The 72,089-nt window shown below is 34.5% G+C and overlaps 3 protein-coding genes across 3 annotated transcripts; 1 reads left to right on the plus strand and 2 right to left on the minus strand.

The window, feature by feature from the left end:
- The first annotated feature begins 5,685 nt into the window (after positions 1-5,685).
- Positions 5,686-7,496, plus strand: LOC139859161 (serine/threonine-protein phosphatase 7 long form homolog). Its single transcript, XM_071847959.1, has 4 exons — positions 5,686-6,010; positions 6,363-6,942; positions 7,041-7,128; positions 7,212-7,496. The coding sequence occupies exons 1-4, from the start codon at positions 5,686-5,688 to the stop codon at positions 7,494-7,496; spliced, it is 1,278 nt and encodes a 425-aa protein (XP_071704060.1).
- A 12,798-nt stretch (positions 7,497-20,294) lies between these two features.
- LOC139859162 (WAT1-related protein At5g40240-like) lies at positions 20,295-27,012 on the minus strand. The gene is made up of 8 exons (XM_071847960.1): positions 26,963-27,012; positions 26,377-26,550; positions 26,193-26,258; positions 25,237-25,353; positions 21,938-22,172; positions 21,704-21,862; positions 20,738-20,889; positions 20,295-20,638 (listed from the first exon to the last, which is right to left on the minus strand). Exons 1-8 carry the CDS (start codon positions 27,010-27,012, stop codon positions 20,482-20,484), a joined length of 1,110 nt encoding a protein of 369 aa, XP_071704061.1. The 3' UTR covers positions 20,295-20,481.
- A 518-nt stretch (positions 27,013-27,530) lies between these two features.
- LOC139859163 (WAT1-related protein At5g40240-like) lies at positions 27,531-30,476 on the minus strand. The gene is made up of 7 exons (XM_071847961.1): positions 30,259-30,476; positions 30,103-30,168; positions 29,344-29,460; positions 28,618-28,852; positions 28,383-28,541; positions 28,150-28,301; positions 27,531-27,728 (listed from the first exon to the last, which is right to left on the minus strand). The coding sequence occupies exons 1-7, from the start codon at positions 30,474-30,476 to the stop codon at positions 27,575-27,577; spliced, it is 1,101 nt and encodes a 366-aa protein (XP_071704062.1). The 3' UTR covers positions 27,531-27,574.
- Between the last annotated feature and the right edge of the window lie 41,613 nt (positions 30,477-72,089).

Consider the following 72,089-nt stretch of genomic DNA (forward strand, 5'->3'; position numbering starts at 1 on the left):
AACAAATCGTTTTATGACCAAGTTAATATATATTTTCAACATTCATAAACACGTTTTAAATATACGTCGCAATTTATTCATACAATTAATATTCCAACTTATCATATGTATTCAAATAAATATTTAAACCAATAAGTTTAATGTACGGTATTAAACAATTAAAATGTTGTTACGTTTTCAAGTTATAGTATATATATTTATCTATTTACATATAATGGTTTGCGAATCATTGAAAACAATCGAAGGGTAATTGAATAGTTCAAAGTTTTGAGATTCAACTTCATAGACTTTGCTTATCGTGTCGGAAACGTTAAAGATTAAGTTTAAATTTGGTCAGAAATTTCCGGGTCATCACAATTCGTCTCTCGACAGCATCTATCTTTGCGGAAATGGAATCTAAGTCATGGCTAGAATAGGCTCTAGCTGCTTTAGATGATCTAACGATATCTTTTTCTTGGTGCCACTCATGTGAGTGGGAAGCAGTGTTATCAATAATTTTGTAAGCATCAGTTGCTGTTTTCTTCATAATAGAACCACCAGCTGCTATATCGATGTCTTTCCTTGTAGTGATGTCGCATCCTTGGTAGAATATTTGTACTATTTGACAAGTTTCTAAACCATGTTGCGGACATCCTCTTAATAACTTTCCAAATCTTGTCCAAGCCTCATATAAAGTTTCATTTGGGTTTTGTGTGAACGTAACAATTTCTCCTTGAAGTCTCACGGCTTTAGATGCCGGAAAGAATTATTTAAGAAATTTTTCAACTAAAACATCCCATGTATCAATCGCCCCTTCAGGTAACGATTCTAACCAATCTTTGGCTTCTCCCTTTAAAGTCCAGGGAAATAACATGAGATATATCTGTTCATCATCTACTTCTCTGATTTTAAATAGAGTACAAATCCTATTAAAGGTACGAAAATGTTCATTTGGATCTTCCGTCGGCGCACCACTAAATTGGCATTGATTAGTCACCATGTGTAGAATTTTTCCTTTGATTTCATAATCTGGCGCATTAATGTCAGGTTGAGTAATTACGTGACCTTGGCCAGTGCGTTTAGCTCTCATTCGGTCTTCCATACTTAGAGGTTCCAGATTCTCCATGATTGAATTTGTTGAATCTGAATCACTAGAGGATTCTGATTTAATGGTTGGTTCCTCTACAATCTCTGTTTGAATGATTGGTGGTTCCGGAGGAAAGATTAGTGGTTCAGGATCTATGAATTGTCCCTGAATATTCTCCGGATTCTCAATTGTGAGGTCGGGTTTAAAAAATGGATTATCGGAAATTTGAATTGGAGTACTTGGTCGACTAGATGACGATTCTAAAGAAAAATCAACGGCGACAATATTGGCTAAATGTCTTGATCGAGTTACAGGTGGTGAACGTACAAAAGGTGGTGAACGTTTTGCTCGGTGCATTCACTGAATATCCTATTAGTTATAAAAGATAAAAATTATATAAGTTATCAAATTAATAGACTTTTCCGCTTTTGCCCACGTTTCGAATAGCCAATAGATGCAGCAGGGAGCCAGAACCCTTTAAATCGGAAGCTCACAACTCAGCCACTAACAAATCCAACTATTACTACGAAGCAGAAAATTTGGATGTCTATCAATTCAACCACTTAAAATAATTTTTCGTCGAAATTTAAAGAAATTTTAGATAAGAAATAGAAAATAAACTAAGTCCTAAAAACTAGAGTGGCGAAAAATAAGAAAGAAAAAGAGCGCGTCGGAAAACGTCGAAAAATAAAAGGCGTCGAAAAATAATAGGCGTCGAAAAATAAAAATAAGAAAGTAGCGCGTCGAAACTTAAAAAGTCTAAAAACTAAGAATTAAAAGTTGCGTCTAAAAATATTAAAGCTTAAAAGGAATACTATATCCAAAATGACAAAAACTTAAAAAGGTACTAAATTTTATAAAACGGTGTCGCAAAATTCTAAAGCACCTAAATCTTAGTCTAAAGAAAAAGCACTTAAGGGATTTTACGGCAAAGCCTAAAAATCTAGAAATAAAAATAACTACGGCAAAAACTATGACTTAAAACTAAATACGAGCGAAAAATACAAATATTACGCTAGAACAAATAAAAAGATACAAAATATAAAATAATCTTAAAGTTGTAAAAAGTACAATTTTTATAAAAATATTATTTTTATATTATTTAATTTATAAAACTATTAATTTTATAATTTAATAAAAACTAATTAATACTTAAAATACAAAATAAATAAACTAAACTTAATTAATATAAAAATATAACCCTAATTAGGGTTTAATAATAATAATAATAATTAATAACCGTAATTATTGCAGTGGAAAGTCAAACTGTGGCGTGTCAGACAGCTTCATGGGATCGCATGAAGTTTTGCCTTCGGGCTCATGCGATCGCATGAGCTAGGGTTTCGGGCCAGTATATGGGCTGCTACAGTACCAGGCCTCGAGTTTTTATATTTTTTTTTTCAGTTTTCTGTTTTAAATATATATATAATATTTATATAACTTAAATAAAAATTTAATTTTAAAAACTAAAATAAAAATAAAGAAACTTTATAATTATATATATATATATATAACAAACTATTAAAAATATATAAATATTTTGTTTTTCTTTTCTTATTATATTTTCGTATATTTAAAACGTATTTTTACAAAAGCGTATTTTTATAAAAGTAAACTAAAAATTAATAAAAGTGTTTTTTTTATATAGCGTTGCGCTTCCGGCGTTTAAGCAAGAATTTTCCCGGCAGCAGCGCCAAAAATACTTGATGTTATGCGAGGGGTATATGAAATAGTGTTAATTTTACAAGGAAAATACTATTAAATACGATACAATTTTACACAAGTGATTAATTTATTTATAGAGTGGATATACCTAAACCTTGCTACAACACTTATAGGCAGTGTACCTAATCGTACAGTAGTGTAGTTTTTAGTAAGTCCGGTTCGTTCCACAGGGATCTTTTAAAACAAGCTTAACGCTATATTTTTAACTTATAATTATAAAAATACAAAAAAATATAAATAATATTATTATTATAAAAGGGGGTTTTTTACCGTTTAATGACCGATTTGTCGATTTTAAAACTTTAGTCGCAGTTAAAACCTAATGTAAAATTTTAAAAATAAATATAACTTAATTTAAAGCGTTAAGTAAATAACGATAATGAAATTGCGATAAATAAAAAGTACGATAATTAAAAGTGCAATTAAATACAATGACAATAAATAAAAGTGCGATAATTAAAAGTGCAATTAAATATGAAAATAAAGGTATTTTGCTTATTTAAACTTCCGTAATCATGATGTTTGACGTGTTGATTTTAGTTTATTCCCATGGGTTAATTGTCCTTTGTCCTGGATTATTCGATATGTCCATACGGATTTGTCCATAATAGTCCATCAGTCATAAATATAAAATGCGAAAGTCTTCGTCAAATTATTCTTATTCCCGAAGTCAAATATTCCAACTAATTGGGGATTCGAATTGTAACAAGGTCTTAATACTTTATTTAATGAATACACCAGGTTATCGACTGCGTGTAAACCAAGGTTTTACTACTTTGTTAACAATTACACCAATTACCCTTGAATGTAATCCACCCCTATTTCAACAAGTCTATTAACTATTAATCTAGTTCCGTGTCCGGTAAAATGAACAATTATTGGTATTTATAGATATCCCGCCCACCATACCCAGTCAAGCGTATGTGGTTATATATAAATACGTCAAATTATAAGTCTATATATTAAATTAACGAGGTATCGTTTAGTTAATATAAAGCCCATTAATAGCCCATAGTCTAATTTCCACAAGTGTCGTTCTTTTATCCAAACCCCAATTATGGTCCAAAGCCCAATTACTCAATTTTAATATTTAGCCCAACATCATGATTACTTCGGCATTAAATAAGCATAATAATAACTTAGCTACGAGACATTAATTTAAAAATAACATTAACCATAACTTACAGTGATTAAAAATAGCGTAGCGTTACACGGACAGAATTTCGACTTACACCCTTACAACATTCGCTAACATACCCTTATTATTAGAATTTAAAATTAAAATTAAAAAAATAATATATATATATATATATATATATATATATATATATATATATATATATATATATACATATATATATATACATATATACATATATATACTTATATACATATATATATATATATATATATATATATATATACATATATATATATATATATATATATACATATATATATATATATATATACGAGTGATAGATAGAGAGATGGATTGATATATCAGTCAACCAGAGCATGCTTTTATAGGAATGTGGCCTGGTACTATTCACCATGCGATCGTATGGCTTTATAACTGCCAGGCCATGCGATCGCATGGCCTGCTTTTCCAGCTCACATGAGCTTGTTTCTTCCGCCAACGGTTTTTAAATATAATATATAATATATAAATAATTTTAAGAATTGTTTAAATATTATATTATATTTATGTGTATAGTTAACTTGTAATTTTTAGTCTGTTACGTCGAGCGTTGAGAGTTGACTTTGGTCCCGGTTCCGGATTTTCGAGCGTCCTTTCGTACAATTTAATATCTTGCATTTTGCGTTTAGCGTCTTGTACTCTTGTAATTTTGAGACGTTTCTCATCAATAATTTGAACCACTTTGATTGTACTTTGTACTTTTGAGCTTTTTGGTCGTTTGCGTCTTCAATTCGTCGAATCTGTCTTTTGTCTTCACCTTTTATTATTTAAACAAATATCACTTGTAAATAGAACAATTGCAACTAAAAGCTTGTCTTTCTTGAGGGATAATGCTATGAAATAGATGTTCGTTTTTAGCATTATCAGTACTTTCCTACAATATTGAATCACAATATTGATACGTGAGCATTCATATCTTATCTTTTATATATTAATAGTGTATAAATGTCTAGTGCTCGAGTATATAGATTTATGCATGCTTGTATGATAAATTTTATCGTTAAACAGTTTATGATGAATCACGAATTATATACATATATTACTGATAAAAGGTATATGATATGCATGTTTTTGGAAAGCTGTCAAAAAATCAATAACTTTTCATTTAGAAATCGCGTAATTTCGATGAATGAATCAAAAGATATGGTCAACTGAATTATGATTGACGTTAATTGGAATTGCTTTTGAATCTGCAATTAATATTTAAACAACTTGTTTGTAAGATTGATAAATTGGATTTTTGAATATTACCAACCAAGTAAATGAATCCTTATATAAGGTACGTCTCGTTTTGTTGAACTATTGTCAAAATTAACTTTTTGATACGACTTTGGATAACTTTTGTATGTCGATCTCGAGCATTAGGATTGTGATACACTATGACCAGACCTAGCTTAATAGACATTTATTGACCAACATATGTTCTCTAGGTTGAGATCTACGGTTATTTGGTATTCCGAGTTTCGGTCACGTTTTGGTGAATTGTATTAAATTCACCTAACTTTGTCATTTATCGCGTCTATCTGCCTTTCTTGTATCACCCACACCAAAATTGTTCCATGTGTCCAACCCGGAGTTCCAAACTCCGGATTCATCTGAATAAAATCGAACTTCAATACTTCGGTACTGCAGACGCACCACCACTACAATTTAAAATTTTATGTACGCAATTCTCTCTAAATATTCACATATAATGGCTTTTATTCAAGCTAGATCAATCCCCGTTAATGATAGTCTTCTATATTTACAATCTCAACGCGTTCATAGGTCTTATGCGATTTTTTCAGGGGCGATTAAGCCGGATGAGGTTATCAAACCTAGAAGATGTGATCAGACATTTTGGGGTCATATTAGTCACCTAAATAGGGAAAGAATTGATAATCGGGTCTTACAATATTTGAATTTAAAGGGTTTAGGTCTCGTGTGCAAACTGGGACAACAAAGAGTGGATCACGCTCTCATCACAGCTTTGGTTGAACGATGGCGTCCGGAAACGCATACTTTCCACTTTCGTTTCTGTAAAAAAAATCCTCCCCGATTAACCCTCATATTGTATATGTATATTTCGTAATCTTATTTATTAAAAATTTGTATTATTGTATATGTATAGATTATATATATAGATAAATTAGTTAGTGAACATATGTATAGATTCATTAATACATAGTAATATAAATTTGTATATGTATAGATAATCTTATTATTTATATATATAGATAATCTTATTATTTATGTAAATTTGTATATATATAGATAATCTTTTGTTTATATAGATAATCTTAATATTTATAAACATATATATAGATAATCTTATTATTTATATACGTATATTGGCATTATTTTCATTATTAATATAAATTTGTCAATTAGGGGAAGCAACTATAACGTTACAGGATGTACAAATTATGCGGGGTTTACCTATTGACGGTGAGGTTGTATCCGGAACGTGGTACAAATTTACCGATGAGCAATGGGTCGGATTAGTTAGTCAACATTTAGGGATTACTCCTCAAAATATTGGTGAAAGAGGTATAGAGAAAGGAAAAATTAGGATTTCAACTTTAATAGAAGAGTTGGATATGGACCTTGTAGACAATATTGTGGGTCACCAACAACGAGCACGCGTATACATGTTAGCTATGATGGGTGGCTTGCTATTTTCGGACTCGAGTTCCCATGATGTACCTTTGAGCTACATATATCACTTGCTTGACTTTAGTCCGGCCGCACAGCGTCTTAGTTGGGGTAGTGCGGTTCTCGCACATGTTTATAGAAATTTGTGTCATACTGCTCAAGATCCTAACGCTAAGGGCATAAATGGTGCGATGCTTTTAGTACAACATTGGGCGTATGCAAGAATTTCAACACTCGCACCTCAACTAGTTTCAGATATACATATTAAACTCGTACACCCGGAAGGGGTGGGCATTCGTAAACCGTATGGTGCCAGGTATAATATTTTTACTTGATTGTAATTGTATACGTTATTATAAAATATATTATTTTTACATAATTGGTATATATTATTTTTACTTAATGGGTATGAAGGTGGCATGGTAAACGGACACACTCCAATTCGCCCGCACATGTTCTGGTAACGTGTCGCGCAGCACTTACCGCTTTAACCGAGGAACACGTAAACCCTTTTACATTAATGAGGACATATATAGATATTTTTATAACATTTTATTAATGTCTTATTATGTTATGTTATTGTAGTTTGAGTGGCTTCCATATGAAGCATTCTATCTTGATCGACTTCCCCCTCAGTGTACAGCTGACATAGGCTTGTGGGCATATCGTGGCCCTATTATTTTTTGGGCTACTATTGAGATGCATCTTCCGAATAGAGTATGTAAACAGTACAAGTGGATACAATATGTTCCCGATAATGACGAATTGTACAATGCCGCTGATCATGAAAGGATACATAGCACAAGCCTACATTCCAAAGCGGGAGTTAATTTGTTAACAAATGAACCACAAGCTACGTACATCCAGTAATGGAGGAACCTAACTAACATGGTTCATGTGGGTGTGGAAGGCTTGGGCACATCTTATGATTACTTTAGTTGGTACTATGCGCGCACAGTTGTGCACATTACAGACCCGGGAAATGTTTATCCCCCCAACACATATCCTAATTGGGCAGGAACTACTAGTATCCTTGTAAGTAACAGTGTTGTTATTTTTATTTTTATTTTTATAACATGTACCATATTTTAAATAATTACCTTTAAACTAATATTTATTTACTTTTAACAAATATGTAGCAGGAGGGACTTCATATGGTGCGTGAGGTAGCTTCAACTCAGATGCGGCCGGATAGTCAACCGAACCCGCAACCATTTTATGATTTACCGGGTCAAGTGATGGGCTACGCGCATCATATGCCACAGGGTCAATTAACTACTATCCTACACAGTCCTTCAATTTTCTGCCGAACAATTACTATGACCCGTCTCAATATAGCCGTCCACAAACTCAGTATACCCCGAGGACCCAGTATACATCAGATCATAACACTCAGTATGTCCCGCGTCCCGAGTATAGTACTCATCAAACAGACCGTGGCCAATCATCCATGTTTGGGGATTTGTCTACGGACGAGTACAATGTGAGTCTCCTAGATATTAGTACCCCTCATCACAGTCCACACCGTATGATGCGTCCTCCACAAAATTCATACGTAAACGGTCCTATACGTATGCAGGATCTAGGTAGTACATCACAAACGAGTCAGAATGAGGATATAACTAATGAGGATATACATGGAGTTCAACCACTCAGGAGGAGTGAGAGGGTTATATGAGATGTGGATTGTGGAACCGGTGGTCATAGAAATTACCGACAACCCCCGAGACGTAACCTTTGAATGGTTGTATTCCATTAGTTGTAACCGTATTGTGTTCTTTTTTATATAATAAAAGTGATGAAACCGTATGTGACGACCCGAAAATTTCCGACCAAATTTAAACTTAACCTTTATATGTTTCTGACACGATAAGCAGAATTTGTAATGTTGAATCTCAAAAAGTTTAGAACTACATTCATGTAATCAATTACCCTTTGACCGTGTTCGACGATTCACGAACAATTATGTGTATATAGATATGTATATATAATATATTATATTAACTGAAAACATTAACAAAGTATTAGATATATGATACTTTACATAAACATATTTGTTTCGATATATTTATCGACAGAATTAAGAGATAATATCAAATGATTGAATTATCAGATACATTATGATATGATTACGGGCCTATGTTATGAGGTCCACTGCGATTTAAGAAATCTATTTTTTTTACAACTCATTACTTAACCAGTATGATAAAGATAACGATATTTATATTTTATTTTATTAAATATATATATATATATATAACGATTTAAATTAATATTATATATATTTTTATACGCGTATTATACGTACATAGTTTTATATTTTTACTATACTTTAACTTTACCTTTACTTTACTTTTACTTTACTTTAACTTTAATAATTCATACTTTAATAATTCACTTTAATAATTCATACTTTAATAATTCACTTTAATAATTCATACTTTAATAATTCACTTTAATAATTCATACTTTAATAATTCATACTTTAATAATTCATATTTTAATAATTCACTTTAATAATTCATAATTTAATAATTCACTTTAATAATTCATACTTTAATAATTCACTTTAATAATTCATACTTTAATCATTCACTTTAATAATTCATACTTTAATAATTCACTTTAATAATTCAAAAATCTATTATAAATAGAATTCAATAGGTTTCATTATATCATAGAAACTTGAAAATATATTTCTCTAAACTCTCTCAATCGAATTACATATATATATATATATATATATATATATATATATATATATATATATATATATATATATATATATATATATATATATATATATATATATATATATATATATATATATATATATATATATATATATATATATATATATATATATATATATATATATATTTACTTAGTATTATTTTAAGATATTATTAGTGTACATAAAATACTACGACGGAGTTATATTCAGACGATTTCAAAATAAGTTTTCAAATGGGATAGAGCTAAGGAAATTATGGGTTATAGCTATGAAGGTTATGGGTATTGATCGAGGGTATTGCTCGTGAGGTCAACCTAACGTTTATCATTTTCGTTGCGTCTACGTACTTTCCTGCAATATTGAATCACAATATTGATACGTGAGCATTCATATCTTATCTTTTATATATTAATAGTGTATCCCTGACTAGTGCTCGAGTATATATGATTATGCATGTTTGTATGCTTAGTTTCGTCGTTAAATAGTTTATGATAAATCACAAATTTGATACATATGCTGCTGAGATAAGTTATATGATATGCATGTCGTTGAAAATCTGAAGAAAAAAATTAATAACTTTTCATTTAGAAATCGTGTGGTTTCGATGAACGGATTAAAAGATATGGTCAACTGAATTATCATTAATTTTAATATTATTATTAAAACGATTATTATAACTATTATCAGTTGATGTTATTACTAAAATTATCTTTATTACTAAAAATTAATATTTTTATTGAAACTATCATTTTATTATTTTTATCATTATTATTATTATCAATATTATTTTATCAAATAAATATGCGTACAAAGATATTTTTACCACACGTAATGTAATTACATTAATAATACATACCACTATATTTTTATGATATTAAGTGAATTTTATAAATTTTATTATTTGAGATATATAAAAGTATATTTTTATCATATATGAATTTTAATATAAATTTTTATTTATTAATAAATGACTTGTATTATTTAGTATAATAAGATCTGATAAATATATTTAAATATATAAAACTACTATATATAAGTTATATAATAAACATGTATAGATTTTGGAAGTCATTTTGGGTCAAGTTGACTTTTGTTGACTTTTGCATGTCGGTCTCGAGCATTAGGATTGTGATACACTACGACTTGACCTAAATTATTAGACAGATATTGACCAACATATAAATATATATACTTAATATAGGTTCGTGAATCCGAGACAAACACTGTACTTGTTCAGTGCCGTCATATACATAATTGCTACGAAATACAGTATTGTGAGTTTCATTTGCTCCCTTTTTAATTGCTTTGAAATTTACATTTTTGGGCTGAGAATACATGCGCTGTTTTATAACTGTTTTATGAAATGAATACAAACACTAAAACTGATTTTGCGTGAGTTTCATTTGCTCCCATTTTACTCTTTACATTTTTGGGGGTGAGAATACATGCAAATGTTTTATTAACTATTTTACAATAATTATATGCGTGAGTTTCATTTGCTCCCTTTTTATATATATTTTTGGGCTGAGAATACATGCGCTGATTTATAAATGTTTTACGAAATAGGCACAAGTACTAAAACTAATTCTATGTGGGTTTAAACCAGAAATATACCCTTAGCTTGGTAACATTAAACTACTTGTCTATGTACGGTAGGCACGAATCCTAAAGATAGATCTATTGGGTCTGACAAACCCCATCCTGACTATGGGATGCTTTAGTACTTTGAGGTTATTTTAAACACACCTGATTTGGTGTACTTCAGAGGGTAAAACATGAACGTTAAAGCTTGTTACCGGGTGCCTACAACTTATAGAATACTTTTATACACTTGCGAGTGTACGGATATTTATAGAAACTGAAATCTTGTGGTCTATTACTATTACGGAAATGATGGATTATGATAAACTAATGAACTCACCAACCTTTTGGTTGACACTTTAAAGCATGTTTATTCTCAGGTATTAAAGAATTCTTCCGCTGTGCATTAGCTCATTTTAAGGATATTACTTGGAGTCATTCAAGACATACTTTGAAAGACGTTGCATTCGAGTCGTTGAGTTCATCAAGATTAATATTAAGTCAATTATAGTTGGATGTAATATGAAATGGTATGCATGCCGTCAACTTTCGTTGTAAAGAAAGTTTGTCTTTTAAAAACGAATGCAATGTTTGTAAAATGTATCATATAGAGGTCAAATACCTCGCGATGTAATCAACTATTGTGAATCGTTTATAATGTATATGAACGGGTCCTTTCAGTTGGTATCAGAGCGGTGGTCTTAGCGAACCATGTCTGCATTAGTGTGTCTAACTGATAAGTCGTTAGGATGCATTAATGAGTCTGGACTTCGACCGTGTCTGCATGTCAAAAGTTTTGCTTATCATTTTTAGTCGGAAATCATCTGCTTATCATTCTTAGGAAATTACCTACTTATCATTCTTAAGTCTAGACGCGGTTTCCTACATTTATTGCATAATAGTGTATAGACGAATTCTTATCTTAGCATATCTGTTACTGTGAACTTTGACTGACATCTTTCAAAGATTCCTCCGTAATTTATGGGATTTTGGTATTATATATACATATGTAAATTATATATTGAAGAATACCAAATCTAAATTCTACAATCTATTTCTTACCAAAAAAATTCTTTCCCTGATCATACAAGATGGATCCCTCAACCAGTTCGAGTTCCTCGGATTCCGACAGCTATGCCGATATGGATTTCCACATGAGCTCCGAAAGCAGCGTGACCGGAATGGATCAACCAATTAGCCATCATCTATTCTGGATGAATTGGGGATGGGTTCGTAATCTACTTAACCATTGGAGACAAGAAGAAGGCGATCCCTTTCATCCACCACATTGCCCTCTTGGCAATGAACCTGAAGCACTTACCGGCGAACCTGTCCGAAACACCATTTTCTCTCTCATTTCCAGAGTATCTCGTCATGATTATATACTACACCAAATTCTAGATCTTATTTATCCGCTCGTCCGAACCGACAATCACCCCGGTGTAATAGAAGAAGTCAACAAGCTTCGCGCTCGGGTAGTGGCTTTGGAGAATATGGTACAAAGGTTACAAACACCAGCAGTAGCACCAGCAGCATAACCAGTACCACCATCAACAACATCAACAGTACCATTACCACCACCAACAACAACCGCATCGCAAACCTCAACTTCACAATCTGTCCCACGAGCATCGACGTCATACGCCATGTAGATACCAAGGAATACCACAACGATGAAGTATTGATTCATAACTTCATTGGGGAAACATTCTACGGCGATTATGTAATTTCTAAAGTTTAGAAATTATCTATCTTAGCCTTAACCATAAATCAAATGAGTTTAATTTAATATTAACTCATTAAATCAATATTACATCTGAAGAAATATACACATATATATTTCCATAAAGACTGTAATAAAATTCTTTTGTACAAAATATTAATTGTGAAATTTTTTTTTAACGGGTAGGTAATACCCGAGAGATATATAAATCACAATTAATATGTTACATTCTTCGAATCTGATTCAGCAAATCATCCATTATACTCCCTACTTTCACAACAATATACATTCTTTTATAGAAATCAAAACAACCATACTCATTCAAAATCTAATTACATATTCTGATTTTGAAATCTCAGAATTCGATTCAAGATATAACCGAAATCATCACTCTTAGATTCCTACATCTTTCAAAGATATACTTTGACTTCAAAACTGTCCTAGAACCTCATTTCTATTCATGGAACTCACAAAAATATTTGTATCATTCAAAATCTTAGAACATCATATGCATATTAACAATTACAATATGTGTTCAAACACTTCGAAATTCCTAAAGACATGCGAGATGATGATCCAACCACATATTACCCACTGTCATGCATCTGAAAAGCTCTCGAAACCAAAGTTATAGTTTAACACGTATCCGTGTCAGATCCTTTGATATTTATTACCAAATATAATTTTTCAATCTCTTTCCAAAATAGACAGTTTTGTCACAGCTCCAGCAAATCACCTTCATTTGTTTATACGAATAAACCTTATTATAACAATTACCCCTTCATCATTGTTACCGGAGAACCTTTCATATCTCGCCACATTAGCAGTAAACTTATCAACAACTTCATTAACCTTCGACTTAAGCCTCTCCGAAAAGCCACTATACTTATTCATTAAAACCCCATCATGTACTCACCTACATCCTGTAACAATAATTGTCACACTAACTACTGGGAATTAGCAATCAGTATTTTGAATTTCGCGACAATTTTACGTCAAAAGTTATACATATAACGTCTATCTCCTAGACTTACATACTTCGAATGTGAATTTTCTGAAAAACATCCCAAACTATGAACTAGTTCTCCAAAATTGGAAAAATGCTGATGAAGCAGCAAAAACTGTAAACGACTTTAACAGTCAAAAGTTTGATGATAAAGAATAGTATGGTGGTAAAGCTGAGAAAAAGAGAAGGTTTGAAACTGGAAAACGGATTGAGCAGACCATGAAGGAGGCTGTGGACAAATCACAAATACTAAACCTGCCTTCAAAGGATCCAAATGATTCAGTGTCTACTGAAATCGTTAGCAAACACCTTACTTCTTATTCTAAACCTTCACAGACAAATCTTCTTCATCATCCATATTATCGTATCTTTTATTATAATATCTTCGATATTCCTGAAGATATTTTCACAACTATTCTTATCCGATATCTTTTATCTCTTCGCAATATCTGCGTTACAATATAAAAAGAAACTGTGTTAGTTTCTAAATTTAAAAAAAAATTTGAATTTAAAATAGGAATGTTTTTGAAGTAATGTTGGGAACTGAAGCATGAGTTAGTATAATATAATGACACTTGACCAACGTGATTATATTACAGTAAGTCATGCTAAGTTTCTAATGGAACGTGATGATTCACAGAACATACCGTCATCATGTACTGTTTACACGACTCTTACATTCTACCCAATTTTCAAACATATTAAGAACATATCATCTTGATAGCTCTATATTTTCGGATATTCTGGTAATTTGCCAAATCAAGATCGTGCCATTACGATTTTCTTCTTAGAACATTAACTATGTTCATCCAAAAATTCATATCTACGAATTCTGGACTATTATCCGCTTGACTTAAGATCGGGAAGAGAAAACGAAAGCATGAAGCTCCGAAATATAATGGAGAATATAAAGCCCGATAACAACCCCGAAATTACAAACCGTGTATATAAATGCGTATAGCAATATAAAGACACGGGAGAATGAAAAACACAATAACCCCAAGGTAATGGTAGAAGAAAATAACTTCCTCCGGTGGTAGATGAAAAAGAAGAATGACAGATATGAAAGTTAAAAGTATATCAAGAATCAATACTGGATGAAGCATATTAACGACTACTTTAAAGTATGAATTGGGGAGAAAGACTAGAAGGTGTGAGCTGTGGAAATAAAGAAACGAAGGGGGTGGAATTATAGTAAAATATCAGACAGAGAAATCGAGACAGATTATCGCATTTAATCAAAGAAGATCCTGATTTCCTTAATCGCCGAAGAACCAAATCTTATTGCAAAGATTTTCTTTAAATCCCATGAATTCCGGAAATCAATCATAACTACGTCATCGGTTAAAACGAATATACGTTTACTCATTTCACTCTCATGCGATAGCTTCACTTATACTCTTCGCGTAATCAAATTGTTTTATCTATATTACTCAATGATGATAAAACTCTATTTATCAACTCATATTCGTCATGAAAACATTTTTATAGTTAGCCATGACGACCTCGATCAAATTTCGGGACGATATTTCTTTAACGGGTAGGTACTGTGACGACCCGGAAATTTCCGACCAAATTTAAACTTAACCTTTATATGTTTCTGACACGATAAGCAGAATTTGTAATGTTGAATCTCAAAAAGTTTAGAACTACATTCATGTAATCAATTACCCTTTGACCGTGTTCGACGATTCACGAACAATTATGTGTATATAGATATGTATATATAATATATTATATTAACTGAAAACATTAACAAAGTATTAGATATATGATACTTTACATAAACATATTTGTTTCGATATATTTATCGACAGAATTAAGAGATAATATCAAATGATTGAATTATCAGATACATTATGATATGATTACGGGCCTATGTTATGAGGTCCACTGCGATTTAAGAAATCTATTTTTTTTGACAACTCATTACTTAACCAGTATGATAAAGATAACGATATTTATATTTTATTTTATTAAATATATATATATATATATATATATATATATATATATATATATATAACGATTTAAATTAATATTATATATATTTTTATACGCGTATTATACGTATATAGTTTTATACTTTTACTATACTTTAACTTTACCTTTACTTTACTTTTACTTTACTTTAACTTTAATAATTCATACTTTAATAATTCACTTTAATAATTCATACTTTAATAATTCACTTTAATAATTCATACTTTAATAATTCACTTTAATAATTCATACTTTAATAATTCATACTTTAATAATTCATATTTTAATAATTCACTTTAATAATTCATAATTTAATAATTCACTTTAATAATTATACTTTAATAATTCACTTTAATAATTCATACTTTAATAATTCACTTTAATAATTCATACTTTAATAATTCACTTTAATAATTCATACTTTAATCATTCACTTTAATAATTCATACTTTAATAATTCACTTTAATAATTCAAAAATCTATTATAAATAGAATTCAATAGGTTTCATTATTTCATAGAAACTTGAAAATATATTTCTCTAAACTCTCTCAATTGAATTACATATATATATATATATATATATATATATATATATATATATATATATATATATATTTACTTAGTATTATTTCAAGATATTATTAGTGTACATAAAATACTACGACGGAGTTATATTCAGACGATTTCAAAATAAGTTTTCAAAAGGGATAGAGCTAAGGAAATTATGGGTTATAGCTATGAAGGTTATGGGTATTGATCGAGGGTATTGCTCGTGAGGTCAACCTAACGTTTATCATTTTCGTTGCGTCTACGTACTTTCCTGCAATATTGAATCACAATATTGATACGTGAGCATTCATATCTTATCTTTTATATATTAATAGTGTATCCCTGACTAGTGCTCGAGTATATATGATTATGCATGTTTGTATGCTTAGTTTCGTTGTTAAATAGATTATGATAAATCACGAATTTGATACATATGCTGCTGAGATAAGTTATATGATATGCATGTCGTTGAAAATCTGAAGAAAAAAATTAATAACTTTTCATTTAGAAATCGTGTGGTTTCGATGAACGGATTAAAAGATATGGTCAACTGAATTATCATTAATTTTAATATTATTATTAAAACGATTATTATAACTATTATCAGTTGATGTTATTACTAAAATTATCTTTATTACTAAAAATTAATATTTTTATTGAAACTATCATTTTATTATTTTTATCATTATTATTATTATCAATATTATTTTATCAAATAAATATGCGTACAAAGATATTTTTACCACACGTAATGTAATTACATTAATAATACATACCACTATATTTTTATGATATTAAGTGAATTTTATAAATTTTATTATTTGAGATATATAAAAGTATATTTTTATCATATATGAATTTTAATATAAATTTTTATTTATTAATAAATGACTTGTATTATTTAGTATAATAAGATCTGATAAATATATTTAAATATATAAAACTACTATATATAAGTTATATAATAAACATGTATAGATTTTGGAAGTCATTTTGGGTCAAGTTGACTTTTGTTGACTTTTGCATGTCAGTCTCGAGCATTAGGATTGTGATACACTACGACTTGACCTAAATTATTAGACAGATATTGACCAACATATAAATATATATACTTAATATAGGTTCGTGAATCCGAGACAAACACTGCACTTGTTCAGTGCCGTCATATACATAATTGCTATGAAATACAGTATTGTGAGTTTCATTTGCTCCCTTTTTAATTGCTTTGCAATTTACATTTTTGGGCTGAGAATACATGCGCTGTTTTATAACTGTTTTATGAAATGAATACAAACACTAAAACTGATTTTGCGTGAGTTTCATTTGCTCCCCTTTTACTTTTACATTTTTGGGGCTGAGAATACATGCAAATGTTTTATTAACTGTTTTACAATAATTATATGCGTGAGTTTCATTTGCTCCCTTTTTATATATATTTTTGGGCTGAGAATACATGCGCTGATTTATAAATGTTTTACGAAATATGCACAAGTCCTAAAACTAATTCTATGTGGGTTTAAACCAGAAATATACCCTTAGCTTGGTAACATTAAACTACTTGTCTATGTACGGTAGGCGCGAATCCTAAAGATAGATCTATTGGGTCTGACAAACCCCATCCTGACTATGGGATGCTTTAGTACTTTGAGGTTATTTTAAACACACCTGATTTGGTGTACTTCAGAGGGTAAAACATGAACGTTAAAGCTTGTTACCGGGTGCCTACAACTTATAGAATACTTTTATACACTTGCGAGTGTACGGATATTTATAGAAACTGAAATCTTGTGGTCTATTACTATTACGGAAATGATGGATTATGATAAACTAATGAACTCACCAACCTTTTGGTTGACACTTTAAAGCATGTTTATTCTCAGGTATTAAAGAATTCTTCCGCTGTGCATTAGCTCATTTTAAGGATATTACTTGGAGTCATTCAAGACATACTTTGAAAGACGTTGCATTCGAGTCGTTGAGTTCATCAAGATTAATATTAAGTCAATTATAGTTGGATGTAATATGAAATGGTATGCATGCCGTCAACTTTCGTTGTAAAGAAAGTTTGTCTTTTAAAAACGAATGCAATGTCTGTAAAATGTATCATATAGAGGTCAAATACCTCGCGATGTAATCAACTATTGTGAATCGTTTATAATGTATATGAACGGGTCCTTTCACCGTATTTATTTGTGTATTCCATTAAAAATTGTGGGCATCTTTTTTAATTAATACTGATAATGACATTGATAATAATAATAATAATAATAATAATAATAATAATAATAATAATAATAATAATAATAATAATAATAATAATAATAACAATAATAATAATAAAAACCACTACTAAATTCATGCATTACAACTTATTTTATGCATTATAATATTCACCATTAATATCATATACCCTACTAAATTCAAGGGCGTCTTCAAAAATGCCATATAAAACATACAACTCGATTTTTTCAGAAAGTATACAAGCTTTCCCTAGTAATGCATACCAATCATCATCAAACAAAATTGTTTCAGGTTCGGCAATTCCTTGTTTGTAATAGTATATGTCCATTGAACGGGGATTTTCCGGTAAGTTTTCTCGAAGGAACTCGTTCAACTTCTGCAGATCAAACCCACAAACATCAACATTATCAAATGTAGCTTTCTCGCCTCCTTCAAATTTTGTTTCATCAGCAAAATCGCAGCCATAATATACATCAATTGAAACGTACTTCGGATCCATGTTTTACTTGCGATTATGCAACATGCAACCTACCCTTTTATAACCATAAAGTATACCGGGGTTATAAACGCCGGTTTCAAAAATCGGATTTTCCAATGCCGGTTTTACTTTTCTTGCAGCTTTTACTGTTCTTGCAGATATTACTGTTAAACACCTTTAACTGAAACCGGAAATCCAAAGGCCGGTTTATGTTATGATACTTGTCAGCTTTTTATTGAAACCGGCTTTCCGAATGCCGTTTTATCATGTCTTTTTGTTATGTTAATTGTATCAATCTTTTTGTTATGTTGACGCAAGTTGTAATTTGAGTGATGATTACATTATTATGTTTTGTTTACATGTATTGGAATCTCGTCAATCGTTTATGTTAGTTATGCTATCTCTGATGACTTCGGTGTTATTTTATGTGTAATAATTGGTGTGTGTGATAATAAACTAGTTTCACTATTATTAAACTGAAGTTGAATGTGAACTACAATGCAAATACAAAACACACTTCAAACATACAAAACATAAAGTTAAAACATGAAAACACCTACTCTAAAGTACTCTCCTGCTCAAACGTAGTAAACCGCTTAACATATTCCCAAACATAAAAATATTCAAACATTTTGCCATTTTCACGTTCGTACTGTCTTTCAACTCGACCCCTAAATTCGTGAGAACCTTCTGCTCTCTTACTCATACGAGCGGATTTTCGCCATATTGCATCCCATTTACGACAAGGTTGCATCAATTCAGACCATTTGAACCTTAATTGTTCCTTTGTTTGAGTCACGCTTGGACCTAGTTGGTTAAAATTATTCGTAATTAAAGACCAAAACTCATCACGTGATAATTGAGCGGTGTTTGGATCTTGAGAAAACATAACCCAAGAAGTGCATAATTTTAGCTCATCCATTACAACGGAATGAGATAAATGAGACATAATAAATGGTGATAATATGAGATATTAAAATTTTAGGTGTGCAGAAATAAGATAACATAGTGTTTAATTTATAGTGAAAAAAGTGTATTGACAAGAATCACATACTTTTTTTGAAAAAAAAAAAAAAAAAATACTTAACTAAAACCGAAGTTCTAAACTCCGGATTCCGACAGGCGTCAGAAACCTGCAAAACCGGAGTTCAAAACTCCGGCTAGGTCATGGCGGGCCACTGGTCAGCTAACGGGGCAGCTTTTTGATGAGAGAGGGTGAAATCCGGAGTTCCAAACTCCGGTTTTAGGTGAAATGGTGAAATCCGGAGTTCTAAAGTCCGGAATTACCATGTTTGCAAAATGTTTTCCAGGATTTCTATTTTTCAAACATTTGAATGGTTTATTACCATTTCAAAAAAATGTTAGAGCCAGGGGTGAGAACCTGAAAGTGGCAAAAACTTAGTTCAGGACTTTCATCAAACAGTTGGTGTGCTTGATAACAGCCTATAAAATTCACATTGTAATTAAGCTAAACCAACTGAACAACTACCATACGACTTTGTATATACAACTTTAAAACTCTTGTATACAAAATTGATATGATCACCAATTCTATAGTCTTAACATTTTGATTCATTTGTAGATGAAAGAAGAGGAGCGGTTTGGTCAGATAAACCGGGTTCATCTTCCATAACCGTCGTTAAATTGCTCATCTCTTTGGCCTGCCCCCACATGACGGTATAAAATCCAGCAAAAATTACTGTGGCTGCAACGATGCTGCATATGTATATGAATTGAAAACTCAAGAGTTAGCCATGAATCAATTATACATTATGATATTTGTGATGAATGATGAATAATGAATAAATTATGTACCTTCCCAGATGAAGTGCATCACCAAGACACGTGACGCCCATAACGACTGCTATGACTATTGATAGGGGCGTGAACATGGACACAAAAACTGGACCTTTCTTCTCCAAGCACCAAGATATAGCATTCATACGAAATACGATGCCAAATACCGCCTTCAATAACAACAGTTAAATAATCCACCAATTAAATTTGGGTTCGATTTACAAATATTAATATGATACTACGTATGATTTTTAGTTATACTTTTTAAATTTCAAAACCAAAAGTTTTATTTTTCATGACTATTTTAGATAAATTATGGCTTTTTTAGTATTTCGGTTTTAACCGAAACCGAACTGAAATTCGTATTTCAGTTTTGAAATTGAATTCGATATTTAGTTCAGTTTTTCGAATTTGTTCTAAAAAATTTCGAAACATAACAAATAAAACAAAATAAAACCTCGAAAGCCGAAAACCAAACAGATAAACACCCCTAACTTAAGTACTTGAATCTAAATTAAATTACAGTAATTGATAAAGTTAAACAAGTCACATCTCATTCTTCAAAATGTTATGTTAGTTATAGAAAAAAATATACTATAAAGTTGTCAAGAAAGCTCTAAAATCTAACTTACGGATAAATAACATTAATTCGAACAAAACATGTAAACTAGCAATATCACTTTTATGTAAACTCAAAGTTTAAAAAATGAATTGTGACTTCATAAAATTTTTTAACAAAATAATAATTTTATTTGGATTATAACTTAGGTTTTTTAAAAGCAAATTCACACACTCAACACATTTTACACGACTATTTAAATAATAGTGTCCACCACCTAAACCTGAACTCAAGAACTCACGGTTACAGTGGTTTTTCAATACCGCTATGCTAGAGGCCTTTTGGTAAACATCCGCATATCTATCTTGCATTATAACTTAATAACCAACTTTAAAACATTAGTACTAGTAATTTACAAAACTTACCCCAAAAGCAATCGCAATCATCTCAATTCCTGGTTTCACCACCCAATATCTAAGATTTGGTACTAAGAAAGGAGATACAGCTATACATTGCAGCGTCCCAAAAAGACAGAAGAAAAAGACAACCGTAATTTGATCTGGGTACTCTCTCATTGTCGTTGCCTGAAGGCAAAGATCAAGCAATTAAGTTTTTAATATGCAAAAGTTGGTAAATTGATTAAAAAGCATCTTATTTACCTGTAAAACGCGCCATACAGAGCCAACAATTACACTAACTAGAAGAATCAGACCTCCAAATAACCAATTTGGTGGATGTGACGAAAACAGTCCATTGGTTGAATCGGAATGAGGGATCATCTGAAGAATTACTGGACCTTTGTACACTGTGAACAACGTTGCTCCAGATATCGTTACAAATGTACCTAATAGTTTTGCTACACCGCTTGACCTTCTTATATCTACTTTCTCCATCCTATTTTATGTATATATATGATATAGAATAGAGTATATAGATTAGATGCAGAAGCTATATAATACATACATACAAATACAATACGATATAATTCAAGAGTTACTACGTACAGATGGTTCTTATGTTTTCCTTTTCTAAGAATTTTCATGTGCTTATGTAATCTCCGAACAAAGTATCTAATTACTTCATATAAACTTATAGATTCTTAAAACAAATAGTTAATGTGTGTTAGGAATTAGGACCTAACCAAGACAAGTGATATACATCAATCACCAACCCATAAACGACAAACGAATCAATTACAAGCATAAAAGATAAAAATGATGCATAACGACACAAGAATATAACGTGGTTATATCCCAACTCCAAACACGTAGAAGGGTTTACTCTATGGGCGCAAACCAAAGATTTCTTCTTATTATTTCGTGCACACAATTACAGTTTATACAGGGTTGTATTTATAGGGCAAAAGATAATAAGGAAACATTCTAAACTGACTTGGCCTGCAAGCCAAACGTCGCGATCGGGATCCAAACATCAAGATCGCGATGTGCTTGTTTCCAGAACTTTCTTTCGCTACTTGAACTTTGCGACCACAATACAATGATCGTGGTCACCGCTTATCTGTTACGGTTGCAATGCACTGATTATGGTCACCACTCCCATTCCATCAACATCCTTCAATTTTCATTTCGTTTAACATCTTCAACCCCAACAAATCTCCCATTTTGAATATCTTGAACGAACCCATACCATATTACATGTCTCGAATTCATTGAACCAACCCATCTATACCGTCAAGAAAGCTTCTTGGGACACGAACAATCTTACCCATCAAACTGATCAAGCTGGCAACTTTTGATAAAGGGCACTTCAACTACACTCGCCAAAATGTAATCAAATTTACATGTCAATTTGTTAAACACCCACAACAACTCCCGTTTAGCTGACTATGACTCCTTTTGATACGGCCGGATAAACTATCCGGGTCACGTCGCACTTCTCCACTAGTTTCCCGTTTGTGGGAAGGAAGTCTTTCGACACCAAAAAAACACCGATGGGTAATAATCCAATCTTCAGTTACTAGTTTGGGTCATCTCAATTTTTGCACCACCATCTTGTTACATAAGAAGATCATCTTTCTACATCATAAAATCCATTGAAGTATGCGAGACTTTAAACATGTGATTTAAGCAGGAGATAAAACCGCCTCAACTCATCGCTCTAGACACACCCAACCCTGTCACCGACATGTCAACAATCACCCTCGTACAAAATTCACGTCTATAATTGATTTTTCTTCTCATCAATCAGAAAATCCAACAGACGCCCTTGTAGACTATGCATCAAGGATCCTATGAGAACGCAGTCACAACCTCGAAATCTAAACTTTCAAATTTCTGCTTTCACGCTGGTACACTGACCTATATCATGGCACTATCAATTCACAAACCCATCTTCTCATTCCCAAGCACGCTCACATTGTACGAGTAAGAATTAAATCGCGATTACTCAAGTAGATACTGGTTCGTACCACCAGTCCGTCGTAAATTTTTTTGCCATTGGAGAATATAAACAATTACTCAAGTTCCTTAGTATTCCCCGGAATCAAACACACAAACACTGTAAAAGTTAAAGACCCGCATCGTATAACCGTCTCCAAAAAAAAAAAAACTCTCACGAGTCGTTTAATTCCCAATACCCCGATGTAACAACCTCAAGTTGGACCTAGTGGTAATGACCCACTTACCCCTAGTTAATATTAATTTATTAATATTAGTGGTTTTATAATTATTGTGTATGGGAAAAGTGTGTTTTGTGATAAGGGTCACAGAACATATTTCGTCATGTGATTTAAATCTCGTTAGGAGCACTTAATAAGGTACATTATGTTTCAGATAACGGTAAATACCCGTGTGTAATGGGGAGTGGGGTTCCCTTATACTCTCTATGTTTAACACTTTACTTATTTTGGCAAACCTAAACCCTAAACACACATCTACTCTTCTAAATCCCTAAATTAAGAAGTGTAAACCAGAGATTGTGATTGTGTGCAACTCAATTCAGTGACTACACGAATCATAACAAGATAAACATCTTAGATTTTGATGAATTCAAATACATTTAAATGGGTTTTATCTAAACGGACTTTTGATCGTTGATTCTTGATTTGAATGTGTTTGTGATGTTGTTTTGAAATCGAAACATGTTCTTAGTATGTTATACGAAGTGTATGTGCCTTGAATAGACTTAGAAGCTGCCTAAAATCATGATTTAGATGTAAAAAGCTAGAAAGTGAAGGTATGTTATGCTGCTATTCTTGCTCAACCGTGCGTGTGAGACCTCACACGTACGAGTAAGGCAGTCACCCGTGCGTGTTAGACAGTCTTCCGTGCGAGTGAGATTCCACAATCACCAGTGCGGCCCCTGATAAAAGAACCGAATCATCAAATGTATCGTATACCAACTTTCAAATCACCATCGTGCCCGATCTCGTAGCATATAGCTCTGATACCACTTGTTAGTAATTCATGAGGACCCTAACCAAGAAACATGATCTTCCACGATCACAAACGCGCAATCACAAACTAATACTTAAAGCATAACGATAAAATAAAGATAGACGAGCGGGAATTTAACGTGGTTATACAAAGAAGGATTTACTCCACGGACGCAAAACAGAGATTTTCTACTATAAATTTCATGCACGTGGTTACAGGTTACAAGGGATATATTTATAATGCTAAACTAAGACGAATCGGAACAAAACGAGGACTCCAAATTGCATTCCGATCTAGCCGTCGGGACACTTTTTTGTGATCACGAAGGGTTTCTCCGTTTAAATTTCACGGTCGCGAGATTCCCATAGTCTAGAATCCTTGTTGTTAACTCCTTTGCACTCAACGTAGGACTAACACTATTCCACATTTTAGGGATGTATCGGTTAATAATCGTTTATTTACATTATTTTTCACCAACCAGTCATATATACAGGTTTACAATTTTTATCATACAAATACAAGATTTTTCGTGTCGTATAGTAAACTATAGTAAGTGAACTTACTTGAAAATGATTGCAATTATGAACGTGGTTGCAGGAATTAAGTTAGAGATAGCACTTGCCATGGTTGGAGAGCTATACCTAACTCCTTCGAACACAAGTACTTGGTACAGACAGATCCTAACATGTACAAAACAAACAACGTAAGTACATAACATTTTATAGTTTCCGTCGTCATAAATAGTCTAATTCAATTACGTATGCAATTAAAAAGGGGTCATATTGCGAGTAAGTTACTTATGGTTAGTGATCCCCATGGCCAGATTTTGGGGCGTGCAAGACGTGTGGTCACACAGGGCCCAATATCTGTAAGGGCCAAAAAATATATTCCGAAATTACATACCTAGACCCATTTTTCATACACAACTCCATTTGTTAATTAGTAACTTACTTTTTTTTTTTAAATGCATAATCAACGTCATATGTTCGTTATTTTGAGTGATCATAGTTCTTATGAATTTATTAATAAATTGAACTTATTATTATATGAGAAACAATTTCATATATAAGGACCCCTTTTGTTTATTGCACAGGGCCATGAATTTGATAGGACGGCCCTGTGATTCCTACACTATTTGTTTTCATGTATATTTGCATATGTTATTGTGTTAATGCATATTACTTTGATTCTTACTTTTATCTTTTCACCTATATATACTGTCCAAAATTGATGTAGTTAAACTAGATTCAATCGCAATGTTGAAACTATAAACCTTAACGACATGCACATTATCCTAAACTCTAAACCATGACAAGTTAGCTTAGTGGTTGGCCCTTGAGATCCTTGTAAGAGGTCTCAGGTTCGAATCTTGCTTAGGTCCGATTTTGTAGTGGCCAGGGAAGAAGGATTAGAAACAACCAAGGAGGGAGTGATGATATTAGGTGGTATATAACCCGAATAGGAAAAACCTTCCACCTTTGAATTGTTTATACATATTTGAACGATGTTAACTGCTCACCCTAGAAAACCAAGGATGAAGAATCTGAAGAGAATATGGTAACCGAGCTCAAGACGCCCAATATCACTGTAAGGTACAATGAATACATGTACGAATTGTAATTGGTATTTTCGTAACAATTTAAATCAGTTAGTAGAAACTGAATAAATTAACATAAATGGGATTCATCGAGTCGTAATCAAACCTGAAGGGATGAACAATATAGATGAAAAAAAGGATCATTGTTCCAAGAGAGTTTTGGTAAACAACATAAACCAAACTCTTCATACCACCATTCATGGCAGATTTGCTTATGGTATATGAACCCATTTCCGCACATGTTACCATCAACATAACAATATAGGGCAACACTTCATCCCTCCATTACGATATATCGCTATTGGCTATCACCATGACGTAAAGAAATCAAATGCGTGATTAATTAAGGTCGTAAATCGTCACCTGTAATTATGTATATATGCATCAAATGAACAAAATGAATAGGTATCATTTTCGAATAACACGAATTTTACTTGCCAAGTAAAAATAAATTAATCTAGTGGTGCTAAATATTCATGTATTCTAGTCATGCCAATTTTGTGTGGTAGTTTCAAATCAAGGAGAAATGTTACATTACACAATAGAATTACCTTAAATGAAAAGCCATGAGACAAAAAAAATTTTAAGCTAAACTCCCAATAATGCTCCTAATATATATATGTTAAAAATGATGTGCAGTAAAATATCTACTGTACTTTTTGATAAACTTATTGTAAATTTTACTTGCTTACCTATACGATACAGCCTTCAATTTTGATGGATTTGTCATAAATAATGCCATATCATCACACGAGGTCTCAGTTTCAACCTTATTGGTAGCAAATCTTTGAGGTGGCTAGAGAAATGGTCTGAAGCGGTCACCGGATAACATGTTTAATTTGCATACATCTAATTAAAAAAAAAACTGAGTAGGCGCAGATTCGATTCCAAGGGCCGAGATCTAATTGCAACTGCCATCAATTAGCTTTTCAATGGGGGTTTTTCAATCTTTAACCGTACTGTCAGGGTTATTGTGATTTGGGTTTCCTCATAACTCGTGGGTGGGTGACATATGATCGCATATGTGGTTAAGTTCCCTCTGGATGATGCCGATACTACCATTCAAAAAAAATATGAACTGGAATCATTGATGATAATTCAGCTACTAGTAACATCAAATACTATATAGGATTACATTCAAAAAACTGCATGCACATAACAATTTTACACTACTTTATACATTTGTGTTCTGTTGCAATAAGTGCAGTCTAGTATTTGAACTTATCAAAAGAAGAAGAAAAAATCTGGTACAAGTAATTAATTACTTTTCCTATGCAATTTAGCAAACTAGCATTTTGATTCATTTACGGAAGCAGAGGAGCGTTCTCATCTGATAATCCACATTCATCTATAACGGCCGAATCCTCCCCAATCATCTCTGGTGAATTTTTCTTCTCTTTCACCTGGCCCCACATGACGGAATAAAATCCAGCCGTAATTATAGTTGCTCCGATGATGCTACATATACAAACTCCATCAGCATTCAAACTCGGTATTGAAACAAAACTTTTGTGTTAGTTTTTTTTTTTTTTTTTTTTTTCTGAACAGTGATTGGGATGACCCGAGGGGGATTAAACCACCCGTTGCGATCATCTACCGTTTCGACTATGCCGATGCAGCGATAATAACCCCGCCCCCATCGGTGCCCGGGAGGAAACCTTGAAACCGATCCAAGGGCACGGCCAAGTAAAACACCCTCCCCTTTACCCCCTCAAAGGATATAGGAAATGTGTTATGGGTGGATACTTCATGACAGAGATGAAATTGTGTTTTTAATATGTAGCCAACGGGGGTCGAACCCCTGACCTCCCCTAAAGGAGGCAGGCCACCAACCGTTGAACCAGTAAAAGATTAATTAATATATATTAAACATAATTACCTTCCTAAATGAAGTGAATCACCAAGAAATGTGACACCCAAAATGAGTGCGGTAACTATTGAAAAGGGCGAAAACATGGTTACAAAAACAGGACCTTTCTTCCTTAAGCACCATGTCACAATACTACTGTGAAACGCAGTAGAATAAACCGCCTTCATATACAACATGCTATTCAGTACTCTAAAAATCAATGATTGAAAAAAAAAATGGTTTAAATAGTTCAACTGACTTACCCCTAAAACAACGGCAGTAAGCCTAATTCCGGGTTCAACCACCCACGCTTTTGGATCTGGTTCTAGGAAAGGAGATAAAGCTATACATTGTATTGTACCAAATAAGCAGTAGAAAAAAACAATGGTTTGTTGATCATGGTACTCTCTAGCTGTTGCTGTCTGAATTCATATAAAAAAATGTTATTTAATGACTGAAAACTAAGCGATTAAGGTTATTGTTTGATCATGATCTTACTTGTAAAACATAATACATGGAGCGAAAGATTCCAGCGATAAAAATAATTAGGCCCCCAAACACCCAATTTGATGGCTGTGATAAAAGAACTTGATTGGGCGAATCGGGAGAGGGGGTCGTCTGAAGAATTTGCGGTCCTTGATAAAATGTGCACACCATAGCCCCGCATATTGCAATTATGGTACCTAGTAATCTTGCTAGGCTGCTTAAACTCCGGGTGTCTATTCTATCCATCCTAAACATGTATTTGAGAAGTACGTAAAATCAAGGATCATGTGTTTCGACACAAAATTAGATCATTTAAACTACAAATATAAAAAAAATTAGAAGTAAACGGGTACGGTTTTCCTTGTTCAGGCTACCTGTGGAGCGGGGAGGGGGAGTATTTTCTACTTTAATGTACGCAACCTAACTAGCTAATGGGTTTCTGTTTCCGACCTTTTTCCGTGGTCAACTCGAGATATGATGTTAGTGAGGTTTGAACCTCCGACCTTTTGTGTGGAAAATGACCAAATATCTTAAAACAAATAGTACTTGTGTTACCATTTCCTTCTATCATTTTGGCAGAATTTGTTGATGGTGAACCCACTTACATAGTTAAGTTATTTCTTAAATAATTTATTAATAGTTCAAAAGCCTGATTGAGATTAATGGGTTTAGAATCATTATCCTTAATATTTAAGGGAAAATGAAATGAAGCGATCTGTGTTCCTCAATCAGTGCTACCTGAAAACAGCCGCAATCAAGAATGTGTTTCCTGGAATCAAGTTGGTGATAGCACTTGATAAGGTTGGAGAGCTGTAGTTTACACCTATATATACAAGTACCTGAAAAAGACAAAGCCTGCAAAACAAGACATATAGAAAATGTGTCATTAAAGCTATTCATTATACACGTTCATATCTTAATATTATCAAGTATATCTTATTTATTTAACTTAAGATCATATATAGGTCAACAGAACTACCCCATTTCAAAGCATGTTTCGGTTAGTGTTGAACTTTAGAAAGATTGGGTTAAAGTTAGGATCACCTAGAATAATGTCAACCCAAATACTTGACCCAAAACGGAACATTTTATTTTAATTTTAATTTTAATTTTAATTTTAATTTTAATTTTTTCTTTTTCTTTTTCCTTAATGGTTGAAATTGAAATATATATTTGTGAGCCCATTTTAATTGATGAACACTGACACAGTGACACCCACTCCATTTTTTTCAAATCAGTGTTCCCGAAAAACATTGATCTAAAATTCTAAACACTGAATTAAACTCGTTACCACTCCTCGTGAAACAAATCAACAATGAAAGTTTGAATAGTTCGATACACACTATAAATGTTATACCTTACTTCGATACATTTCAAAGTACTCGATCCATAACTAAAATCAAATTTTTAATGGTTTTTTCACCTGCTTTGCAATTAAATTACTCCGTATCATATAAGAAACAATTCAGAACATATCAAAATGATCCAATCTCTTACCCAAGAAGGCCAAGGATGAATAATCTGAACAGAATATGGAAAGTTAGCCGAGGTCGCCCTGCATTTCTGTACAACACAGATAAGTAGTACTTATAATCAGTATGTTTCCAAACAAGTACAGTAACGGAAACAGACATTGATATGATGATTAAATACCTGAACAAGTGAAGAATATAAAACGGAAGAAGAATCAATGTTCCAAAAGCGTTGTGGTATACAACGTACGAAATACTTCCTAAACCACTGTTCATTGCAGCTTTGGCTATAGTGAGTACACCCATATCGCAACATATTAACATCAGCATAGCAACAAAGGGCAGCACATCACCTGTCCATGACCACGCGTACGTCTCAAACTTTTTTATTATCTTCATATCTTTTCGTTGGTCACAAAATTAGGGAGACAAATTTATATATCTACACCATGGTATTGCTAAAACTGTATAAGTACCTATTATAAAGAGTTGGTAGCATTCCAGATGACTTATAGTATTCATTTTTTTTCTTCTTATAAATAATAAATATATGAATATGATATGATATGATATGATATGATGAATATATTGATATAAAATATTCAAGACTTGCAACTCGTGACAATATATGAGGGTTATCTTCATATCTACTTGAACAACCATATATACTAAACAAAACCAACTAAGCATCTTCACCTACTACCAGAAAGAAAATATATATTATTTTAAGGTAAATTGTAAATAAATTTAAAATATTAATTCAATTTTTTTTTAACTTATTCTAAATAGGAAATTTAAAGCTGAGATTTATATGTGTATTTGGGTAGACTGTAAGACAAACGACTTCTCTATAAGTGGGTTGAGAAACAATTTCTCTTATATTCTAGAATAGAGGAAGGATTGTCTACGTCTTACCTCCTCATACCTCCAAGCGCGAGATTGGGTGTTGTTGTTAGTGGGTAGATGGTAAGACAGACGAGGTTTAGGTTTAAATTTTTTCCATAACGCATTTTTACCAACTTTGAAGAGCATTATGTATATTGCAATCTATTCGTAAATTTAATCATGTTTCACATATAATTGAAAAATTGAAGATGAATTGATGTCCCTAGTCCCGGATTTTGTTTACGAGTGCTAGAAATATGTGTTTGCAGCAGTAAACTTTGAGGTGGCACTTGCCAAATCCGGTTGGAGTGTAAGCTAAGATTGTTAGTAAACAGGTATAAAATTGATAATCCTTAATCGTTTCTTGAATCGTGAATCACTTTCCTAATTAAGTATTTCGACCCTGTAAGCCTCGGATTACACGAAATCTTAATTGGGATAAGACAAGAAATCAATTCGATTGCAGCCAAGAACAATTCGAATTATAGTATTATTGAGAATGTTTTGTTTTCTGTATATGTTGTAATGAAAAGCAAATTGCCTAAATTCGAATTTGATATTCTATTGTAGACAGTTAAAATATAGGGATACAACCCTTCAATTTAGCGGGAATAAGTGTAAGTTAACAGTCATGCCTTTTGGCGGAAAAATCGGTCGGAAGCACCTTTGCGGCATAGAACAGTAGTGGCTTTTCGGTTGAGGTTTCGGGGCACGGCTATTAGGATTAAGGACCCAAACAAGAACATGTGATTGTGGTATCGTCCGTCACGAACAAACCACGAACGACAAACGAATAATCTAAAAGCATAAACGATAAATATAAAGCATAACGACACGAGGATTTAACGTGGTTATATCCCAACTCCAAAACACGGAGAAGGGTTTAGTCCACGGGCACAAACCATAGAATTTTTCTTATCATTTTCGTGCACATATGTTAGGGTTACAATAGGGTGTTTATATAGGCAAATCTAAACAAGGAAACAAATAAAAGATAAGAAAACGCGTTTTTCCTCTCCAGGCTCACGGATAAGGCTGGAGGAGCCGCGCCATGGCTTAAAGCATGATTTCAAAACTGACAGCATTGCAACCTTTGAACCTCAATCTAAGTGTTGAGCCATGACACGCCTTATTGAGCCACGGCGCGCCTTAACACTAAAACGCACTTTTTGTTGTTTTGATATCCTTCACACATTTAACAATCTCCCACTTGAAGGATGATCTAAACACAACCCATTTTATCAACCCATCACTATGTTTAAACAAACCCACAATAGCTTAAGACAAGCTGATTACCAACTCCTTTTGATACCGCCGGATGAGACACCCGAATCACGCCGCACTTCACTCGTTACCCTACGAGCAAGTGAAGTCTTTCGACTCCAAAAACACCGCTGAGCGATAATCCAATCGCTTAGTTATTAGCATGGGTCATCTCGGTTTCTATCGCCACCATCTTCTAACACGAAGATCATCTTCTTACATCGGAAGACCAACTGAAGTATGAAACTCTTCAATTATAGGATTCTTCATGACACTACACCGCCTTACCAATCACTCTAGACATGTCCAATCCCGAACACACATGTCAATGATCACCCTCGTACAGGATTTCACCGTCTATCTATGATTTTCCTCCCCATCAATAAGAAAATCCAACAGACGCCTTCGTAGACTCTTCATCAAGGCTCTAGTGAGAACGCAGTCACAACCTCGAAATATACTAACTTTTCAACTTTCCGCTTTCTCACTGGTACATTGACCTCCTCATAGCTATGAATATCAAAAACCCATCTTCTCATCCGAAGCACGCTCCCACTGTACAAGTAAGATATAAAACCGCGGCTACTCGAAAAGAAACTTGGTTAGTACCACCAGTCAGTCGCAAATTAGTTTGCCATCGGAGAGTAAAACAAGTACTCAAAGCCCTAGTGTTACCCGGAATCATCACACTAATCTTGAGAATATTGGAGACAACGTCGCATAATCATCTCCACAACTCCACTAGTCGACTAACTCCCACTAGCTCGATAACTTACGTCGGTACACCGAGTTCCCGACACCCTCAACGATCCTAGAAAGCTCAAGTTCTGGGACTTACAATATTATCTGCCCTTCTTCCATCACCTAAAGACTTCTAATTGATCACCCTCGAAGAAAACCACTCCTTTTGTTGAAACATCAACCAAACCCGAGCAACCGTCGAACGCGTTCTATCCGACTCCCTTCGAAAACCAATTTCCTTAGTGACAAGGAACTCTAATCCACCCGCATATTCCATAATCCCTGGAATATTGACCAAACACCATTGATCATCCCGTTTCCAAACCGCAAGTACCAAACTTCCCCGATACTCCCATTATCGACTTTCAACCCGATGCATCTTGTTCGTTATTCAACCGCTCTAACCCGAGAGAAAAACACCCTCCTGAGCTACCATAACAAAACTACATCATCAAAAACATAGCTCGTATCGCGCGAAGTTTCCGAGACAAAACCATCTCGTACTTGCGTCATCAAACCTGAAAAACTTCATCGTGAAAAACTGCCCAGATTTGAAAAAATCATATCAACGGTCAGATCGGCCTCAAATTTTTACCACGCGTAGAACAGTAAGTCTACTACCTATAACCATAAAATCAAGTCGCTCCAACGGTTAACGAACCCGCTACGAATTTTCTACTACAGCAGCTCCTGAAATTCCGAATTTGAAAGTTTAATCATTCTTTCGCACGGGATCGTGAAAATCTTCAACGAACCCATCGACCCGACCTCTAACTCCGTAACCCTTTGCGAAAAAATCACCGTCATGATGCAATCGGCGTCCCGATTACAAAATAACTTCCAAGAACCGATACCCGAGTCTTGTGTGATCAACTCTCCCGGATACATAGACATATCCATGAGTTCATCACGACCAACTAAGTCTCCTGGTCTCGATACATGTTGCAAACAAAATCCCTAGCTCGTCGTTTGATCTAACCTTGATGAAAAAACCGAATCATCAACCATATCGAAGAAACTTGCTTTCAAGTTCGCCATTGCTCCCAAAGTCGAAACTTTGAGCTCTAGATACCACTTATTAGGATTTAGGACCTAAACAAGAACATGTGATTTTGGTAGCGTCAATCACAAACAACCCACGAATGACAAACGAATAATCTAAGAGCATAAATGATAAATATAAAGCATAACGACACGAGAATGTAACGTGGTTATATCCCAACTCCAAAACACGGAGAAGGGTTTAGTCCACGGGCGCAAACCAGAGAATTTTTCTTATTATTTTCATGCACATATGTTAGGGTTACAATAGGGTGTTTATATAGCTAAATCTAAACAAGGAAACAACTTAAAGAGCAAGAAAACGTGTTTTTCCTCGTTAGGCTCCCGGATAGGCCTAAGCCGCACCGCGGCTGGAGGAGCCGCGACATGGCTTAAAGCATGATTTCGAAACTGACAGCATTGCAACCTTCGAACCTCAATCCAAGTGTTGAGCCATGACGCGCCTTAATGAGCCACGGCGCGCCTTAACACTAAAACGCACTTTTTTGTTGTTTTGATATCCTTCACACATCCAACAGTGGCCCCCTCACCTGGGAGCGCGGCCCTAACCAGGGGCTCTGCCCCTTGGACCCTGCCAGGGCGCTGCACCTTGGTCCCTGATAGTGCTCCAAATGAACATATATTTAGTAGCAATATCCTCCCAATATGTAAATTATTTAGTTATAATTGTCCTATTTTAAGTTGTAATCGTTTATATTAAATAAGTGCGAAGACAAAAGGCGAAAACGACGATTTGAAGACGCAAATGACCAAAAAGCTCAAATGTACAAGATACAATCCAAGTGGTTCAAATTATTGATGAAGAACGTCTAAAAAAGATAAGAGTGCAAGTTACAAAACGCAAAGTACAAGATATTAAATTGTACGCAAGGACGTTCGAAAATCCGGAACCAGGACATGAGTCAACTATTAACGCCCGACGCAACGGACTAAAAATTACAAGTCGACTATGCACAAGAATATAATATAATATATAAATAATTATATTAATTATTTATATTTTATATTTATATATATAAAACGTCGGCAAAGAAGATCCAAAGGGATGTGAGCTGTATTCCATATCCCCGCGACTCGCGGAGTTCTCAGGCACAAAGTGCCGCGATTCGCGGAGCACAGAAATTTCAGAATCCCTATAAAAGGTCGCGAATTCTGACGAGTTTTAAAACATAATAATAATAATACTCCATAAGATAATAAATAAATAAATATATATATATATATATAGTATAGATTAGTGTTATATTAGATTAGTTCGGGTTATGTAAAGGTTATTTTACGGGTTTTTGAAGTCGAAATTCTGTCCGTGTAACACTACGCGATAAATACTCAATGTAAGTTATGTTCTCCTTTTTAAATTAATGTCTCGTAACTAAGTTATTATTATGCTTATTCGAGCCGAAGTAATCATGATGTTGGGCTAATTACTAAAATTGGGTAATTGGACTTTGTACCATAATTGGGGTTTGGACAAAAGAACGACACTTGTGGAAATTAGACTATGAGCTATTAATGGGCTTTATATTTGTTTAACTAAATGATAGTTTGTTAATGTTAATATAAAGATTTACAATTGGGCGTCCCTATAAATTACCATATACACTCGATCGGACACGATGGGCGGGGTATTTATATGTACGAATAATCGTTCATTTAACCGGACACGGGAATGGATTAATAGCCACTAGAATAATTAAAACAGGGGTGAAATTATGTACAAAGGACACTTGGTATAATTGATAACAAAATATTAAAACCTTGGGTTACACTCAGTCGACATCCTGGTGTAATTATTAAACAAAGTATTAAAATCTTGTTACAGTTTAAATCCCCAATTAGTTGGAATATTTAACTTCGGGTATAAGGATAATTTGACGAGGGCACTCGCATTTTATATTTATGACCGATGGACTGTTATGGACAAAAACCAGACGGACATATTAAATAATCCAGGACAAAGGACAATTAACCCATGGGCATAAAACTAAAATCAACACGTCAACCATCATGGTTACGGAAGTTTAATTAAGCATAATATATTTTATTTCATTTTTTCTCGTACTTTTATTTATTGTCATTTCAATTATTGTTATTTATTTTATATTGTTATTTAAATATCGTCATTTACTATACGCTTCGCTTAAAATATAAATCGACAAACCGGTCATTAAACGGTAAAACCCCCACTTTTATATATTATTATATATATATTTATATATTTTTGTACAAATATAATTATATAAAAATAAGTGTTTCATAAGCCCGTCTCCCTGTGGAACGAACCGAACTTACTAAAAACTATACTACTCCGCGACTAGGTACACTGCCTATTGTGTTGTAGCAAGGTTTTGGTATATCCATTTTGTAAATATTTAATTAAAACTTGTTAAATTTTGTAGCATTCCGTATTAAAAATATAGTATATTTCGTAACCCCACGCTACGACATCAAGTTTTTTTTTTTTTTTTTTTTTCGACGTTTTTTTTTTTTTCCGACGCGCATTCTTTTTCTTTCTTATTTCTCAACGCTTTAGTTTTTAGGACTTAGAAATTTTCTCTATTTCTTATCTCAAACGGAAAGAAAAATTATTTAAGTGGTTAAATTAATGGACATTGACAATTTTCTGCTTCGTAGTAATAGTTGGATTTGTTAGTGGCTGAGTTGTGAGCTTCCGATTTAAAGGGTTCTGGCTCCCTGCTGCATCTTTTGGCTATTCGAAACGTGGGCAAAAGCAGAAAAGTCTATTAATTGGACAACTTATATAAGTTTTTCTATTTTTATAACTAATAGGATAATTAGTAAATGCACCACATTGTAGCTAAAATTTGGCCATCGCAATAAAATGGAAAATTTTGAAAACAAGGCTATGGAAACTCTTTTTGATATCCAAAATCAATTAAATCAATACTCTCAAACGAGTGTTGATGACAATTCGTTCGGTCAATCTTGGATCACGAATGACGAAACAATAACTGGTTGTGAAATCTGTGGAGATTATCACTCAACATGGGAATGTTATTATTACGTTCCTATGGAAAATTACGCACCCACGGAACCTGAATGGAATGATTATGAAGAATACAATTCAAATTGGGATTATTCCCAAGAATATTTCCAAACTCAACAACCAGTAGACGAGGAAAATTACGTGTCTGAAAATTTATTAGACAATATGAAAATCAAACTCAAAGAACTCAATGCTCAAAATGAACAAATGAGAGAGTTTGTAAACCGGCAAGCTGAAACTCTATCAGACTACACACCTGTTGATCTGAGGAGTATTGTGCAAGAAAATCTCATATCATCGAATTTTGATGAATTCGAGATCTCCGAAATTACCAACTATCCCGATGATACTTTTTATTCAGTCTTACCAATTTCACAACATATCGACACATTAGCCTCTACAGACGAAATCATCGATCCATCAATGGATAAAGAAGAAGTAAGGGTAATAAATTGGTACTCTTGGGAATACGATAACGTTGAAAATTTTACCCCCAAGGCCAAACCGAACTTCACCATTCCACAACCTTCCAACCCAATATTCTCAATAGACGAGTCATCAACCGGAAATGAACTACGAGCTGTAATAGATAATGACACCTCGAATTTCACCCAATTGGGTAATAGAGGTGAAAACTTTGATCACGAGAATAAAAGAAAGGAAATATTAGGAATTGTCCACCCTATAGAAATAAGTATGACGGTGTATATCGATCCATTTGACCAAGAACCAGAAAAGAGACATATCCATTTACTAAAAGCTACAATTAAAAAAGAATTAAGTAGTGGCGATTGGGTGGTTCTAAACTTTAAAACCGTTGATATATTATATACCACTCGAGATGTAAATAACTGGCTCACTATTTTAATTCTTGGAACTTATTCTACTGACTTCACATGTCGTCAGCTAAGTGTGGGGAAGTTTAACCCCACTTAACGTTAAATTAGGGGTTCAGGTTAGTGCATAACTCGTTAATAAACATGCATAATAAATTAGGGCAAAAGACGTATTTTTAAAGATTAGCAAACAGTTCAGAAAAGCAACCGTTTTTGAAGAAAAATATGTGTGATAAAACATGAAGGAATGAACGATGAGGCGCGCCATCTATCATTCGACGAGCTTTGTAATTACAAACTGGGTATTTTCAATTATTTTTCTACACTAATCACCCTCATGAATTTATAATTAGAGTCTGATTTCATGCAAATGAGGGCATTGCATGATCTCAAGTGTGGGGAAGGGTTATAAATTCTCTCGGATTTGCACTTAGTTTATTTGCCAAATTTTGTGAAAATTTTTAAAAAAAAAAAAATTTCAAATAAATGAATTCAAAATCATGTTTATACATATTTATGAACGATGAAAACTAGGTGTTAATACCGAAATTATCGTTACCTCGGAAATGACATAAATTGAGAAACACCCTAAAACGATTGAATTCATTTAAAATAGAATAAAGGAGAATAAAAAGGCAAAGAAAGAAACTAAGTGTGGGGAGAATGTACCAAGTTATTCAATTAAAAACTATCTATCACATGTTTCTGTAAAGTTTATTGCAAGTGCTTTTGTTTTGGACTAAATTAACTGTTTTACCCGATTTACTGTAATGAAAGATGGATCTACACGATGAATCAATTCCATCATTTAAAGGAAGTAAAGTCTTCCGAAAAAGAAACGCGCTTCTTGATTTAGGTCATGAAGTTGTCGTCCAGACCAGCTGTAGGTTGACGAAAAATCTAGAAAAGTCATCACTAAAATCAGCAGGAAATCCACGGACCTCAGCATAAAACAGGGTCGCCAGGTGGTCAGATTTATCCTAACCATGAGAAGGATTTATCTCGTACAATGGGGGGGCACCGTGTAAATTAGCTGGATAAGACTAATGAATCAGATCCCCAGAAAGGATAATCTCCTTAAAAGATCAAAAATCAGCTTTTAAGCCTGATATTACTCAATCCTTGAGATTGACTTTAAAGATTGAGAATTACAAACTCATGGAATTCAATGATATCTAAACTCGAGCTTGAACGAGAAAATATTTTGATCAAATTATAAACCGATTTGTTTTCTGAAAACCCATTTTCAATGCGTTCATTACCATTGAACGTAAAATCCTAGGAATTCACCTGGAATTCATTAGGTCACCTGAACCAAATCGGGTGTCAACCGTAAGAACGGTGGTTGCATAGCATGGTCGAAGACAGGACCTTGTGCCAGACCAAAAAAATTATAAGAGTGAGCTTTACTATTGCTCCTACAAAGGATAGTAATTGCGTCCGACACGTTATAGACCATAATCAAAAGCATGTCACGGGACATTGCCTTAACAGTTGCTTGTTAATCGCTTTCCTTTACAACCGGACGGTAGTTTACCGAAAGGTAATATACGGAACAAGTAAATTGGATGTGTGCTTTCCGATACCGGGATAGCAGTGGATTACACGAACCTAAATGTTTTTAGCCAAAATATTGATCCACAAATATATTTTGCAACACCGATGGTGGGTCAAATCAGAAAACTTGTCTAGGGTAAAATCTAGCTTGAATTTTTAAAAGATCAAATGTTTTCATAAAGATCCAATTTCCTTAAGGATCTACATTTTCATAGTCATGTGGGACTGTAAACCGCCTTTCAAATGTGCACTTTGCTTTGGAAACCGAAAGTAAATCGGCTATTTGATTGCAAGTGTCGTTGACCTAAACCCAAGGCAACTGTGGATGACGCACCCACCTTTAACCATGGTTCTATCGTTACTATCATTGTTTATACCACCATATCAAAATCACTAATGTACAAAGTGTGATGAATAAAAAAGTAATTCATGTATGTTTTTATTTCAAGTTCTGTATTGCTTGAGGACAAGCAACGTTCAAGTGTGGGGATATTTGATAGTGCTCCAAATGAACATATATTTAGTAGCAATATCCTCCCAATATGTAAATTATTTAGTTATAATTGTCCTATTTTAAGTTGTAATCGTTTATATTAAATAAGTGCGAAGACAAAAGGCGAAAACGACGATTTGAAGACGCAAATGACCAAAAAGCTCAAATGTACAAGATACAATCCAAGTGGTTCAAATTATTGATGAAGAACGTCTAAAAAAGATAAGAGTACAAGTTACAAAACGCAAAGTACAAGATATTAAATTGTACGCAAGGACGTTCGAAAATCCGGAACCAGGACATGAGTCAACTATTAACGCCCGACGCAACGGACTAAAAATTACAAGTCGACTATGCACAAGAATATAATATAATATATAAATAATTATATTAATTATTTATATTTTATATTTATATATATAAAACGTCGGCAAAGAAGATCCAAAGGGATGTGAGCTGTATTCCATATCTCCGCGACTCGCGGAGTTCTCAGGCACAAAGTGCCGCGACTCGCGGAGCACAGAAATTTCAGAATCCCTATAAAAGGTCGCGAATTCTGACGAGTTTTAAAACATAATAATAATAATACTCCATAAGATAATAAATAAATAAATATATATATATAGTATAGATTAGTGTTATATTAGATTAGTTCGGGTTATGTAAAGGTTATTTTACGGGTTTTTGAAGTCGAAATTCTGTCCGTGTAACACTACGCGATAAATACTCAATGTAAGTTATGTTCTCCTTTTTAAATTAATGTCTCGTAACTAAGTTATTATTATGCTTATTCGAGCCGAAGTAATCATGATGTTGGGCTAATTACTAAAATTGGGTAATTGGACTTTGTACCATAATTGGGGTTTGGACAAAAGAACGACACTTGTGGAAATTAGACTATGAGCTATTAATGGGCTTTATATTTGTTTAACTAAATGATAGTTTGTTAATGTTAATATAAAGATTTACAATTGGGCGTCCCTATAAATTACCATATACACTCGATCGGACACGATGGGCGGGGTATTTATATGTACGAATAATCGTTCATTTAACCGGACACGGGAATGGATTAATAGCCACTAGAATAATTAAAACAGGGGTGAAATTATGTACAAAGGACACTTGGTATAATTGATAACAAAATATTAAAACCTTGGGTTACACTCAGTCGACATCCTGGTGTAATTATTAAACAAAGTATTAAAATCTTGTTACAGTTTAAATCCCCAATTAGTTGGAATATTTAACTTCGGGTATAAGGATAATTTGACGAGGGCACTCGCATTTTATATTTATGACCGATGGACTGTTATGGACAAAAACCAGACGGACATATTAAATAATCCAGGACAAAGGACAATTAACCCATGGGCATAAAACTAAAATCAACACGTCAACCATCATGGTTACGGAAGTTTAATTAAGCATAATATATTTTATTTCATTTTTTCTCGTACTTTTATTTATTGTCATTTCAATTATTGTTATTTATTTTATATTGTTATTTAAATATCGTCATTTACTATACGCTTCGCTTAAAATATAAATCGACAAACCGGTCATTAAACGGTAAAACCCCCACTTTTATATATTATTATATATATATTTATATATTTTTGTACAAATATAATTATATAAAAATAAGTGTTTCATAAGCCCGTCTCCCTGTGGAACGAACCGAACTTACTAAAAACTATACTACTCCGCGACTAGGTACACTGCCTATTGTGTTGTAGCAAGGTTTTGGTATATCCATTTTGTAAATATTTAATTAAAACTTGTTAAATTTTGTAGCATTCCGTATTAAAAATATAGTATATTTCGTAACCCCACGCTACGACATCAGTCCCCGCAAGGGGCGCGGCCCCTTGCCCCTGCTATATTGTGACAGTGTCTATTTAACCCTTACGTGCGTGCACTCTGAACTCTCCCAACCCGTTACTAAGTATAACTAGATAACTCTTGCTTTTCAAGTAAATCTCAATTACCTAAATAATTGTTAGATGACACTAAAATCACCAACAAAGACCTCGTTAAGACATATATGCTCCATACTAGTTTGTAACCAAACGATGTCTGATATCCAATCTAAATTCAGTTCGATTTCAGTTTAATTTTAAAACCAAAAAAAATATAATTTGATCAAAATAACTACAAAAATCAATTTTGAATTTACTAATGACTTTGAAATTACTTTATAAACTGTATATCTTACAAAGTAATAATTTAATGAAGTGTGTTATATGTTATTAGTTGAATTTGATTTTGAATTCATTTTTGGTTTAACTTAATTCTAAAAAATTAAAATCCAGAACTTCATTCATTGTTTGTAAATCAAGTTATAAATGGAAAAAAAAAAAATTCAACTTAGGGTGTGTTTGGATGAAATTAGTAGGAGTTAGGGTTTGTAGTTGGAGCTGGAAGGTAGAACATACTTTTTAAGCTAATAGTTGGACCTTTTGTTTTATAATTGTTTGGCAAGGTAATTGGAGGTTTTGTATGTAAAATGACATATAAAGACAAAAAATAAATGATATATAATGATTTAAGGGGTAATAATGTAATTACACTTTTCATAAGTTTCAAACTTATTATCATAAGCTTGTTCAAGTACGGGTGTATTTGACCGACGAGCTTATGAGAGCTTATCAGAATTTGAGCTTATGACTTTAATAAGCTTTAAAATATAAATTTCGTTTGGCATACATCAAAATGTAGAGCTTATAAAAAAAATTAAGTTGTAGAAAAAAGAAGCACTTAAAAGTAGATTCTTTATAACGGTAGAGCTTATGATATCAAAATTACTATAATACCCTTTATTATATAATTTTTACTCCGTATTACTTTTCATACTTAAGTCAATTCACAACAATAAGCTTCAGCTACTTTAACAAACACTAAAAATAATAAACTCTAACTTCTAGTTTCAAAAATAAGGTTATAGCTCCAACTATAGACTTCAACTCGAGTTAATTTTGTCCAAACACTCGTAGCTTATTCTTTTAAAGTTTAAATATTTGCTAAAAATGAAGTTTATGTAAAAAAATAAGTTTAAACTCACATGGCAAGATTTTTCAATTTTTACAATCATAAAATGCATGTGATTTCTCCAACATCATTTCATCATCACCTTCATATCCGACCTACACTTATATATATATATATATATATATATATATATATATATATATATATGGGGGCAGGATCAATGGGGAAGTAACCAATCGGGGGGAAGCAAAAACTTTTTTTTTCATTTTTTTTGAAATTTTTTTTCCGGCATCAAGATCACACGAAAATATGAACATTTAGAAGAGACACTTCGTGATGAATGTTATTATTTAGGCGGGAAAACAATCGACAAAAATAACATTCAAGATAATATTGTTCGTGAAGAATATGAATGTTTTTTTTCTCCATGTTTTGTGAAGTAAAATTTAGCCCGATTTAGAGTTTAGGGTTTAGGGTTTAGGGTTTGGTGTTTTGGGTTTATTCCATAAATCCAAAACACCAAACCCTAAACCCTAAACCCTAAACTCTAAACCGTTCGTGTTAGAAACTCAATCTAAATCCTAAATCTAAACCCTAAACCCTAAATTTCTAAGCCCTAATATCTAAACCCTATAAACCCTAATATCAAAACCCTAATATCTAAACCCCAATAGCTAAAACCTCAAAATACGCTCGAAAAACACGATAATTGTTATATATTACTTCTTCGAGCATTTTCCAGCTAAAATAAAAACATTTATCACAAAGTGTCTCTACTAAATGTTCATATTTTCATCTCATCTATAATGTTCGTGAATAAAGTTTTTTCAAAAAACGAAAAAAAAAAATGTTTGCTTCCCCCCGCTTCCCCCCGAATGGTTACTTCACTCTTGATCCTACCACTATATATATATATATATATATATATATATATATATATATATATATATATATATATATATATATTAAATTTGCATTAATCTCGACCCTTTCATTATAGGTGGTGTTACTTACTGTAGTTTCTTGTAAAATTAGAACAAAAGCAGGTCTTGTGATTGCTACCACAGATAAGTAATGAATTATCTATTGTTGAGTATAAATGGGAATTTGGGAATTACAAGTGTTTTGTTATGAACTCTTAGATCATGTTTATTGTGCTTTTTCCAGAATTTTCTTTAAACACCTGTGTGTCGTTTCATGACTAGTGTCACTAGATAGGCCAAATGGTTGGGGCTTTGAGTTCCTTGCAAGAGGTGTCGGGTTCGAATTCTGTCTACGGAGGGAGGCTTTAGAACAAAAATGGTCTACGGATCAGTAGATAAAAGACTGCATATCTACGTTGTGTTTGACAGGGCCGGGGAAGAACAAAATGTTGGAACAAACATCTTATCGGGGACCAGATCTTGCATCTACAATATTCGTTTAGATATCTAGGCTCGGTCCTACACAAATCGAGGAGGATAGATGAGGACGTGGCCCACAGTATTAAGGTAGGTTGGTTGAAGTGGAGATCAGTGAAAGGGGTCTTGTGCGACAAGAAGATACTGCTCAAATTGAAAGGGAAATTCATCAAGGTGACAATTAGACCTGCTATGTTGTACGGCTCAGAATGTTGGCCAATGATGAAAGCCCAATAGAGAAGGATGGAGGTGGCAGAAATGAGGATGCTTAGGTGGGCGTGTGGTAAAACCATGTTAGATATGATTCCAAATGGTGTGTTTATGGATATCCTTGGGATCAAAAGCATCACCGATAAGATAAGAGCGACTTCGATGGTTTGGTCATGTGATGAGGTGACCACGTTTAGCCCCGGTTAGGAGAGTCGAGGCACTCAAGGTCGACGGCGTAAGGAGAAGCGGTAGACCTACTCGTAGGTGGGTTGATAGACTAAGACTCGACATGAGGAAGCTTTTGTTGACCAGGGACATGACTTCTTATAGGGATGTGTGGAGGGCTAGAATAACCCTGGTTAACGTTTACAAACCATAGTTAATAATTCATCTTAGTTAACATGATTACAACATTCCAAAACATCGGTGTTACATTAAAACATTACAAAACCAGAAAATATCGGAATCAACTCGTAGTTAAACATGTCTTATAATCCATTCGTAACACCCATCTTAATCATCAATACCTAAACCTGCGAGGGGTGAAAATGTGGGGGAATTAGCACAACTGCTAAGTGAATGGATACTATCTAACAGACCAAGCATTAACAACTGAACATGCAAGGGTCACATATATGCTAACGTTCTGAACTAGCATACAACAACAACTGACAATATGAGGATCGATGGCTTGTACGAGCACACGACTTAGCTGATCAGGCTACAGTCTACCGATAATCCGCTTTACTGAATCCACTGCATAACCGTTCAGACGCAACACATGCATCCTTCTATGCTATACTGAACAATCAGTAACATCATGACCCGACCAGGCTACCACGGTCGACCTCACACAAACCCTACCTTACCGCCTCGGTGGGTTCCCAACCTTGCCGCCACGGTTGGTGTCCAAATAACAGTGCGCACATAAGATCACAGATAATCGTTCATGCAATCGTCCTAACTAGCATGACAATATCTAACTACACATGGCAATCATACTGGATATAAACATAAGAGTAAAGAGTCTGAACAAGTAGCGTGTCAGCAACTAGCTTAGATAAGGCAAATCAAGTTAGTTTCTGTCTGACAGTACAGTTATCAGTATCAAAAAGCGCCGCTAAAAAGTCTACTTAACACTTATGCATTTTCAGAATTTACATCCTGATTATTATAAGTCACGCAGATGGCATAACGGCTAGAAAATAGCCAGATTAAACAACACTGCAGTTCTGATCTACACCCGTACAGTTGCACATGCATCCGTACAGTTGCAAGTCCATCCGTACGGTTGCATCGTGCATCCGTACGGTTGCAGACTCACTGCCCGGTTGCACCAACACCACTGCATCTGTACGGTTGCACAATGTACCCATGCGATTGCAAGCTGCAGCCGTACGGTTGTGTTCTTAGTGCAGCAGCAGCAAAAATGACGGGTTGTCGAACCAAAATCACCCAAACCTCGATTTCTGCATGTTTTGACACTAAAATCTGTTCAGGAAACGTTTATAACACATAAAGAGACTTAAACCCCAACAGATTATGCCAAAACAACATCAAAATCACAAGATTTGACCAAAAACCCAATTTGAACCAAAAACTAATTAAAAACACAAAACTCACTGATTTGAACACGAAATCAGTTGAGATTTACCTTGATTTAAACACTGAAATCACTAGCAACAAAATACCCACAAGGATTCAATACAAAAATGAGATTTAAGAGATTAGGGTTCTTGAATTAGTTTAAGAGTGTGTGTGTGTGTGTGTGTGTGAAAATGAAGAATCTGGAAGAAACATCACAAATGAGCTGGTACATGGCTTATATATGTGTTAAAACACAATACCCCATCACACACGTTTATTTACCAGTTATCTGATAACTTTCGTACTTAATTTGACAACCCTAACGGAGTCCAAATTAAGTAAACGAACATATTCTGTGACCCTTGTCACAAACTGGTCTTAACTAAATAATAAAATAACACTAAATATTTAATTAAAATAAAGCATAATTAGCCACATAATTATGCATAAGGGCAAAAAGGTCATCTTACATCTAAGCCCTGTCTGAGGATGTTACAAATCCACCCCCTTAAAGAGATTCCGTTCTCAGAATCTGATCTTGGTCAAACAGACGTGGTTAACGAGCCTTCATCAGCTCTTCGGTCTCCCACGTAAGGTTCGATCCTAAATTATGCTTCCACTCAACAAGCACCATATGGATCTCTTTCTTTCTCAGCTTTGTCACCTTTCTATCAACAATCCCAACCGGTTCTTCAACTAACTTTTGATTTAGGTCCACCCTCAAATCACTTAACGGACCCAGTTGCATTTCATCATCGACCTTATACTTCCTAAGGTAACACACATTGAATGTGTTATGTATCCCTGCCAACTCTGCCGAAAACTCTAACACAACTGTCTGGTCGTGAACTCTTTGAATAATCTTGAACGGCCTAATGTATCTCGGAGCTAACTTACCCCGCTTACCAAACCTGATAACACCCTTCCACGGCGAAACTTTCAAGTAAAGACGATCACCCACCAAAGTTTACCGGAAGTCTACGTGGATCGGCATACATTTTCTGTCTATCACGTGCCGCTTTCAACTTTTCACGTGCTATCGCTACCTTGTCGGCTGTTATCTGAACTAATTCTGGACCTGTAAACTATTTCTCTGCGACTTCTAACCAAAAAGTCGGCGTTCTACATTTACGACCATACAGCATCTCATAAGCCTGCATACCAATACTCAAATGGTAAGTATTGTTGTAGGCGAACTCGATCAAAGGTAAATGGACATCCCACGGACCACCGTACTCTAACACACAGGATCTAAGCATATCCTCTAGTGTCTGTATTGTGCGCTCACTCTGACCGTCGGTCTGTGGATGATACGATGTACTCAGATTTACCCTCGTTCCCAAACTTTTCTGTAAACTGTTCTAGAAGTTTGACACAAATCTAGAATCTCTATCGGATACGATAAACAACGGAACCCCATGTCGACTAACTATTTCTTTCAAATACAACTTTGCCAAAGTACTCAACGAAGCTGTCTCTTTTGTTGCTAAGAAGTGTGCACTCTTCGTCAGTCGATCAACAATTACCCATATCATATCGTTACCTCTCTGAGATCTAGGTAATTTGGTTACAAAATCCATCGTAATATGATCCCACTTCCACTCTGGAATTTTCAACTGCTGTAATGAATCATAGGGTTTCTGGTGTTCAGCTTTAACATGAGCGCAAACGTGACATCTTTCTACCAATTGAGCAACATCTTTCTTCATTGTTGGACACCAGTACATTGGTTTTAAGTCATTATACATCTTGGTACTTCCCGGATGTACAGTCAACCTTGATTTGTGCGCTTCATTTTAGATTAATTTCCTTAAATCTCCAAGCATAGGCACCCAAATTCGGTTCTTAAACATCTTAAGTCCACGAAAATTGTCAGTCAATTGATCTTTTATTTTGGTCATCAATTTAGTCTTTAAATTCTCCTCCAATAAAGTTTGGACTTGAACTTGTCTTATCTGTTCAATAAGGTCTGAAACTATTTCAATTCTCATAAATTTCATGGTATCCACGGTCTTTTTACGACTCAAAGCATCGGCAACAACGTTTGCTTTGCCCAGATGATACTTTATTTCACAATCGTAAACTTTTATATGCTCAATTCACCGTCTCTGTCGCATATTCAGTTCTTTCTGCGTGAAAATATACTAAAGACTCTTATGATCTGTACATATCATACACTTTGTACCATATAAGTAATGTCTCCAAAGCTTCAATGCAAATACCACTGCAGCCATTTGTAATCATGAACTGGATAATTACGTTCGTGTGTCTTTAACTGACGAGAAGCGTACGCGATAACTTTATCTCTCTGCATCAGTACATACCCTAACCCGGAAATTGACGCATCACAATAAACCAAAAAGTCATCTGAACCCTCTGGCAACGCTAACACTAGAGCCTGACACAACAACTGTTTCAGAGTCTGAAAGGCATGATCATGTTGATCACTCCATCGAAAACTTACATCTGTTCTTACATCTAAGCCCTATCTGAGGATGTTACAGTATTAGTATTAGTGTTAGTGTTAGTGTTAGTGTTAGTGTTAGTGTTAGTGTTAGCGTTAGCGTTAGCGTTAGCGTTAGCGTTAGCGTTAGTGTTAGTGTTAGTGTTAGTGTTAGTGTTAGTGTTAGTAGTATTAGTATTAATATTAGTGTTAGTATTAGTATTAGTGTTAGTATTAGTGTTAGTATTAGTGTTAGTGTTAGTGTTAGTGTTAGTGTTAGTGTTAGTGTTAGTGTTAGTGTTTGTGTTAGTGTTAGTGTTAGAATTAGCGTTAGAATTAGCTTTAGCGTTAGTATTAGTATTAGTGTCAGTGTCAGTGTCACTGAAACTGACACTAATTAAAATTAGTATTAGTATTAGTATCAGTATCATTATTAGTATTAGTATTATTATTAGTATTAGTATTAGTGCTGGTGCTGGTGCTGGTACTGGTGCTGGTGTGACGCCCCGTACTAAATCATCATGTACAGACCATCAACAACAGGATCATTACAAGGTGAAACACTATATGCGTTTTCAAAACAAGTTTGCATTCATGATAAAAGTTGACGTCATAACCAACGTCAATTGTTTTACAACCAAAGTATGCTTCTATGAACGGAAGCAAAGATAATAGTACGTGACCCTTAGGTCGTTACAAATCATAGTTTCAAAAGTAATAATGTTTGAATGCAAATAAACGTTCATGCAGTGACATCTCTAAATCAGCGGGTGTCTACAGCAAGACTAGTGCAACAGCGGAAGCAACCTTAAGCACCTGAGAAAAACATGCTTAAAAACGTCAACACAAAGGTTGGTGAGCTATAGTTTAAGTATAACAGTATGTAAGGTAGGCCACGAGATTTCAGTGCTACTAAGAGCGTTTCAAAACAGTATGATAAAGTATATGTTTAACCGTGGGCACTTGGTAACTAACTTAACGTTTATACCCCCTAAAAGTACACTTGGCAAGTGCGTATGTATACGAAGTATTAAACACTCGTTAAATGCTAGCACGACTAGCCCGAGTGGGGATGTCAAACCCTATGGATCCATATCTAAGATTCGCGTTCACCGGTTAAAAAAACCAATGACTAAACGATACCGAGCTAAAGGGAATGTTTATGCCGTTGTATAACCCACACATATAATAATTTTAAGTACTCATGCCTAGTATGTAAAATGTAAAATGCGCATGTATTCTCAGTTCCCAAAATAGTTAAAGTAAAAAGGGATGCTATAACTCACAGTGGTAAAGTAGTGGTGAAGTCGAGTCGGGAAATAAGCAAGTACGTAGGTCCGGAAAGTCCTCAACCTAAGTCAAATAGTACTAAGTCAGTAAATTGTCCCAATAGGTTTAAAAGTATGTAAATAAGGTCTTAAGGGTCATCATTATTCATCATCAAACAAAAGGTGTAAAGTAAGTTTCGTTTATGAAAGAAGTTTAAAACAAAGGCTGATTGGATCAGTCACCACGGCCTCTATACCTACTGAAATAAGGTGAGACCAGTGGACATGGCTCCGTATATGAGTCCTTTAATTGTGGTAAAAATTCCAGAAGCAAACTCATCTTCGTTTGACCGTGGCGACGGTCTAAGTGCGAGTAGGTCAGAATTTTCAGCACAACGTTAAAAGGACATAGTGACGATCGGAGGGCCATAAATCCTAAACCGTAACTCGGATTAATACGAGTCCTAAATGAAAAGTTATCTACTCGAACAGATCTATCTGAAAATCATCTTTACAATAGCCCAGGTCTTACTGATCAGACCCAGTAACAGTAAACAGTAGGTCCGGTGGGTTCTTGGTGCTCGATGCTTATCACGGTTCTCATCCTTGATGTATATAGCTTCAAGTGTACAACTCGTTGATGTGTTTGTATTATCTTAACCAAGTTTTGACCATCATAACACAAGTGCAATTCTAAGATATGTAGCACAACTCACTTAAGTGTTGCAAGTGTTTTGATGAACCAAAGTTACATCAAAGTCTTAGATTTAACACATACATGAAATATAAAAGCAATATTGAACTACAAACTTGAAAGTAAACCAACTAATCAAGATCTTAAGATGTAGAACATAGTTCTTAGTTAGATCTTGAATATCCAAGACCCAAAAGTCTAGATCTAAAGTTATTAAGTTAAATCTAACACAAGTGTATGAAGTTATAACTAAAAAGTTATACTTCCATGTTCTTGAACTTTTAAAGTTAACTTTAGTTCAAGAAAAATGAGATCAAAGTTAACTAGTAACACTTGACCAACAACAACATGATTCATGAATTTAAAAAGTGCAAGAATGAAGTAATAAACTAAATAAACAAGTAACTAGTTCATTGTTGTTCATACTTTAAAGATTCAAGCCAAAGTCTTGATCTTTAAGAAAAGTAAACTTTAAGTTTACTAACATGAATTACAAGTATGATTTTACAACACATGACTTTCAATCTTTTAACAATAAAGGTAGAATCATAAACTAGTAAGTTTTTGTTCTTGTATATCTTGTAAGAACAAGATGATATGAAGAATCAAACTAACAAGTTTGATTCTTAATAATTATTAAATAAACAACAACAACAAAGTAAGTAATCAAACAACAACATGAAACAAGTGATGATGATGATTATGGGTGTATTTGGCCACGGTTTTGTAACAAGAAAGAGAAGAGAAATATTGTTCAAGTTACTTACAAGATTAGAGAAAAAGAGAGAAAAGTTTGAGAGGTATTTTGTGTGTGTGAAGTGAATGAAACTAGTGAGTGAAGTAATAAGAAAAATGAAACCAAAACTCCTCTAATGGCCATAAAGGCCGACGGTTCTAGCAAGGGGAGGGGGAAGGAGATTACTCACTAGTCACTTGCATGTAATTGTCCTAAAAGTTGGTTATTAAATGTGTGTTCATGGGGATAAGGTGAAAGTATCATGTAACTAGATTCTTTCACATAACTAATCTAGTTAATCCTTAATCTTAATACTTACAAGAAGGTAGTGGGTTAATTAATCCATTAAGTGTGTAGTGTGGGCTTCTAAGTCCACTAATCATGAGCCCAAGTCCAATTAAGTAATAATCCAATCAAAAGCCCAAGTAATTAACTAGTAGTCTTAGTTAATTAAAATAAATTATAAAACTTAATCATGAATGTAAATAATATTCTAAAAATATTATTCGTGTAATGTACGTGTGTCACAAAGATGTTTCGGGTATTTAAAGTCAAGTATGGTAACATGTAAATGTATATAAACAATACATTCATTAAATCACAAGTATTAATAATAATAATTATTAATTAAACGTTGGAAAATCCAGGGTCGTTACATTACCCACCTGCTAAAGAAAATTTTGTTCCGAAATTTTAAGCTGAGGTAGATGGAGGAGTCGGGAAAAGGTGAGGATATTTCTGCATCATTTGATCCTCTCGTTCCCAAGTAAACTCAGGTCCTCGTTTGGCATTCCATCGTACTCGTACAATCGGAATCTTGTTGCGTTTCAAAGTTTTGATCTCACGATCCATAATTTCAACAGGTTCTTCCACAAAGTGGAGTTTGTCATCAATTGTAAGTTCCTCAAGTGGTATGATAAGTTCAGGTGCAGCAAGACACTTCTTCAAGTTTGACACATGGAAGGTAGGATGAACTGAGCTTAATTGTGCTGGTAGATCCAAACGGTAAGCAACGGGTCCAACACGCTCCAAGATTTCAAAAGGACCAATGTATCGTGGGTTTAACTTTCCACGTTTTCCAAAACGAATCACACCCTTCCAAGGTACAACCTTCAACATTACACGGTCACCAACGTTGAATTCAAAGTCTTTACGTTTACGGTCTGCATAGCTCTTCTGGCGATCACGGGCCGTCTTAAGTCTAGCTTGAATCTGAGCAATCTTCTCCGTTGTTTTGTGTACTACCTCGGGTCCGGTGATTTGCTTCTCGCCTACTTCGGCCCAAAAAATAGGAGATCGGCACTTGCGGCCATACAACGCCTCAAAAGGTACGGCATTAATACTCGAGTGATAACTGTTGTTGTACGAGAATTCGGCTAACGTCAAATTCCTTTCCCAGGCCTTTCCGAAATCGATGACACATGTACGCAACATGTCTTCCAATGTCTGAATCATTCGTTCACTTTGCCCGTCGGTCTGTGGGTGATAAGTAGTACTCATGTCGAGACGAGTTCCCATGGCTTCTTGCAAAGAATGCCAAAATCTGGAAGCAAAACGGGGATCGCGATCTGAGATGATTGATAAAGGTACACCATGACGAGATACAACTGCTTTAATGTATAATTGAGCAAGTCTCTCCATCGTATCCGTTTCCTTCATAGCCAATAAGTGTGCAGATTTGGTAAGACGGTCAACGATAACCCAGATGGTATCGTATCCGCCCACCGTCTTTGGTAGCTTGGTGATGAAATCCATTGTCATCCTTTCCCACTTCCATTGTAGGATTTCCGGCTGTTGAAGCAATCCAGAAGGCCTATGATGTTCGGCCTTAACCTTCGAACAAGTCAAACACTTCCCAACATAAGTTGCAACGTCCTTCTTAAGATTCGGCCACCAGTACTGTTCCTTAAGATCGTGGTACATTTTGCCCGCTCCGGGATGAATCGAATATCTCGATTTGTGTGCTTCATCAAGTATAAGGTTCTGTAGATCTCCATAACATGGTACCCAAATTCTTCCGGCATAGCATCGGAGTCCAGACTCCCTAACCTCGAATTTAGAGACGAGAATGTTCAAGTATTCATAACATAAGTTATTCTCTATGAGAGCCTCTTCTTGGGCTGCTCGGATCTGACTCTAAAGATTCGAATGGATGGTGATGTTCAAAGCCCTAACACGAAGAGGTGCCGTCCTCTCCTTTCGGCTCAAAGCGTTAGCTACAACATTGGCCTTGCCAGGATGATAGTGAAGTTCACAATCATAGTCGTTTAGCGTCTCGATCCATCGACGTTGTCTCATATTCAGTTGCTTCTGATCAAAGATGTGCTGGAGGCTCTTGTGGTCGGTGAAGATAGTACTCTTAGTTCCATACAAATAGTGTCTCCACAATTTGAGCGCAAAGACAACGGGTCCAAGTTCAAGATCGTGTGTAGTGTAGTTCCGCTCATGAATCTTCAGTTGACGAGAAGCGTAGGCAATAACCTTTGATCTTTGCATCAGTACACAACCAAAACCACTTTTCGAAGCATTGCAATAAACGACGAAATCGTCACTGTCTTAAGGAAGTGATAAGATAGGTGCGGTGGTCAACTTCTTCTTCAAGGTTTGAAATGCTGATTCGTGTGCGGGTTCCCAAATGAACTTCTTCCCTTTGTGAGTCAACGCGGTCAAAGGACGCGCAATCAGAGAGAAACCTTCAATAAACCTTCGGTAGTAACCGGCGAGACCTAGAAATTGGCGAATATGCGTCGGTGTAGTGGGGGTCTCCCACTTGCTGATAGCTTCAATCTTGGCGGGGTCAACTTTGATACCCTGGTCGCTCACAACATGACCCAGAAACTGGACTTCCTTCAACAAAAATTCACACTTGGAAAATTTCGCATACAGTTGCTCTTGCCTCAAGAGTTCAAGTACTAGCTAGAGGTGTTGCTCATGTTCTTCTTCGTTCTTAGAGTAGATGAGGATATCATCTATGAAGACGATAACGAACTTATCCAGGTATGGCTTGCAGACACGATTCATGAGGTCCATGAACACTGCAGGTGCGTTGGTCAAACCAAATGGCATCACGAGAAACTCATAATGACCATAACGGGTTCTGAATGCAGTTTTCATCACATCACTTTCCTTCACCCTCAACTGGTGATAACTGGATCGCAAATCGATCTTAGAGTAAACACTCGATCCTTGTAACTGATCGAAAAGTTCGTCAATTCGTGGAAGAGGATACCGATTCTTGATCGTTAATTTGTTGAGTTCATGGTAGTCGATACACATACAGAAGGATCCATCCTTCTTCTTCACAAACAAAACAGGTGCGCCCCAAGGCGAGAAACTTGGTTGGATGAATCCACGGTATAGCAGTTCTTGTAATTGGCTCTGTAATTCTTGCATTTTGGAAGGTGCGAGTCGATAAGGTGCACGAGCTACAGGTGCAGCTCCTGGTACTAAATCGATCTGAAACTCTACTGCTCTCGGCGGCGGTAATCCAGGCAATTCTTCAGGGAAGACATCGGAAAATTCGTTCACAATTCGAACATCGTTCACACTTTTCACCTCGGTTTCTACCGTTTTCACATGTGCTAGGACAGCAAGACGTCCCTTCTTCATGATCTTTTGCACTTTCACGCAACTAATGAGGTTCAGCTTACAGGTACATCTCTCTCCGTAAATGATCAGTGGCTCTCCATCTCCTTGTGGTATACGAAGAGCTTTATCTCCACAGATAATGTCGGCCCTTATCTTGGTCAACCAATCCATACCGATAATAACATCAAAGCTTCCCAACTTAATGGGTATCAAGTCAATCTCGAAATCTACACCAGCTATGTTGATAATAGCTCCTCAACTAATATGGTCAACTTTCTCAAGTTTTTTATTGGCGACCTCGACAAGCATACTTTCTTTTAAAGGGACTAACGACCAATTAATCTTATCGCAAAAGTGTCTACATACATAACTTCTATCGGCACCTGTAACGACCCGCATTTTTTTCGATCATACTATACTTATAAGATTAATATTTACATAAATTAAACCTTGCCAACATGATAAGCAATCCAAATTGTCAAGATTTATATTTCCGAAAAGAGTTTTACGCAACGTTTGACCGTCTAGTTTGACCAATGATATCACGAACTATACAATATATAATAATTATACGTTTGTGTATATATATGTATATATACATATTTAACATGATTAATAAATGTTTTAATATCTCATTTTGTATTAATAACAACAAGTTATAAGTATATTTTGAAACTACTAACTTAAGTTTTCAAAATGATAACAATACGTAACGTTAATTGACATAAATACTTAAGACTTATAATGTTTATACATATATTGTATAAGTAATGTATTTAATCACTTTTAAAGACTTAAATACATAAAATCATATAAGTGTATTCACAAAAGATAGCTATATTTGAATCCTCATTCCATTTTTCACAAAATTTCTATACGTATACCTAGAGTATTTGTACTCGTATCATACCAAGCTTCTATACGTATTTACTAATAGTAAATACACATCAAATCACCACCTAACCCACCCTTGTTACTGCCCTTAGAGCAAGGTAATTGGATTTTGGATGCATGCATGAATTATTACACAAAAATACAACATGTGAACTTGTCCATCATCATCATCATTCACGTTTTTATGGTGTATATATACATGATCATTTTGCTTCATTTACTACTTCAATTTCCTAGCTAAAACACACACTCTTTCTTACTCTCTAAACTCCATAACAACCCAGTAAAATTCCATAAAGATCTAGCTTCAAAAACCATACTAAAACACCATAAGAAAACCATACAAAAACACTTCAAGAAAACCCTCCAAGAACACCAACTTACTTCCAATCTTTCATCCACTTCTATCACCCTTTTGATTCTAGCTTCTTACTTCTCTTTTACAGCAACTTCATCCAAGGAACTTGAGGTAGAATATATGTTCATAACCTTATTCGATTCATATATATATAGCTATCATATTTTGTGGTATACAAGTTTAACAACAAGAACATAGTTTGAATGTTTTCAAACTTGTTTGCAAACTAAATAGATCCTTCTAACTTAACTTTTAAAATACTTCAAGACCTGTAATATAACTTATGTATATGCTAATTTAACAAGGTAAAACTTGGTTTTTCAAAGTATAAGTATTTTTAGAAAAATGGTCATTAAATGATTTTGTTGTAACGAAAATGATTAACTTCATAAGTTTCACTAAAGTTTGACCTATGCCGTGTGATTTTGAATACAAACTAAGGTATTTACAGTTCATAGTCTTAAAGAGGGACTCGATCCAAGGAGATGGCAAGTTGAATCAACGAAAACGGACTTGTAACGAAGAAACTATGACCGAAACAAAATTGGTTATCCAAGGCTTAAATGACTTCGGGATTCATTGGAAAAATTTACATAAAATCACATACTTCTAAGATAACATGATATTTTATATATATGTACTTATAATTCAATTTTATATGGTTCAGGATCACCCGTAAACAACACGAGAAGATTAATCATAAGATCCCATGATTGTACGCAACACGTCATTTGACAACACCGGTACCATGGGTCAAGATTAATCTCGACCAATACATATATGTTGGGGTTTTATTTATTTCGTTGGGGGTTTTATTTATTGCGGGTATATTAAACATCTAAAAATGAACCATTAAAAATTGAATTACTAACATCGGAATGCTAACTTCGGACTAAGGAAATATTCAAAGTATTAAAAGTATAACAAGTATATATATATATGTAACGTTTAAAAATGAAAACATATTGATATATTATATATGGATAGGTCCGTGATATCAACCGGAAGACCGAGTCAAATTATATATATCATCAAGACAAGTGTGAGTATATAGTCCCACTTTTAAACTCTAAATATTTCGGGATGAGAATACATGTATTTTATGTTTTACGATATGGACACAAGTAACTGAAAAATATATTCTACGTTGAGTTGTACCACTGGCATACTTCCCTGTAGCTTGGTAACTAATATTTACAGCGGTATTGTAAACGCGAATCCTGTTGATAGATCTATCGGGCCTGACAACCCCAACCGGACTGGACGACCAGTATTCAACGGTTGCACAGTACTTCGTTTTTGTGACTACACTTGGTACGGTGTAGTAAGATTTCATATTAAAGGGAATATGCGACGTGAAAATGTTAAGTATGGTTACCGAGTGCTCAACCACTTAGAATACTTTTATTAAACAGATTATATACGAAATCTTGTGGTCTATATATATATTGCAGCCGGCATTAAACCTATATCTCACCAACTTTATGTTGACCTTTTTAAACATGTCTATTCTCAGGTGATTTCTAAAGCTTCCGCTGCATCATGTTGGATCTAACCAGGATCTTGCGTACGCATGTTTGTGTCAAAAATAAAACTGCATATCCAAGATGTTGTACTGTAAAATATGCTAGAAACCGTGTTGTTGTCATCATTTGTAAAGTTTGTAAGTCGAAGATTATCGCTAAACGTTAATCTTCTTTTTATTGTCTTAAGTTTGTAACAAAAATAATGGTTATGGTTTGTAATGTATAATATATGCAGTTTTCTTTCAAAAATGTCTCATATAGAGGTCAATACCTCGCAATGAAATCATACGTTATCTAACGCGTTCTTATGGTTAAGGACGGGTTATGACATGTGGTATCAGAGCGGTGGTCTTAGCGAACCAGGTTTGCATTAGTGTGTCTAAACCGATAAGTCGTTAGGATACATTAGTAAGTCTGGACTTTGACCGGGTTTGATTTTAAAAAAAAAAAACATTGCTTATCACTGTTGGTTAAAAATTCATATGTAAATATTATGTAAGTACTAATGGGTTAGTTGTTGTGTGATAGATGTCGGGCTCGAAACTTATTATCACATTCAGCGACTCCGAATCAGAATCTTCAGATTGTGTTTCAGTCATTAACATATCCGATGACGAAAATGGTATTTTTGGGGAAGACTCACAATTTCCAGATGAACCAACTATAGAAATATCGGAAAGTGAACCCGAGGAGGAAAGTGAACCCGAAGAGGAAAGTGAACCCGAAGAAGAAAGTGAACCCGAGGAAGAAATACTAGAAATTACGAAAGAAAAATTCGATCAAGGAAAGAAACGAAAAGCGAATGAATTAGAAAATTCAAATCCCGAACTTAGTGAGAATGACGTAGCACCAATTCCACTCAACACTACCACCCCTATTCCCGCTATTCCTATTAGTGCTATCCCCGCATCTAGTTCTTCGGCTCCTCAGCCAAAACGTAGGCAGACAGCTAGGATAAGCGTTAGGCCATTCATTGGAACTAAACGCCCTAGAAAATAGACCGAACGATGCACTGCCGTATTAAGCCATGGAATCATATAATGTTTTGTATAATATTATTAGTGTGGTTTGCTTAAAGTTTGATGTAAGATAAGCATATGTAAAATAGCGAAGTATGAAATGCAATAATTTTCCATGGTTAAGTATTATTTAGATTGTAGTAATTGATTCTGTACTAAGCTATTAAGTATGAACATTAACGGGTAGGTACTACCCAAGATATAATTATAAAACGCTAATAAGAAGAAAAGGCTTTTATAATAATACCTGGTTCATATTATTAACAAGCTATAAATGTACTATAAATACATACTACATCTATAATAATCCATGTGAATAATTATTTTCTTTCATTAGGAAATGGCGCGATTGAACCGAATGACGGAACAAGAAGTCGAGAACTTCATCAACCAGCGAGTCAACGATAGAATGCTATGGGTCGAAGCTGCAAGAGCTACTGCAGTTAATCCAAATCCTCGTGTAGGATGCTCCTACAAGACGTTTCAAGCTTGCAAACCTTCATCATTCAGTGGAACGGAAGGACCTATCGGTTTAACCCGATGGATAGAAAAGATGGAGACGGTGTTCAAAATCAGCGGTTGTGATGAAAAAGACATGACCAAGTATGCATCGTGCACTTTACAAGATAGTGCACTCACATGGTGGAAGAATTATGTGAAGGCGGTAGGAGGAGATGTAGCTTATGATACTCCATGGGAAGAATTCAAAGCAATGATAATCACCGAGTATTGTCCAAGGAATGAGGTTATTAAGTTAGAAGATGAGTTACGAAGTTTGAAGGTGGTTGGTACTGAAATCACCAACTACAACCAGCGATTCATGGAATTAGTTTTACTATGTCCTGAATTGGTCCCAACCGAAGCACGGAAGATTGAAATGTACAAAGGTGGTTTGCCCAAAAAGGTCAAGGCAAACGTTACGGCGTCGAAACCTAAGACAATTCATGAAGCTATAACCATGGCGAACGAGCTAATGGATCAGGTCATTTTGGACAAGAAAGCATTTAATACTGAGGTGAAGGTATTGGGGAACAAGAAAAAGTGGAATGGAGGTTATGATCGAGGTAACCAACAACAACCTTATAAGAAACAAGAAACCACGAAAGGTGCGGGTAGCGGTTCAGGCTTTGGTTACAAAGGACAAAGTCCTTTATGCAACCGTTGTCACAAACATCATTTTGGTTACTGCAGTGTGTTGTGCACCAAATGCAATAGACAGGGACATCTTGCTGAAGATTGTAAGGCTCTCGTTACAAATGCAAATGGTAACAAGACTCCTGCCACCAACGCAAATAGAACTGCTTTGGCTAACATTACTTGTTTTGGGTGTGGAAAACAAGGTCACTATAAGAGTCAGTGCCCGAATCCAGAAAAGAATGGCGGACCTGCACGTGGAAGAGCGTTTGTTATTAATGCTAGAGAGGCACGAGAAGACCCGGAACTTGTTACGGGTACGTTTACCATTAATAACTTATCAGCATCTATTTTATTTGATACTGGCGCCGATAGAAGTTACGTGTGTATAAATTTTTACACTAAATTGAATTGTTCATCATTACCTCTAGATGCTAAGTACTTGATTGAGTTAGCTAATGGTAAGCTAATTAAAGCCGATAAAATTTGTCGTGATTGTGAAATAAATCTAGCCGGAGAAACGTTTAAAATCGACTTAATACCCGTAGAATTAGGAGGTTTTGATGTAATAGTCGGCATGGACTGGATGTCCAAAATAGGAGCGGAAGTTGTTTGTGCCAAGAAGGCAATTCGTATTCCTGGTAAGGATAAAATACCGGTGATGATTTATGGAGAGAAGGGTAATTCAAAGCTAAAACTCATTAGCTGTTTGAAAGCCAAGAAGTGTTTAGAAAAGGGATGTTACGCTATTTTAGCACATGTTAATAAAGTCGAAAAGAAAGAAAAGTGCATCAACGACGTGCCTGTGGCAAGAGATTTTCCTGAAGTTTTTCCGGAAGAATTGCCGGGATTACCTCCATTTAGATCGGTAGAATTTCAAATAGATTTAGTACCAGGAGCTGCACCAGTGGCTCGTGCGCCATATAGACTTGCACCGTCCGAATTAAAAGAACTTCAAAGTCAGTTAAAAGAATTATTGGACCGTGGATTCATACGACCAAGTACATCACCGTGGGGAGCTCCAATTTTGTTTGTTAAGAAGAAAGATGGATCTTTTAGGATGTGCATAGATTATCGTGAATTAAATAAGTTAACTATCAAAAATCGGTATCCACTACCGAGAATTGACGACTTATTTGATCAACTCCAGGGATCATGTGTTTATTCGAAAATCGACCTAAGATCGGGCTATCATCAACTACGTGTCAAAGAAGAGGACATTCCGAAAACTGCTTTTCGAACACGTTATGGTCATTACGAATTTTTGGTCATGCCGTTTGGGTTGACAAATGCGCCAGCTGTATTCATGGACCTCATGAATCGAGTTTGTAGTCCGTATTTAGATAAGTTTGTTATCGTTTTCATTGATGATATTCTTATCTATTCCAAGAGTGAGCAAGAGCATGAGCAGCATTTAAGGTTGATATTAGAGTTGTTGAGAAAAGAACAGCTATACGCTAAATTTTCTAAGTGTGCTTTCTGGTTGAAAGAAGTGCAATTTCTTGGTCACGTTGTTAATAGCAAAGGAATTCAGGTCGATCCAGCAAAAACTGAAGCTATTGAAAAATGGGAGACTCCTAAGACACCAACACAGATACGCCAATTTTTGGGTTTAGCCGGTTATTATAGAAGGTTTATTCAAGATTTTTCCCGAATAGCTAAGCCGTTGACAGCATTAACACAAAAAGGGAAGAAATACGAATGGACCTCGGAGCAGGAGAACGCATTTCAATTACTGAAGAAGAAGTTAACTACGGCGCCTATTTTATCGTTACCAGAAGGGAACAATGATTTTGAAATATATTGTGATGCTTCGCGACAAGGTTTTGGTTGTGTTCTTATGCAACGGAAGAAAGTTATTGCATTTGCATCCCGACAATTGAAGATTCACGAGCGAAATTATACGACGCATGATCTAGAATTGGGAGCAGTCGTGTTTGCATTGAAGATGTGGAGACACTACTTGTATGGGGTTAAATTCACTGTGTTTACTGATCATAAAAGCCTTCAACATATTTTTGATCAGAAACAATTGAACATGAGGCAACGTAGGTGGGTCGAGTTAATAAACGACTATGATTGTGAAATTCGTTATCATCCCGGGAAGGCAAACGTGGTGGCTGATGCTTTAAGCAGAAAAGAACGAGAACCAATTCGAGTTCGAGCAATGAACATAAAAATTCGTATGAATCTCAACTCACAAATCAAAGAAGTTCAACGAGAAGCACTTACTAAAGAAAATGTAGGAAATGAAATAATGAAGAAGTATGAGAAGCAACTCATTATGCGGGAAGATGGAATTCGATATTTTGCAAATCGTATTTGGGTACCGAAGTTGGGTGGATTAAGGAAGTTGATATTGAACGAGGCACATAAGACAAGATACTCGATACATCCTGGAGTTGGAAAAATGTATCAAGATCTTAAGACACGTTATTGGTGGCCTAATTTAAAAACAGACGTTGCAACATATGTTGGGGAGTGTTTAACTTGTTCCAAGGTTAAAGCAGAACACCAAAAGCCGTCAGGGTTACTTCAACAACCAGAAATCCCAGAATGGAAATGGGATGGTATTACCATGGATTTCATCACGAAGTTACCAAAGACTGCCTGGGGATACGACACCATTTGGGTGATTGTTGATCGTCTCACCAAGTCTGCACATTTCTTGCCTATAAGGAAACGGATAGAATGGAGAAACTATTACGATTGTATATAAAGGAAGTTGTTTCAAGGCATGGAATACCTATTTCCATTATATCCGATCGTGATAGTAGATTTACCTCAAAGTTTTGGCAATCACTACAGGAGGCACTAGGAACTCGTTTGGATATGAGTACCGCATATCATCCGCAGACCGACGGGCAGAGTGAAAGAACAATTCAGACTCTTGAAGATATGCTCAGGGCATGTGTGATCGATTTTGGAAACGGATGGGATAAGTATCTACCGTTAGCAGAATTCTCGTATAATAATAGTTATCATGCGAGCATTGGAGCTGCACCATTCGAAGCATTGTATGGAAGGAAGTGTAGATCTCCTATCTGTTGGACTGAAGTAGGAGATCGGCATTTAACTGGTCCCGAGATCATACACGAAACGACCGAGAAGATAGTACAAATCAAGGAGAGATTGAAAACAGCCCGTAGTCGCCAAAAGAGCTACGCCGATGTCCGAAGGAAACCATTAGAGTTTCAGGTCGGGGACATGGTTATGCTAAAGGTGTCACCTTGGAAAGGTGTAATACGTTTCGGCAAAAGGGGTAAACTGAACCCAAGGTACGTAGGCCCGTTTAAGATCATCGAACGCATTGGACCGGTAGCTTATCGACTCGAGTTACCGCAACAACTCGCTGGAGTACATAATACCTTTCACGTCTCAAACCTTAAGAAGTGTCTTGCAAAGGAAGACCTTACCATTCCTCTTGAAGAAATCCATGTCGACGAGAAACTACAATTCGTCGAAGAACCAATCGAAATCATGGACCGTGAAGTTAAACAGCTCAAACAGAGCAATATACCGATTGTTAAGGTTCGTTGGAATGCTAGAAGAGGTCCCGAGTTTACTTGGGAACGAGAGGATCAGATGAAGCAAAAGTATCCACACTTGTTTCTTGATGACGCAAAATAGGTACAATTTTAAAATTTCGGGACGAAATTTATTTAACGGGGAGGTAATGTAACGACCCGCATTTTTTTCGATCATACTATACTTATAAGATTAATATTTACATAAATTAAACCTTGCCAACATGATAAGCAATCCAAATTGTCGAGATTTATATTTCCGAAAAGAGTTTTACGCAACGTTTGACCGTCTAGTTTGACCAATGATATCACGAACTATACAATATATAATAATTATACGTTTGTGTATATATATGTATATATACATATTTAACATGATTAATAAATGTTTTAATATCTCATTTTGTATTAATAACAACAAGTTATAAGTATATTTTGAAACTACTAACTTAAGTTTTCAAAATGATAACAATACGTAACGTTAATTGACATAAATACTTAAGACTTATAATGTTTATACATATATTGTATAAGTAATGTATTTAATCACTTTTAAAGACTTAAATACATAAAATCATATAAGTGTATTCACAAAAGATAGCTATATTTGAATCCTCATTCCATTTTTCACAAAATTTCTATACGTATACCTAGAGTATTTGTACTCGTATCATACCAAGCTTCTATACGTATTTACTAATAGTAAATACACATCAAATCACCACCTAACCCACCCTTGTTACTGCCCTTAGAGCAAGGTAATTGGATTTTGGATGCATGCATGAATTATTACACAAAAATACAACATGTGAACTTGTCCATCATCATCATCATTCACGTTTTTATGGTGTATATATACATGATCATTTTGCTTCATTTACTACTTCAATTTCCTAGCTAAAACACACACTCTTTCTTACTCTCTAAACTCCATAACAACCCAGCAAAATTCCATAAAGATCTAGCTTCAAAAACCATACTAAAACACCATAAGAAAACCATACAAAAACACTTCAAGAAAACCCTCCAAGAACACCAACTTACTTCCAATCTTTCATCCACTTCTATCACCCTTTTGATTCTAGCTTCTTACTTCTCTTTTACAGCAACTTCATCCAAGGAACTTGAGGTAGAATATATGTTCATAACCTTATTCGATTCATATATATATAGCTATCATATTTTGTGGTATACAAGTTTAACAACAAGAACATAGTTTGAATGTTTTCAAACTTGTTTGCAAACTAAATAGATCCTTCTAACTTAACTTTTAAAATACTTCAAGACCTGTAATATAACTTATGTATATGCTAATTTAACAAGGTAAAACTTGGTTTTTCAAAGTATAAGTATTTTTAGAAAAATGGTCATTAAATGATTTTGTTGTAACGAAAATGATTAACTTCATAAGTTTCACTAAAGTTTGACCTATGCCGTGTGATTTTGAATACAAACTAAGGTATTTACAGTTCATAGTCTTAAAGAGGGACTCGATCCAAGGAGATGGCAAGTTGAATCAACGAAAACGGACTTGTAACGAAGAAACTATGACCGAAACAAAATTGGTTATCCAAGGCTTAAATGACTTCGGGATTCATTGGAAAAATTTACATAAAATCACATACTTCTAAGATAACATGATATTTTATATATATGTACTTATAATTCAATTTTATATGGTTCAGGATCACCCGTAAACAACACGAGAAGATTAATCATAAGATCCCATGATTGTACGCAACACGTCATTTGACAACACCGGTACCATGGGTCAAGATTAATCTCGACCAATACATATATGTTGGGGTTTTATTTATTTCGTTGGGGGTTTTATTTATTGCGGGTATATTAAACATCTAAAAATGAACCATTAAAAATTGAATTACTAACATCGGAATGCTAACTTCGGACTAAGGAAATATTCAAAGTATTAAAAGTATAACAAGTATATATATATATGTAACGTTTAAAAATGAAAACATATTGATATATTATATATGGATAGGTCCGTGATATCAACCGGAAGACCGAGTCAAATTATATATATCATCAAGACAAGTGTGAGTATATAGTCCCACTTTTAAACTCTAAATATTTCGGGATGAGAATACATGTATTTTATGTTTTACGATATGGACACAAGTAACTGAAAAATATATTCTACGTTGAGTTGTACCACTGGCATACTTCCCTGTAGCTTGGTAACTAATATTTACAGCGGTATTGTAAACGCGAATCCTGTTGATAGATCTATCGGGCCTGACAACCCCAACCGGACTGGACGACCAGTATTCAACGGTTGCACAGTACTTCGTTTTTGTGACTACACTTGGTACGGTGTAGTAAGATTTCATATTAAAGGGAATATGCGACGTGAAAATGTTAAGTATGGTTACCGAGTGCTCAACCACTTAGAATACTTTTATTAAACAGATTATATACGAAATCTTGTGGTCTATATATATATTGCAGCCGGCATTAAACCTATATCTCACCAACTTTATGTTGACCTTTTTAAACATGTCTATTCTCAGGTGATTTCTAAAGCTTCCGCTGCATCATGTTGGATCTAACCAGGATCTTGCGTACGCATGTTTGTGTCAAAAATAAAACTGCATATCCAAGATGTTGTACTGTAAAATATGCTAGAAACCGTGTTGTTGTCATCATTTGTAAAGTTTGTAAGTCGAAGATTATCGCTAAACGTTAATCTTCTTTTTATTGTCTTAAGTTTGTAACAAAAATAATGGTTATGGTTTGTAATGTATAATATATGCAGTTTTCTTTCAAAAATGTCTCATATAGAGGTCAATACCTCGCAATGAAATCATACGTTATCTAACGCGTTCTTATGGTTAAGGACGGGTTATGACAGCACCAGTATCAAATAGGACAGAAGCTAATACATTGTTGATAGTGAATATACATGTCACCAAGTCGGGGTTCTCTCGAGCGTCCCTTGCATTAACATTGAAAGCTCTACCACGGGGTGGTCCGCCGTCTTTTCTTTTGTTGGGGCACGCATTTCTGAAATGGCCCGTTTGTCCGCATTCGTAGCACTTTTTCGGTCCATTGGTGTTCGGCTTCCCATTCAAAGTGGTGACCTTGCAGTCCTTACCGATATGTCCAGCCCGTTGGCACTTTTCACAAACAACGTTACAATACCCAGTATGGTGCTTATAGCACCGCTTGCATTATGGTAAGGTTCCCTTGTAGTTGAGGTTTGAGTTGGTGTTCGGATTGGGGTTTCCACCGTTGTTGTTTTCTTTGAAACCCTCATGTCGTTTCGCCAGGTTTTGATCATAGGTCCTTCCCCTGTTGTTATCCCATTTGCATTTCTCACTACTACCTGCTTCAAACTTAGCCTTCTTCGGTTCATCGATGATAATTTGATTCATTAAAGTATGCGCCATGCGCATCGCTTCCGGGACATTGGGTGGTTTGGACGAGGTGACGTTTCCCTTAATGGACTTAGGAAGTCCTCACAAATATCTCTCCATACGCTTGAATTCCGGGGTGACCATGGTAGGACACATCAGGGCTAGTTCCAAATATCTACGATTGTACCCATCGAGATCGTTTCCCACGACCTTCAACTGCATAAACTCAATCTCTATCTTCTGGATCTCGGTCCTAGGGCAATATTCTTCAATCAGGACCCCTTTGAATTCCTACCATGGGGTAGCAAATGCCTCATCAATACCTTTTGCTTGAGCCAACGTGTTCCACCACGTTAGTGTGCTGTCAGACAGAGTGCATGAAGCAAACTTGGTTTTATTCGCCTCTGAACAGTTACTAACTCGAAACACAGATTCTAATTTCTCGAACCATCTAGTGAGACCAATCGGCCCCTCCGTTCCACTGAAGTTGTGGGGTTTGCAGCTTTGGAACTCTTTGTACGTGCACCCATTACGAATGGGCTGAATAACCGGTGGCGGTGGCGGTGGAGCTAGGGGTTGCATTTCTGCAATGGCTGCGGTTACCCTTTCGGTAATTATCTCCTCGATTTGGGCAGTGGTAGGTGTTGATCGTCCATTGGCCATGGTGTTCTAAACAAAAATTTTGACTCAAGTCAAAATCCAGTATTCAAATAGTAAAAATACGTAATATGGTAACCAACATGAAATCAACACATCACATGTTTATTAAGTAACACATCTAGGTACAAATACCACAGAATCATACAGTAACGTAAATAGAACACCGTGCAAGAATTAAATAATGCAAAGTTCCATTCATTAATAATAATAAGTTGCATACATTCGCATAGTTTCGTACAATACATAAGTGAAACATAAAACTACAACTAGATTACATAATGAAATCTACTACAAAAGCCCTACGGTGAAGGTGGGTGTAGGATGTCCAATACGTGGGACATCTGGTCCTCGACCTCAGTTACCCGAGCACGGAGGATCTCTGAAATGTCCCGTTCTTATTGATTAAAAACGTTCCATATTAATTGATTTCGTTGCGAGGTTTTGACCTCTATATGAGACGTTTTTCAAAGACTGCATTTATTTTTAAAACAAACCATAACCTTTATTTCATAAATAAAGGTTTAAAAAGATTTACGTAGATTATCAAATAATGATAATCTAAAATATCCTGTTTACACACGACCATTACATAATGGTTTACAATACAAATATGTTACATCGAAATCAGTTTCTTGAATGCAGTTTTTACACAATATCATACAAACATGGACTCCAAATCTTGTCCTTATTTTAGTATGCAACAGCGGAAGCTCTTAGTATTCACCTGAGAATAAACATGCTTTAAACGTCAACAAAAATGTTGGTGAGTTATACGTTTAACCTATATATATCAAATCGTAACAATAGACCACAAGATTTCATATTTCAATACACATCCCATACATAGAGATAAAAATCATTCATATGGTGAACACCTGGTAACCGACATTAACAAGATGCATATATAAGAATATCCCCATCATTCAGGGACACCCTTCGGATATGATATAAATTTCGAAGTACTAAAGCATCCGGTACTTTGGATGGGGTTTGTTAGGCCCAATAGATCTATCTTTAGGATTCGCGTCAATTAGGGTGTCTGTTCCCTAATTTTTAGATTACCAGACTTAATAAAAAGGGGCATATTCGATTTCGATAATTCAACCATAGAATGTAGTTTCACGTACTTGTGTCTATTTTGTAAATCATTTATAAAACCTGCATGTATTCTCATCTCAAAAATATTAGATTTTAAAAGTGGGACTATAACTCACTTTCACAGATTTTTACTTCGTCGGGAAGTAAGACTTGGCCACTGGTTAATTCACGAACCTATAACAATATATACATATATATCAAAGTATGTTCAAAATATATTTATAACACTTTTAATATATTTTGATGTTTTAAGTTTATTAAGTCAGCTGTCCTCGTTAGTAACCTACAACTAGTTGTCCACAGTTAGATGTACAGAAATAAATCGATAAATATTATCTTGAATCAATCCACGACCCAGAGTATACGTATCTCAGTATTGATCACAACTCAAACTATATATATTTTGGAATCAACCTCAACCCTGTATAGCTAACTCCAACATTCACATATAGAGTGTCTATGGTTGTTCCGATATATATATAGATGTGTCGACATGATAGGTCGAAACATTGTATACGTGTCTATGGTATCTCAAGATTACATAATATACAATACAAGTTGATTAAGTTATGGTTGGAATAGATTTGTTACCAATTTTCACGTAGCTAAAATGAGAAAAATTATCCAATCTTGTTTTACCCATAAATTCTTCATTTTAAATCCGTTTTGAGTGAATCAAATTGCTATGGTTTCATATTGAACTCTATTTTATGAATCTAAACAGAAATAGTATAGGTTTATAGTCGGAAAAATAAGTTACAAGTCGTTTTTGTAAAGGTAGTCATTTCAGTTGAAAGAACGACGTCTAGATGACCATTTTAGAAAACATACTTCCACTTTGAGTTTAACCATAATTTTTGGATATAGTTTCATGTTCATAATAAAAATCATTTTCCTAGAATAACAACTTTTAAATCAAAGTTTATCATAGTTTTTAATTAACTAACCCAAAACAGCCCGCAGTGTTACTACGACGGCGTAAATCCGGTTTTACGGTGTTTTTTGTGTTTCCAGGTTTTAAATCATTAAGTTAGCATATCTTATAGATATAAAAAAACGTGTTTAGTTGATTTTAAAAGTCAAGTTAGAAGGATTAACTTTTATTTGCGAACAAGTTTAGAATTAACTAAACTATGTTCTAGTGATTACAAGTTTAAACCTTCGAATAAGATAGCTTTATATGTATGAATCGAATGATGTTATGAACATCATTACTACCTCAAGTTCCTTGGATAAACCTACTGGAAATGAGAAAAATGGATCTAGCTTCAAAGGATCCTTGGATGGCTTGAAAGTTCTTGAAGCAGAATCATGACACGAAAACAATTTCAAGTAAGATTTCCACTCGAAATAAGATTGTTATAGTTATAGAAATTGAATTAAAGTTTGAATATGATTATTACCTTGTATTATAAATATAACCTACTGTAAGTAACAAAGGTTTCTTGATCTTGGATGATTACTTGGAATGGATTTAGAAAACTTGGAAGTAAACTTGCAATCTTGGAAGTATTCTTGATTTTATGAAACTAGAACTTTTGGAATTTATGAAGAACACTTAGAACTTGAAGATAGAACTTGAGAGAGATCAATTAGATGAAGAAAATTGAAGAATGAAAGTGTTTGTAGGTGTTTTTGGTCGTTGGTGTATGGATTAGATATAAAGGATATGTAATTTTGTTTTCATGTAAATAAGTCATGAATGATTACTCATATTTTTGTAATTTTATGAGATATTTCATGCTAGTTGCCAAATGATGGTTCCCACATGTGTTAGGTGACTCACATGGGCTGCTAAGAGCTGATCATTGGATTGTATATACCAATAGTACATACATCTAAAAGCTGTGTATTGTACGAGTACGAATACGGGTGCATACGCGTAGAATTGTTGATGAAACTGAACGAGGATGTAATTGTAAGCATTTTTGTTAAGTAGAAGTATTTTTATAAGTGTCTTGAAGTCTTTCAAAAGTGTATGAATACATATTAAAACACTACATGTATATACATTTTAACTGAGTCGTTAAGTCATCGTTAGTCGTTACATGTAAATGTTGTTTTGAAACCTTTAGGTTAACGATCTTGTTGAATGTTGTTAACCCATTGTTTATTATAACAAATGAGATGTTAAATTGTTATATTATCATGATATTATGATATATAATATATCTTAGTATGATATATATACAGTTAAATGTCGTTACAACGATAATCGTTACATATATGTCTCGTTTCGAAATCATTAAGTTAGTAGTCTTATTTTTACATATGTATTTCATTGTTAATACACTTAATAATATATTTACTTATCATTTAACATAATTAACCAAGTGTATCAATATCTTAATATGATTCATATATACCTAGTAAGACGTTGTTATAACGATTATCGTTATATATATCGTTTTCGAGTTTCTTAAATTAATAGTCTCATTTTTATGTATATAACTCATTGTTAAAATACCTAATGAGATACATACTTATAATAAAATCATGTTAACTATATATATAACCATATATATGTCATCGTATAGTTTTTACAAGTTTTAACGTTCGTGAATCACCGGTCAACTTGGGTGGTCAATTGTCTATATGAAACCTATTTCAATTAATCAAGTCTTAACAAGTTTGATTGCTTAACATGTTGGAAACACTTAATCATGTAAATAATAATTTCATTTAATATATATATATATATAAACATGGAAAAGTTCGGGTCACTACAGTACCTACCCGTTAAATAAATTTCGTCCCGGAATTTTAAGCAGTTGGAGGTGTTGACGTATCTTCTGGAAATAAATGCGGGTATTTCTTCTTCATCTGATCTTCACGCTCCCAGGTGAACTCGGGTCCTCTACGAGCATTCCATCGAACCTTAACAATCGGTATCTTGTTTTGTTTAAGTCTCTTAACCTCACGATCCATTATTTCGACGGGTTCTTCAATGAATTGAAGTTTTTCATTGATTTGGATTTCGTCCAACGGAATAGTGAGATCTTCTTTAGCAAAACATTTCTTCAAATTTGAGACGTGGAAAGTATTATGTACAGCCGCGAGTTGTTGAGGTAGCTCCAGTTGGTAAGCTACTGGTCCGACACGATCTATAATCTTGAATGGTCCAATGTACCTTGGATTTAGTTTCCCCCGTTTACCAAATCGAACAACGCCTTTCCAAGGTGAAACCTTAAGCATGACCATTTCTCCAATTTCAAACTCTATATCTTTTCTTTTACTGTCCGCGTAGCTCTTTTGTCGACTCTGGGCGGTTTTCAATCTTTGTTGAATTTGGATGATTTTCTCGGTAGTTTCTTGTATTATCTTTGGACCCGTAATCTGTCTATCCCCCACTTCACTCCAACAAATCGGAGACCTGCACTTTCTACCATAAAGTGCTTCAAACGGCGCCATCTCAATGCTTGAATGGTAGCTGTTGTTGTAGGAAAATTCTGCTAACGGTAGATGTCGATCCCAACTGTTTCCGAAATCAATAACACAAGCTCGTAGCATGTCTTCAAGCGTTTGTATCGTCCTTTCGCTCTGCCCATCAGTTTGTGGATGATAGGCAGTACTCATGTCTAGACGAGTTCCCAATACTTGCTGTAATGTCTGCCAGAATCTTGAAATAAATCTGCCATCCCTATCAGAGATAATA

This window comes from Rutidosis leptorrhynchoides, chromosome 7 (genome assembly GCF_046630445.1).
Source record: "Rutidosis leptorrhynchoides isolate AG116_Rl617_1_P2 chromosome 7, CSIRO_AGI_Rlap_v1, whole genome shotgun sequence".
NCBI lineage: Eukaryota > Viridiplantae > Streptophyta > Magnoliopsida > Asterales > Asteraceae > Rutidosis > Rutidosis leptorrhynchoides.

What these genes read in the sequence shown, in the direction of transcription:
- LOC139859161 (XM_071847959.1), top strand. Translation starts at nt 5,686, where the DNA reads ATGGCTTTTATTCAAGCTAGATCAATCCCCGTTAATGATAGTCTTCTA. An exon ending in TACTTTCCACTTTCGTTTCT is followed by an intron (nt 6,011 to 6,362) that starts GTAAAAAAAATC and finishes TTTGTCAATTAG; the next exon opens with GGGAAGCAACTATAACGTTA. An exon ending in CGTAAACCGTATGGTGCCAG is followed by an intron (nt 6,943 to 7,040) that starts GTATAATATTTT and finishes ATGGGTATGAAG; the next exon opens with GTGGCATGGTAAACGGACAC.
- LOC139859162 (XM_071847960.1), bottom strand. Translation starts at nt 27,012, where the DNA reads ATGGCATTATTTATGACAAATCCATCAAAATTGAAGGCTGTATCGTAT. An exon ending in ATAATTGCAATCATTTTCAA is followed by an intron (nt 22,173 to 25,236) that starts GTAAGTTCACTT and finishes TACATAAAATAG; the next exon opens with GATGGAGAAAGTAGATATAA. An exon ending in TGATTGCGATTGCTTTTGGG is followed by an intron (nt 20,890 to 21,703) that starts GTAAGTTTTGTA and finishes TTGTTATTGAAG; the next exon opens with GCGGTATTTGGCATCGTATT.
- LOC139859163 (XM_071847961.1), bottom strand. Translation starts at nt 30,476, where the DNA reads ATGAAGATAATAAAAAAGTTTGAGACGTACGCGTGGTCATGGACAGGT. An exon ending in TTGATTGCGGCTGTTTTCAG is followed by an intron (nt 28,853 to 29,343) that starts GTAGCACTGATT and finishes ATACATGTTTAG; the next exon opens with GATGGATAGAATAGACACCC. An exon ending in GATTCACTTCATTTAGGAAG is followed by an intron (nt 27,729 to 28,149) that starts GTAATTATGTTT and finishes TTGTATATGTAG; the next exon opens with CATCATCGGAGCAACTATAA.